A 72089-nucleotide genomic window follows, 5' to 3' on the forward strand; every position below is an offset into this window, starting at 1 on the left:
CTTTCACTTATACACAGATATTTTTCAATAGTAAAACTACAGTACTACACAGTCCACAGTTGGTTGATTCAGAGGTTGCAGAGGAATCTCAGATGTGAGGGTCAACTGTAAGTTACATGTAGATTAAAACCCACGCTGTTGAAAGGTCAAATGTTTCATGTTATACACATTAAACTCATATAATAATGAAAAAAGAAGTCAAAGTTAGCCAAAAGTCATCCAATTTTCCAGCTGGTTTCATTTGCTTAAATTATACTTTGATATTTCTTTTTAACAGTTAATAGGCATAATAGGCATAACAGCAGCCATGAAATTAAAAGACACTTACTCCTTAGAAGAAAAATTATGACCAACCTACACAGCATATTAAAAAGCAGAGACAATACTTAGCCAACAAAGGTCCATCTAGTCAAGGCTATGGTTTTTCCAGTATTCATGTATGGACGTGAGAGTTGGACTATAAAGAAAGCTGAGTGCTGAAGAATTGATGCTTTTAAACTGTGGTGTTAGAGAAGACTGTTGAGAGCCCCTTGGACTGCAAGGAGTTTCAACCAGTCCATCTTAAAGGAGATCAGTCTTGAATATTCATTGGAAGGACTGATGCTGAAGCTGAAACTCCAATACTTTGGCCACCTGATGTGAAGAACTGACTCATTTGAAAAGACCCTGATGCTGGGAAAGACTGAAGGCAGGAGGAGAAGGGGATGACAGAGGATGAGACGGTTGGATGGCATCACTGACTCAATGGACATGAGTTTGAGTAAACTCCTGGAGTTGGTGATGGACAGGGGGGCCTGATGCTGCAGTCCATGGGGTTGCAAAGAGTAAGAGACTACTGAGTGACTGAACTGAACTGAACTGAGGCATAATGAGTGTTTAATCTATATTGTGATGGAGAAGGGGAGAAATTAATGTTATATAGTGGAAAAAGCACTATACTAGTATTGGGGAAACCTAGGTTCTAGTTCCAGATATTTGCACAACTAGCACTGTGACTTTAGATTATATAACCTTACTAGAAATGGGAAACCAATATATTTGAACTAGACAATGTTTTTGATGTTAATTTTATTTGTCAACTTGACTGGGAGATGGGGTGCCTAGATATTTGACCAAACATTATTTTGTAAGGGTTTTTGGATGACATTAACATTTGAATCAGTAGATGGAATAAAGCATGATGTCCTCCTTAATATGAGTGAGACACAACCAATTAGTTGAGGATCTGTATAAAAAAGACAACTGAGCCTCCCAGGAGTAAGAGAGGATTATTTATGCCTGGCTGCATTTGAGCTAGGATATCAATTATTTCCTGACTTTGGACTCAGACTGAAACTACATCAGCTTTGTTGGGTCTCCAGCTTACCAACTGCAGATCTTGGGACTTGTCAGCCTCCATAATCATATAAGCCACCTTGTAACAGTAATAATAAAGCAATCAATTTCCACATTCTCTCTCCTTCTCAATAAATATATTGAAGTCAGGAAGGGGAAGAAAATATATAGACAGAGACAGACAGATAAACATAAATCCTATTGTTTCTATTTCTCTGGAGAACCCCCAACTAATACAGTGTCTAAGAACCTTTCCAATATCTCAAGAATTATTCCTGGATAAATGTTCTTGGAGAGCTCTATCTTCTGTCCACTAATATCCTAGGTTCTCTCCAACCAAAGTAAACTGTAAGAGCCAAAAAGGACACAGTTGAAAGCTGTCTTCCTGGAGAATAGGTATAGAATATTATTTATTTTTGAAAATCTAAAATATTGAGACTCAAGAAGAATGAAAATTCTGAATTTAGTTCACATAAACAGCTTTGCAAATACAGATAGCTGAATTTTTAATATATCTTTACATGTATCTGTGTCTTCAATTGTTATATATCTTCTTTCCCTTTGAACATTTTTAATGCCAAGAACTGCATTCCTTATTTCTTAGATTTACCTTCTCCCTTTAGTTTTAGTACCAAGCTCATAGTTCTGTCCTCATTGTCTGCCCAGTCCGTACTGACAAAAAAAGGATTAAGAGTTATCCAAAAAAGTCAAAAGATGCAACTAATCAAGATATCCACTGAGTCCAAAGATAGGAAATTTGGGGTCTGAAATAATACATAAAACTCTTATAGTCAATGGGTACAAAAGAAAAGATTAAAGCTTTGGTGAGAAGGGTGTTTTTTTCAATATATTTCTGATGATGATGCTTCGTCTTTAGCTTTCCTTGAAAGTATTTGTCAAGAATGTTTGGCTGCATGTGTCAGAAATCCTACTAAAGTAAAAAATAATAATAATATAAAATTAAAAAAAAATTCTTTAGCCAGAAAGGAGAGCTTACTTATTCATTTACTAAGGAAGTCATGGACTGGAATTCCTATCTAATATGACTGCATCAAGGACTCAAATAACAGCACTGGGGCTCTTTTAGCTATACTTTCTGCATCTTGCTGCATGCCAGAATAATTGGTGATTTTTGAAGACCAGTAATAGAAGATATGTCATTGTTGTTGTTGCTGTTTTTAGTCACTAAGTTGTGTCCAGTTGTTTTGCAATCCCATGGACTGTAGCCTACCAGGCTCCTCTGCTCATATAATTTGATTTCCCAGACAAGAATGTTGGAATATGTTGCCATTTCCTTCTCCAGGGGATCTTCCCAACCCAGGAATCAAGCCCACATCTCCTGCATTGGCAGGCAGATTCTTTACAACCGAGCCACTTGGGAAGCCCAATAGAAGACATGGACATCAGTATTTCAGGTCTCTCAGCCTCACAATTTACAATCTGAGAGATAAAATGGCCATACCACCAGCACCACTGAGAAAAATCTCTGGATAAGACATTGGCTCGGAATCAGTTTCATTCCTATTCTAGGCATCGTGGCCAATAAGCAGGAAGATTGGGTACTATTACCGGCATGCAGTAATCAAGACCATCCCCACGGAAAAGAAATGCAAAAAAAAGCAAAATGGCTGTCTGGGGAGGCCTTAAAATAGCTGTGAAAAGAAGGGAAGTGAAAAGCAAAAGAGAAAAGGAAAGATATAAGCATCTGAATGCAGATTTCCAAAGAATAACAAGAAGAGATAAGAAAGCCTTCCTCAGTGGTCAATGCAAAGAAATAGAGGAAAACAACAGAATGGGAAAGACTAGAGATCTCTTCAAGAAAATTAGAGATACCAATGGAACATCTCATGCAAAGATGGGGTCGATAAAGGACAGAAATGGTATGGACCTAACAGAAGCAGAAGATATTAAGAAGAGGTGGCAAGAATACACAGAACTGTACAAGAAAGATCTTCATGACCCAGATAATCACGATGGTGTGATCACTAACCTAGAGCCAGACATCCTGGAATGTGAAGGCAAGTGGGCCTTAGAAAGAATCACTATGAACAAAGCTAGTGGAGGTGATGGAATTCCAGTTGAGCTATTTCAAAACCTGAAAGATGATGCTGTGAAAGTGCTGCACTCAATATGCCAGCAAATTTGGAAACCTCAGCAGTGGCCACACGACTGGAAAAGGTCAGTTTTCATTCCAATCCCAAAGAAAGGCAATGCCAAAGAATGCTGAAACTACCGCACAATTGCACTCATCTCACATGCTAATAAAGTAATGCTCAAAATTCTCCAAGCCAGGCTTCAGCAATATGTGAACCGTGAACTTCCTGATGTTCAAGTTGGTTTTCAGAAAAGGCAGAGGAACCAGAGACCAAATTGCCAACAACCGCTGGATCATGGAAAAAGCAAGAGAGTTCCAGAAAAACATCTATTTCTGCTTTATTGGCTATGCCAAAGCCTTTGACTGTGTGGATCACAATAAACTGTGGGAAATACTGAAAGAGATGGCAATACCAGACCACCTGACCTGCCACCTGAGAAATTTGTATACAGGTCAAGAAGCAACAGTTAGAACTGGTCATGGAACAACAGACTGGTTCCAAATAGGAAAAGGAGTAAGTCAAGGCTGTATATTGTCTCCTTGCTTATTTAACTTATATACAGAGTACATCATGAGAAATGCTGGGCTGGAGGAAGCACAAGCTAGAGTCAAGATTGCCGGGAGAAATATCAATAACCTCAGATATGCAGATGACACAACCCTTATGGCAGAAAATGAAGAGGAACTAAAAAGCCTCTTGATGAAAGTGAAAGAGGAGAGTGAACAAGTTGGCTTAAAGCTCAACATTCAGAAGAGGAAGATCATGGCATATGGTCCCATCACTTCACGGGAATTAGATGGGGAAACAGTAGAAACAGTGTCACCCTTTATTTTGGGGGGCTCCAAAATCACTGCAGATGGTGACTGCAGCCATGAAATTAAAAGACTCTTACTCCTTGGAAGGAAAGTTATGACCAAACTAGATAGCATATTGAAAAGCATAGACATTACTTTGCCAATACAGTTCGTCTAGTCAAGGCTATGGTTTTTCCTGTGGTCATGTATGGATGTGAGTTTGGACTTTGAAGAAAGCTGAGTGCCCAAGAATTGATGCTGTTGAACTGTGGTGTTGGAGAAGACTCTTGAGAGTCCCTTGGACTGCAAGGAGATCCAACAAGTCCATTCTGAAGGAGATCAGCCCTGGGATTTCTTTGGAAGGAATGATGCTAAAGCTGAAACTCCAGTACTTTGGCCACCTGATGCGAAGAGTTGACTCATTGGAAAAGACTCTGATGCTTGGAGGGATTGGGGGCAGGAGAAGGAGATGAAAGAGGATGAGATGACTGGATGGCATCACTGACTCGGACGTGAGTCTGAGAGAGCTCTGGGAGTTGGTGATGGACAGGGAGGCCTGGCATGCTACAATTCATGGGGTCGAAAAGAGTCAGACGACTGAGCGACTGAACTGAACTGAACTGGCATGCAGTAGGTCATGTGAGAAATTGTCTCATTTCTCTGGGCCTCAACTTTTTCACTTGTTAAATAAGAGTAGAATTAGACAAAGGGAATTCTACCAGTTGTGTCATCAAATGAAGCTCAGCTTACCTCAGGTTGTGGCACACTTGAAAATTTTAGCAACACAAATAGAGTCATACAAAGAAGTGTTGTTTTTTTGTTATATAATAAACTCCATTAAACTCACCACCCAAACTGAGAACCAGAACATTGACAGTAACTAACATCTACCTTTGTGCTTCTTTGCCAGATTATTGCCTGCTTCCCTCTATCTAAGATAATCACTACTGTGATTATTATTTTACCATTTTCTTGCATTTCAAAATGAGGTTTATATCATACTTTTGTGTGCTAAAGATATGTATTGATTTATTTTAGTTGAGTTTGCATTTTATAAAAGGTATATTACCCCCATGCAATCTTCTGGCTCTTGCTTTTTTGCACTGAACAAGTATTTTTCTATTGATGAAGGGCATATGCTTCTTTCTTTTTTTTTTAATTTTATTTTATTTTTAAACTTTACATAATTGTATTAGTTTTGCCAAATATCAAAATGAATCCGCCACAGGTATACATGTGTTCCCCATCCTGAACTCTCCTCCCTCCTCCCTCCCCATACCATCCCTCTGGGTCGTCCCACTGCACTAGCCCCAAGCATCCAGGATCGTGCATCAAACCTGGACTGGCAACTAGTTTCATACATGATATTTTACATGTTTCAATGCCATTCTCCCAAATCTTCCCACACTCTCCCTGTCCCACAGGGTCCATAAGACTGTTCTATACATCAGTGTCTCTTTTGCTGTCTCATACACAGGGTTATTGTTACCATCTTTCTAAATTCCATATATATGCGTTAGTATACTGTATTGGTGTTTCTCTTTCTGGCTTACTTCACTCTGTATAATAGGCTCCAGTTTCATCCACCTCATTAGACTGATTCAAATGTATTCTTTTTAATGGCTGAGTAATATTCCATTGTGTATATGTACCAAAGCTTTCTTATCCATTCATCTGCTGATGGACATCTAGGTTGCTTCCATGTCCTGGCTATTATAAACAGTGCTGCAATGAACATTGGGGTACACGTGTCTCTTTCCCTTCTGGTTTCCTCAGTGTGTATGCCCAGCAGTGAGATTGCTGGATCATAAGGCAGGTCTATTTCCAGTTTTTTAAGGAATCTCCACACTGTTCTCCATAGTGGCTGTACTAGTTTGCATTCCCACCAACAGTGGAAGAGGGTTCCCTTTTCTCCACACCCTCTCCAGCATTTATTACTTGTAGACTTTTGGATCGCAGCCATTCTGACTGGTGTGAAATGGTACCTCATAGTGGTTTTGATTTGCATTTCTCTGATAATGAGTGATGTTGAGCATCTTTTCATGTGTTTGTTAGCCATCTGTATGTCTTCTTTGGAGAAATGTCTATTTAGTTCTTTGGCCCATTTTTTGATTGGGTCATTTATTTTTCTGGAGTTGAGCTGTAGGAGTTGCTTGTATATTCTCGAGATTAGTTGTTTGTCAGTTGCTTCATTTGCTATTACCTTCTCCCATTCTGAAGGCTGTCTTTTCACCTTGCTAATAGTTTCCTTTGATGTGCAGAAGCTTTTAAGGTTAATTAGGTCCCATTTGTTTATTTTTGCTTTTATTTCCAATATTCTGGGAGGTGGGTCATAGAGGATCCTGCTGTGGTGTATGTCAGAGAGTGTTTTGCCTATGTTCTCCTCTACAACCCAAAACCTGTGGGACACGGTAAAAGCAGTCCTAAGGGGAAAGTTCATAGCAATACAGGCACACCTCAAGAAACAAGAAAAAAGTCAAATAAATAACCTAACTCGACGCCTAAAGCAACTAGAAAAGGAAAAAAACGAAGAACCCCAGAGTTAGTAGAAGGAAAGAAATCTTAAAACTTAGAGCAGAAATAAATGCAAAAGAAACAAAAGAGATCATAGCAAAAATCAACAAAACCAAAAGATGGTTTTTTGAAAGGATAAATAAAATTGACAAACCGTTAACCAGATTCATCAAGAAACAAAGGGAGAAAAATCAAATCAATAAAATTCGAAATGAAAATGGAGAGATCACAACAGACAACACAGAAATACAAAGGATCATAAGAGACTACTATCAACAATTATATGCCAATAAAATGGACAACGTGGAAGAAATGGACAAATTCTTAGAAGAGTACAACTTTCCAAAACTCAACCAGGAAGAAATAGAAAATCTTAACAGACCCATCACAAGCACGGAAATTGAGCCTGTAATCAAAAATCTTCCAGCAAACAAAAGCCCAGGTCCAGACGGCTTCACAGCTGAATTCTACCAAAAATTTAGAGAAGAGCTAACACCTATCCTACTCAAACTCTTCCAGAAAATTGCAGAGGATGGTAAACTTCCAAACTCATTCTATGAGGCCACCATCACCCTAATACCGAAACCTGACAAAGATCCCACAAAAAGAGAAAACTACAGGCCAATATCACTGATGAACATAGATGCAAAAATCCTTAACAAAATTCTAGCAATCAGAATCCAACAACACATTAAAAAGATCATACACCATGACCAAGTGGGCTTTATCCCAGGGATGCAAGGATTCTTCAATATCCGCAAATCAATCAATGTAATACACCACATTAACAAATTGAAAAATAAAAACCATATGATTATCTCAATAGATGCAGAGAAAGCCTTTGACAAAATTCAACATCCATTTATGATAAAAACTCTCCAGAAAGCAGGAATAGAAGGAACATACCTCAACATGATAAAAGCTATATATGACAAACCCACAGCAAATATTATCCTCAATGGTGAAAACGTGAAAGCATTTCCTCTAAAGTCAGGAACAAGACAAGGGTGCCCACTTTCACCATTACTATTCAACATAGTTTTGGAAGTTTTGGCCACAGCAATCAGAGCAGAAAAAGAAATAAAAGGAATCCAAATTGGAAAAGAAGAAGTAAAGCTCTCACTGTTTGCAGATGACATGATCCTCTACATAGAAAACCCTAAAGACTCCACCAGAAAATTACTAGAACTAATCAATGACTATAGTAAAGATGCAGGATATAAAATCAACACACAGAAATCCCTTGCATTCCTATACACTAATAATGAGAAAACCGAAAGAGAAATTAAGGAAACAATTCCATTCACCATTGCAACGGAAAGAATAAAATAGTTAGGAATATATCTACCTAAAGAAACTAAAGACCTATATATAGAAAACTATAAAACACTGGTGAAAGAAATCAAAGAGGACACTAACAGATGGAGAAATATACCATGTTCATGGATTGGAACAATCAATATAGTGAAAATGAGTATACTACCCAAAGCAATCTATAGATTCAATGCAATCCCTATCAAGCTACCAACAGCATTCTTCACAGAGCTAGAACAAATAATTTCACAATTTGTATGGAAATACAAAAAACCTCGAATAGCCAAAGCGATCTTGAGAAAGAAGAATGGAACTGGAGGAATCAACCTACCTGACTTCAGGCTCTACTACAAAGCCACAGTTATCAAGACAGTATGGTACTGGCACAAAGACAGAAGTATAGATCAATGGAACAAAATAGAAAGCCCAGAGATAAATCCACGCACATATGGACACCTTATCTTTGACAAAGGAGGCAAGAATATACAATGGATTAAAGACAATCTCTTTAACAAGTGGTGCTGGGAAATCTGGTCAACCACTTGTAAAAGAATGAAACTAGAACACTTTCTAACACCATACACAAAAATAAACTCAAAATGGATTAAAGATCTAAACGTAAGACCAGAAACTATAAAACTCCTAGAGGAGAACATATGCTTCTTTCAAAGCTGTTGCTTTTCTTATTGTGATTGTTTTGAAAGTTTTTTTTTTTTTTTACTTTCCTTTTTTGCTTCCCCTCCTCATCCCTTGTCTATTACAAAAAGAGCTGCTATGAATATTTCTGTACTTGTGCAAGAAAATTGGAGATATATTTTGAGTTGTAATCCATGAATATTGAACTTTATAAGATAATGGCAAATTGTTTTTCAAAATGATTATACCAATTTACACTTTCACAATCAACATATAAAGATCCTGTAAAACCATACCCAATGATATTGTCAAAATTCTTAACTTCCTTTTCCAATCAAATGAGTATAATATGATATGTCTTTGAGATTATTATACTATCATTATTATATTGCATATTATTTATTGTTTTATTATATTATATATCATTAATGTTGAAAAGCCTTTCTGTATATGTTTATTAACTGTATGTATTTTTTATCTTTGGTGAAAATGCTTATCTTTTTGCCTATTTTTCTGTGTATGCTCTTTATCCTTTCTCAGTTGACTGATTTATAGGAGTTTTATTTTTATTGTCGGTATCAGCCTTTGATACTTTTATGTGTTGCAAATGTCTTCTCTCAGTTTGTGTGTTGCCACTTCACTATATTTCACTATGTTTATTTTAATGAAAATAAGTTTCTAATCTTAATATAGTCAAAACATTTCTCCAAAGAAGACATACATATGGCTAACACACACATGAAAAGATGCTCAACATCACTCATTATTAGAGAAATGCAAATCAAAACCACAATGAGGTACCATTTCACACCAGTCAGAATGGGTGCTGTCCAAAAGTCTACAAGCAATAAATGCTGGAGAGGGTGTGGAGAAAAGGGAACCCTCTTGCACTGTTGGTGGGAATGCAAACTAGTACAGCCACTATGGAGAACAGTGTGGAGATTCCTCAAAAAACTGGAAATAGAACTGCCTTATGATCCAGCAATCCCACTGCTGGGCATACACACTGAAGAAACCAGGATTGAAAGAAACACGTGTACCTCAGTGTTCATCGCAGCACTGTTTATAATAGCCAGGACATGGAAGCAACCTAGATGTCCATCAGCAGATGAATAGATAAGAAAAGTGTGGTACATATACACAATGGAATATTACTCAGCCATTAAAAAGAATACATTTGAATCCGTTCTAATGAGGTGGATGAAACTGGAGCCTATTATACAGAGTGAAGTAAGCCAGAAAGAAAAACACCAATACAGTATACTAACACATATATATGGAATTTAGAAAGATGGTAACAATAACCCTGTGTACGAGACAGCAAAAGAGACACAGATGTATAGAACTGTCTTTTGGACTCTGTGGGAGAGGAATATTGTGGGAAGATTTGGGAGAATGGCATTGAAACATGTATAATATCATATATGAAACGAGTTACCAGTCCAGGTTCGATGCACGATACTGGATGCTTGGGGCTGGTGCACTGGGACGACCCAGAGGGATGGTATGGTGAGAGACGAGGGAGGAGGGTTCGGGATGGGGAACACATGTATACCTGTGGCAGATTCATGTTGATATATGGCAAAACCAATACAATATTGTAAAGTTAAAAAATAAAATAAAATAATAAAATATAGTCAAAACAAATATTTTATTTTATGGTTAGCACATTTTATGTTTTGATAAGAAATTCTTCACCTACCCTAAAGAGATAGTCACTTAAAGCTTTTACAAAAAGTGCTAAAAGTTTGCTTTTAACATCAAAGCACTTAATTCACCTGGGATTATTTTTCTAAATAAGCATATCTTGGAGATATTGCAGGTTCATTTCCCCACCACCACAATAATTTGAGTCATACAAAATTTTTGGTTTCCTAGTGAATATAAATGTTATATTTATACTGTAGTGTATTAAATGTACAATAACATTATTTCTTTAAAAACAATGTATTAATACCTAACTTAAAATACTTTATTGCCAGAAAATGCTCACCATCATCTGAGCCTTCAGTGAGTCATAATCTTTATGTTGATTGAGGACCTTGCCTCAGTGTTGATGGCTGCTGACTGATCAAGGTGGTGGTTGCTGAAATCTGGGTTAACTGTGGAAATTTCTCAACATAAGACAACAATTAACTGCCAAATCAATTGGTGCCTCCTTTCATGAACGACTGATTTCTCTGTAGCAGATAATGCTGCTTAATAGCATTTTTCCCACAGAACTTCTTTCAAAATTGGAGTTATTTTTCTCAAATACTGCTTCTGTTATACCAACAAAGTTGATATAATATTCTAAATCCTTTGTTATTTCAACAACCTTCACAGTGTCTTCACCAGGAGTGGATTCCATATCAAGAAAACACTTTCTTTGTTCAACTGTAAGAAGCAACTCCTCATCCATTGGTTTTACTATGAAATTGCAACTATTCAGTCACATCTTCAAGTCTCCACTTCTAATTTGAGTTCTGTGCTATTTTTACCACATCTTCAGTTACTTCCTCCACTGAAGTCTTGAACTCCTCAAACTCATCCATGAGGGTTGGAATCTATGTCTTCCAAATTCTTTTTAATGTTGATATTTTGACCTCTTCCTGTGAAGCACAAATGTTCTTAATGGCACCTAGCATAGTGAATCCTTTGCAGAAGGCTTTCAACTTACTTTCTGCAGTTCTATAAGAAGAATCACTATCTATGGCAGCTATAGTCTTACAAGGTGTATTCCTTAAATAATAAAACTTGAAAGTCAAAATTACCCCTTGATCCATGGGCTGCAGAACAGATATTGTATTATCATGCATGAAAGCAACATTACTTTCATTTTACATATTCATCTGAGTTCTTGGGTGACCAGGGGCATTGCCAATGAATAGTAATAGTTTGAAATAAATCTTTTTTTTTTTTTTTCTGAGCAATTGTTTTAAACACTGGAGTTAACCAATGTGGTAAACAAGTGAACTGTCATCCAGATTTTGTTGTTCTATTCATAGAACACAGGCAGAGTATATATCACATTATTCTTAAGGGTCCTAGGATTTTCTGCATTAGTCCCAAAGAGAGTCAGTGAAGGTTTGAAGCCAGACATTGGCTTTTCCTCTCTAGCTATGAAAGTCCTAGATGACATTGTCCACTATATAAGGCTGTTTTGTCTACCTTGAAAATATGGTGTTCACTGTAGTCATCTTCATTAATTAATTACCTTAGTTAGATCTTCTGGATAACTTGCTGCAGCTACTACATCAACACTTGCTGCTTCACTTTTTATTTTTAATTTATGGGGTTGACTTTGAGACCCCACAGACTGTAGCCCTCCTAGTTCCTCTGTCCATGGAGTTTACCAGTCAAGAATACTGGAGTAGGTTGGCATTTCCTACTCCAGGGATCTTCCCAACCCAGAGATTGAACCTGCGCCTCTTGTGTCTCCTGTATTGGCAGGCATATTCTTTACCACTGAGCTACCTGGGAAACCTGAACCAATGCTGGTTACCTTCAAATTTTTTGTGCAGCTTCTTCACCTCTCTCAGCTTTCATAGACTCAAAGAGAGTTAGGACCTTCCTCTGGATCAAGCTTTGACTCAAGGAAATGTCATTTGATCTTCTATCTAGACCAACAAAACTTTGTATCATCAGTAAAGCTTTTTGCTTTGTTATCACTTATGTGTTCACTACAGTAGCACTTATAATTTTGCTGAAGAACTTTTTCTTTGTAGTTACAATTTGGTTAGCTTTTTGAAGCAAGAGGTCTAGACTTTGGCCTATTTTGTCTTTTGATATGTCTTCCCTATTACTTAATCATTTCTAGCCTTTTTTATTTAAAGTGAGAGACATGCAACACTTTCTTTCACTTAAACACTTAAAGGTTATTATAGGATTATTATATGGCCTAATTTCAATATTGCTGTGTCTTAGGGAAGAGGGAAACTGAAAAAATGGAGAGAAATGGGGCACTGGCTGACCAGTGGAGCAGTCAGAGACACACAATATTTATTAAGTTCATAGTGTTATATAGGCATAATTTGTGGAGCCCCAAAATAATTAAAATAGTAACATCAAAAATCACTCCTCATAGATCAGAATAACAAAAAAAGAGTAATCAAAATAATAAAGTTTGAAAAATTGTGAGAATTACCAAAATGTGACACAGAGACATGAAGTAAGCAAATACTAGTGGAAAAAAAATGTTGCCCATAGCTTTGCTTGAGGCAGGGTTGCCACAAAACTTCAATTTAAAAAAAATGCAATATCTGCAAAGCAGGATAAAATTAGGTATGCCTGTATATAGTTTAAGATAGGGATTCAATTTTTTCCATATGGATAACAGTTTTTACTAGTTCTGTTTACTGAATAGTTCATCATTTTATCATAGATTAGCCTTGACATCACTGACAAATATGGGTTTTCATGATGCGTGGTATATCTAGTGTTTAACCACCTGCCAATAAATAATTTGAAAACTTTGATCTATTTGTATAAAAAATGGACTCACTTTCTATAGATGAGGCATTGGCAATAACAGAGAACATTTGAACAGTTCATTCAGGTGAAAAGGGAAAGATTTTGTATACGGTTTCCATCCCATCATTTATCCAGTAGGCTTGTGCTTTGCAAGGTAAAGTCATGTAAAAGAAGTGATCAACACTGAATGTTCTTCATGTTTATGCTACTATTATGAGATATTTTAAAAAAGCTGAAGAGGGTAAGATGTTTAATATTGTTGAATGCTGTCAGATGGCTAGTTCATGAAATTTGCTAAAGAAATTCACTGACCATAGATTTTTTTTGCAATTAAAAGAGCTCTATACAGTTAAATTCTTTGGACTCCCATATCTAATAATAATGTACTTTCTTACTGATGTGACAAGATATCTGACCACAATTAACTTCATACTTCAGGGAAAAAAACAAAATCGCTGCTGATATATTGAAGGAAGTATAGGCTTTTAAACTCAAAATGATTGTAAGTTTAGCAGATATTATTTGAATACTGCATGCATCTTCTACTGTACAATGTTACTGAACTCATGTTTTAAAATACAGAGCTATTTATGGAAAGAAATTTATAATTTCCAAAAACAGAATTTTTAATGAGTACAAATCATGTTTAAAATTTCTGCAGCTAAGAAAATAGACAGCAATTATACATAGTATATATTTGTAATGCATTATATAATGTGCTCATATCTTAATATACTAAGGCACCTATAAATCAACAAGAAAAAAAAATTAAAAAAAGCAGTAGAAAAATTTTTGGGGATATGAAAGGGCAGTTCTCAAAGAAGAAATACAAGTGACAAACATAATTATGAAAATAAATTTAATCTCATTAGTAAGAAAAGAAATTAAAATTTTAGAACATGAAGTGCCATTTTTCCCAGTCATAGTGACAAAATCTAGTATAGCTGAGAGTGTGGAGAAGTAAGAACACTTATGGATTATTGGTAGGGCTGGAAATTAGTATAAAATTTAAATAAGGAAATTTAGGCAATACTTAAAATGCATATACACTCTGACCCAATTATTTCTGTATGGAGGCCATTATCTAGTCCTTGAACTAGATAAACATCTTGAAAGTGAATGACTATGAACGTCTATACAGTGGAAGATATAGATGATGTTTCCTTCCAGTGCAAAGGAGCAGGTTTTCTGACAACATTGCAAAGGGAAGGCATGTTTAAATCCAATAATAAAAGGCACAGGTTCCCAAAGCTCAAGATTTCAGTCCTGTAATGCAACTATTTCAAGTCACTCTACGATTGGCACTTGGGGTACGGGAACACATATCAAAAAACAAAATGCTGATACTTTGACTATTGTTAATGTTGTGAATGTTAAACTGTCCCCTATCTCTGACCCAGGAGTCGCACATCTTCTACCAATATCCATAAAACTTTACCAGGCATCTGCTTTGCAAATAAGGTAAAATCTCAGGCCCTTCACCCTTATTGATTGACATTACTTGGGATTTTATCTTACTATGACACTAACACAAGAATGCAAAGATATGTGTACAAATGTGTTCATGGCAGTAATATTGATATTACTGAATAAATAAAAACACCTAAATGCTCATGGAAAGAAAGCTCATTAAGTCCATTACATATTATCGATGGAAGACTATGAAACCATAAAAAAAAAAGAAATCATAGCTCTATATTTATTGAGGGCTTCCCTGGTGGCTCAAATGGTTAAGAATCTGCCTGTTGTCCAAGAGACTCGGGTTCTATCCTAGGTCGGGAAGATGCCCTGGAGAATGGAATGGCAACCCACTCCAGTATATTTGCCTGGAGAATCCCATGGAAAGAGGAACCTGGTAGGCTACAGTCCATTGGGTTGCAAAGAGTCAGACATGTCTGAGTGACTAACACTTTCACACCTATTGAAAGTGAAAGATAATCATGACATATTGTTAAGCATAAAAGCAGGTTATGAAACACTAGTATATTTATATTTTAGTTAATAAATAATGCTCTTTCTCTCTTTTTCTCAATCTCCCTCTCACTTTTACACACACACACACACACACACATATATATATATATATATATATATATTAGCAATGGTTAACTAACAGTGGGATTTGGAATGACTTCATTTTTTTCCACTTATCTATATTTTTTATTTTTCTAAAATATCATGTATTATCTGGGTATTTAAAAAAAAAATGATCCACGCTAAAAAAAAATCTGCAGCTGTCTTCAGAATTCATCTCAGGAAGTAACTGAATTATCACACATCTGACCCACTAGTAAAGTTCATTTCAAAAAGGAACTGACTGAGCTGAAAGAAAACTATACCCACCACATATACATAATATCCTTCAAATTTTGGCGAGGAAAATGTAACTGCATAAATAATTCTAGAATTTCTGACTATATGGCCAAACTCTTGGCTATATTTGGGTCCCTCTGACTCTGTGAGAGCATATTTTACCTAGTAACTTTTGAAATCACTATTAAGACCATTGTACATGGAAACCTGGTATTAGTGCTAAAAGTAAGTTCAGTCACTCAGTCATATCCGATTCTTTGTGACCCCATGGACTGCAGCACTCCAGGCCTTCCTATCCATCACCAACTCCTGGAGTTTACCCAAACTCATGTCCATTGAGTCAGTGATGCCATCCAACCATCTCATCCTCTGTTGTCCCCTTCTCCTCCCGCCCTCAATCTTTCTCACCATTAAGGTCTTTTCAAATGAGTTAGCTCTTTGTATCAGGTGGCCAAAGTATTGGAGTTTGGATGGACTTGTTGGATCTCCTTGCAGCCCAAGGGAATCTCAAGAGTCTTCTCCAACATCACAGTTCAAAAGCATCAATTCTTTGGTGCTCAACTTTCTTTATAGTCCAACTCTCACATCCATACATGACTACTGGAAAAACCACAGCCTTGACTAGATGGACCTTTGTTGGCAAAGTAATGTCTCTGCTTTTTAATATGCTGTCTAGGGTGCTCATAACTTTCCTTCCAAGGAGTAAGCATCTTTTTATTTCAAGGCTGCAGTCACCATCTACAGTGGTTTTGGAGCCCCCCAAAATAAAATCAGCCACTGTTTCCACTGCTTCTTCATCTATTTCCCATGAAGTGATGGGACCAGATGCCATGATCTTAGTTTTCTGAATGTTGAGGTTTAAGCCAACTTTTTCACTCTCCACTTTCACTTTCATTAAGAGGCTCTTCAGTTCTTCTTCACTTTCTGCCATAAGGGTGGTGTCATCTGCATATCTGAGGTGACTGATATTTCTCTCAGCAATCTTGATTCCAGCTTGTGCTTCTTCCAGTCCAGCGTTTCTCATGATGTACTCTGCATATAAGTTAAATAAGCAGGGTGACAATATACAGCCTTGACTTACTCCTTTTTCCCATTCAAAATATTATAATTCACCAAAATAATAGGCTATATAAATATATCTTACTATTATATTACCAAAATTCTTACTGCTTTCCATATTCAACATTTTATTCCATGTTTCTATGCCTGTCTTAAGCTTTTTTTTTTTTCCTGCCTAGAAGCCTCCCCACCTGGTTAAAGTGTTAATGTTTAAGATTCTGTACAGCCATCATCTCGTCCAACAACCGCTCTTCAAATCACAGGCTGTGATCTTCACTCTTCACTGATCCCACAATATCCATCATATACTTCTATTCATTTATTCAACATTTACCAAGAATTTACTATGTGTAAGTCAGTGTCCTCGATGACCAGGATGTAATTGGGTAACTTTAAACATGACTCCTGCCCCAACAAAGCTTACAGCCCATCTTGTCAGTTACCATATTAAAATTGAATTCACTATTTTATCTTTCTAATGTCTCTAAATTATAAACTTCTTAATACCAAAGCTTGTAAATATTCATATTAGTACACTTAGTGCCCAACACTATCCTAGAATGAAATGGCAATCGGCCCCAGTATTCTTGCCTGGTGAATCCCATGTACAGAGGAGCCTGGTGAGCTGTAGTCCATGGGGTTGTAAAAGAGCTGGACACGACTGAGCAACTAAAATATAGGTGCACAAAAAAATGTTTGTTGCATTGAATTTTCAGATAACAAAGTAAAACATGTCCTTTTTCAAAATTGTTGATGCCACAAATATTTTCTAATCTATCCCTACTGGTCTTTATATCACAAGAACAAGAGAACACATTCATTATATGATTAGGGGTGGGAGATATTGGAGGGAAATAATTTATAGCTCACACACATAAAAATATTGACCCAAAACTATTTGTAGTACTTCCATTATCACCACATTAACTACCTACTACGATGCATTCTCAAATTATGTCTCATGTCACATAACTGAGTTAAAGAAAACTTTATGTATGTGTTTGTGTGTGTGAAAGAGAGAGAGAGGGAGATTGGACATCTTTCTAAACTCTGATCCAGATGAGCCTCACAGATAATCACATTCATTAAGTAGCACTCATCACACATCTGAGATGCTGACAGTAATGCATGCACCTAATCCACTGGATAAAATTGGGTTAATGTTAGAATCAATTTGGCATTTACACTTCACTTTCATTGTCCTCAAAACTCAGTTCCATCCACCTATCTTTTTAGATTCCAAATCCTTGGTTTCCATGTTACCACACATGTAGGTTCTTCAGGTGGCACTTTGCTAATTGACTTTTGGAAATTATAGAATAGCAGTGACTAAGAAAACCAGTGAAAACTGTATTACTCAGTAGTATTAGATGCAGTAAGAACTAAAAGAGATATGAAAAGTTTTCACTATATTACACCACGAATAAAACACAAATCCCTGGACTGACCTGCTGCTTTGACAACTATGTAGGTACAGGTGTTTAAATTATTTAAGAAAACAATAGCATGAGTGGATACTTATTATTTAATCCCTTGACCCACCCATGATTTTTTGCTCTCTGCTGGCTTTCTCTTTCAAAGGCTCTTCTTCTTCCCCCTTCATCTCCCTCTCTTCTTCATATACACACACACACAACACACACACACACACACACACACACACACACACTTTCATAATCAGAAAAACAGTTTTCCATGCAAGGAGATAGTGTGGTTTCTGCATTTGCCATCACGTGCTCTTTATTTGCCTAACGAGAAAAGATAAACTTTGTTGATTTTAAAATATACTTCTTGCCCATTTCAATTTAGAACTATCATGTTTTTGACTTTTCTTTTGTGCTATGAAGGGAAAACATAATACATACTCTAAATAGTAGCTGCCTACAAGATTGTCTTTGCCAAGACAGGTAATTCCTTTAAATTCTATGTATGCTGTAATTAGTACTTATGGTAAATAGAAGTGACTTAATCTTTATAATAGGAATATAGTAACCTTGTTATGCCCTATAGCTATGCATTTTATTTTAAAGGGCTAAATTAAAATACTGATAACCAAATTACACTTCAATCTCATAATTATTAGAACTTTATTCAAATCACTTGGTCATTTTTTCTCTTTGTCAATATTGTAAAAGCCATTTTATAGGGTATATTTCAGCCTATTTCCCAGTAATATAAAGATAAAATTTTAAAAGTACTTGTCCTGTGGAAATTCTATGACTATCCATGTATATATTTTTTTCATGCTATGAGAAAATAGCTTCTTTTTTCCCCATGAATGTGTTTTTTAAATGCAAGCAGATCTGACATTTTAAGATTACAATCAATTCTGAGCAAAGAAGCACATGTTACCTTCCTTGTTCTTTTAGAAACTAATTTCATTCAAGGTCCCTTTCCCCCAGAATTTGGCACTGGGGTTTTAAATGAATGCTATCAAAGGCACTATTAAATAGGATTTTATCCAGTTGACCAAGGTTCATGCTAGCAACCATTTTAGAGATCTTCTAGCATTGATTATACTTCCCAGATAAAATGAAATTACCTTGAATGCATGGTCTAGTGGGCTTACTCCTTATAATACAATGTTAAATGATCAAATCCATCCATATAGTAAAGTGGATCTGATCAAAAAATTTAATGCATCATAAAAAAGGAAAAAGCTAAGTGAAAAACAAGACCCAGGAACTAGTAAAATGTGATCACTCAAACAGTTAGATATTAAAAAAAAACTCACTAACTCTAATTCTGATGGATATAATTATTGTCTGGCTTGTTGAATTTATCTTTTTCCTACCTACCTGTACTTAGTCTTCACAAATATGTTATAAGTAATATTTATTTGGGCTGACTCTGTCTATTTGAGGGCTTTTGGGTTTCTGAAGTATTGTTTTCTTTATGCCTACTGAGTTGTTTTCTTTTAATTTTTATTGGAGTATAGTTGACTTACAACATTGTGTCAGTTTCTATTGTATGACAAAATGACTCAGCCATAAATATGCATATATCCTCCCCACCTTATGGACTTCCTTCCCATTCAGGTCACTACAGTGGATTAAGTAGAATTCCCTGTACTATACAGCATACATGTCAAATCTAGAGAAATGCTATAGGTGATCCTATTTGCAAAGCAAAAATAGAGACATAGACATGGGAAACAAATGTATAGATACCAAGGAGGAAAGTGGGGTGGGAGGAATTGGAAGAATGGAATTGACACATTTACACTATTGATACTATGTAAAAAATAGATAACAAAAGAGAATATACTGTATGTCTACTGAGTTTTAATGAATTTTGAGCACATCATTGGTTGTAGGTAGGCTCTTAAAAAATTCATATTCAGGTTTTTAAAAAATCCATGGAAGAATTAGTCTCAGAAATTCAATGTAAACAAATATAAAATTATTATTTTTATAATAACAGAAAATAGAGCATACACATTGTAGAAAACTTAGAAAAGAAAATAAATCTAAAACAACTGGGCTCCCCTGGTGGCTCAGTCTGAAAGAATATGCCTGAAATTCAGGAGATCACCTGCAATGCAAGAGGCCTGGGTTCAATCCCTGGGTTGGGAAAATCCCCTGGAGAAGGAAATGGCAACCCAGTCCAGTATTCTTGGTTGGGAAATCCCATGGACAGAGGAGCCTGGCAAGCTACAGTTCAAAGCGTCACGAAGAGTCAAGTACAATGAACACAGCCATGACTTAGCGACTAATCATCAGTAAAGAAATTATTCATAAGCCCAACACAGACATAGACACTGTTAAAAATTATATATTTAGTATTCTTTATATAGCTAGGTATATATAAATACCACAAATCATTCAAATTCTGCTTAATATTCTGCTTTATTTATGTATAATTAAATTATATACATTTCCCATATTGATAAATAATACTTTAAAATATGTGTCTTAATAGCATCAATATTCCATCCTTTGGATGCATCATAATTCCCAATCTTTGGATATTTAAGTTAATTTTAAATATTTGCTATTAAATATTACAGTGAACATTCTTTAACCATGTGTTTCTACATATTTCTGATTACTTTTTAAGAATACTTTCTAATCTATGGATTTACTAGGTCATAGGGTATAAATTAAGACTCTCCACAAGTGTTTCTGTTTCCCTCAAGATGATTTGTAGCAATTTATCTGTATATATATATATATATATATATATATATATATATATATATATAAATAGATAGATAGATATAAGTTCCAAACTCACAATATCCTTGTCAGAACTATTTATATTTTAAAAATAGTTTTCTTGTTTGATAGTTTAATTTGAATTTTAATCTTTTGGAAGTTGAATATTTTTCATAGATTAATTGACAACATTTATAAATTTTCTGTCTAAGCCCCTTGTTCAAGTTTCTTTTAAAGTGTTTCATGCTAAGTTGCTTCAGTCGTGTCTACTTCTTTGTGACCCTATGGACTGTAGTTCTCCAGGCTCCTCTGTCCAAGGGATTCTCCAGTCAAGAATACTGGAGTGGGTTGCCATTCCCTTCTCTAGGGCATCTTGCCGACCTAGGGATTGAAACTGCTCTTTTCCACTTCCTGCAGGAGGGTTCTTTGCCACTAGCGCCACATGATTTCTAATTGACATGCATGTTTTATTCATATATTGAGAACAGATCATATTTTATTCACATATTGAGAACAGATTACATGTAAAGTTATAAAACAAGTCTCAATAAATTTAAGAAGATTTAAATCATATTAAGCATGCTTTCTGGCCACAGACATATGAAACAAAAAATCAATTACCAGAAGAAAATTGTAAATAATATAAACACATGAAGGATAAACATGACAGTAAACAATCAATTTCCCAACAAGAAATCAAAGGGAAATCAAAACATGCTTTGAGACAAAAGAAAATACAAATGCTATATTGCAAAATATATGGGATGCAAAATCCATGGGATGAAAACTCACTGTAGTTTTAATTTGCATTTCTTTAATAATCAGTGATGTTAAGAATATTTTCATGTGCTTTTAAGCAATCTATATATGTCTTCTTTCAGAAAATGTCTATTTATATCTTCTGCCCATTTTTTTGTTTGCATCCAGAATATATTTTGAAAACTTTTACACTGATACCAAAGGCAGGCAAAGACACTACAAGAAAATTACAAATATCCTTTATGAATATTGACATAGAAATCTTGAACAAAATATGAGCAAACCGAAGCAATACATTAAAAGGTTTATACACTATGACCAAGTGGGATTTATTCCTTGAATTTGAGAATGGGTCAACAGACAGAAATTAATCAATGTGATATGTCACCTTAATAGAATGAAGGAAAAAACAAAAATGAGGATAGTTTGAGGGACCATTGAGGAAACATCAAGCTGATGAACATTCACATTATAGAGGTCCCAGGAAGAAGAGAGAGAGAGAAAGGGGCAGAAAACCTATTTGAAGAGATGATGGCTGAAAAATTCCCTAATCTGGCAAAGAAACCAGACAACCAAGTACAGAAAGCAGTGAGTCCCAAACAAGATGTCCCCAAAGAGACCCACACCAAGACACAGTTAAAATGCCAGAAGATCCCACGTGCCTCATGGCCAAAAAAAAAAAAAAAAACAGAGTATAAACAACAGAAGCAGGCTTCCTGGTGGATCAGTGGTAAAGAATCCACCTTCCAATGCAAGAGATACAGGTTCGATCCCTCAGCCAGGAAGATCCCACATGCCTCAGAGCAACTAAGCCCACGACTGTTGAGTCTGTGCTGTAGAACCCGGGAGCCACAACTACTGAAGCCTGAGTGCCCTGAAACCTGTGCTCCACAACAAGGGAGGCGACTGCAATGAGAGATCTGAGCATGGCAACTAGAGAGTGGCAGTGGCCCCAATACTCCACAACTAGAGAAAGCCCACAGAGCATCGAAGACCCAGCACAGCACCCCCAAAAATATTTGTGATAGAGGGTTATCTTTTTTGTTTCTAAGGTGCTGACAATATTCTGATTCCTGTTCTAAGTACAGGTTACTCAGATATATTCAGTTTGTGAAAATTGAGCTGTACACTTGTGATATGTGAACTTATTTGTATGCGTATGATGCTTCAGTTTTTTACCAGAAAAAATCTCTCTTCTAGTGTCTTTCCCCTCCCTCCAGTTTCTTATGTCCTTCCTGAGTTATTTTAAGTATATAAAAGCTTACATCTTTTTTTTAAAAAAAGTATCATATGAATCACACTTCACTTTGCCTTTTTCCCCCTTTCACTTTATATGTCTTGTGAATTGCTCAATTTCAGCACATATAGTTCTGCTTTTATTATTTTTAATGGGTCTGGGAGCATCCTCCTAGCTCTGAATTCAAAAATTGGTAGTCTAAAGGAGAAAGAGTTCTCAAATACATCATGCCAAATGACAGAAGCCTTAGAAAAAAGAATATATGTTCTGCGATACTAACTATATGAAGTTTTATATAATGGGAAATGAATGTATGGTAGGGACAAAATTAGAACAGTAGTTGTCTCTGGGGAGGAGTGTGGGTGGGATTGACTAAGAAAGAGCCTGAGCAAAATTCCTAGGATGATTGTAATGTTCTGTATCTTGATAGGGGATTGGGTTAGACAGATGGATGCATTTGTCAACGCTCAGCAAAATACACTTAAAACTTGTGCTTTTAATGTAAGTTTAACTCAAAAACATGTAAAACAGATACTGAGCTCTAGATGATGACCTGCATGCTGAAATGTTTAGGGGTGAGGTGTACTGATGATGACAATGTCTTTGAAATGCATCAGAAAATAAAATGGACTGGTAGAAAGATGAATAGTTTTGTGATAAAGAATAGTAAAGAATATAATCAGTTCAGTTCAGTCACTAAATTGTGTCCAACTCTTTGCAACCCCATGAATCCCAGCACGCCAGGCCTCCCTGTCCATCACCTACTTCCAGAGTTCACTCAGACTCATGTCCATCGAGTCAGTGATGCCATCCAGCCATCTCATCCTCTGTCGTCCCCTTCTCCTCCTGCCCCCAATCCCTCCCAGCATCAGAGTCTTTTCCAATCAGCCAACACTTCGCATGAGGTGGCCAAAGTATTGGAGTTTCAGCTTCAGCATCTTTCCCTCCAAAGAAATCCCAGGGCTGATCTCCTTCAGAATTGACTGGTTGGATTTCCTTGCAGTCCAAGGGAATCTAAGGAGTTTTCTCCAACACCACATTTCAAAAGCATCAATTCCTTGGCGCTCAGCCTTCTTCACAGTCCAACTCTTGCATCCATACATGACCACAGGAAAAACCATAGGCTTGACTAGACGAACCTTTGTTGGCAATGTCTCTGCTTTGCCATATGCTCAATAGGTTGATCATAACTTTTCTTCCAAGGAGTAAGCATCTTTTAATTTCATGGCTGCAGTCACCATCTGCAATGATTTTGGAGCCCAAAAAAATAAAGTCTGACACTGTTTCCACTGTTTCCCCATCTATTTCCCATGAAATGATGGGACCAGAGGCTATGATCTTCGTTTTCTGAATGTTGAGCTTTAAGCCAACTTTTTCACTCTCCACTTTCACTTTCATCAAGAGGCTTTTGAGTTCCTCGTCACTTTCTGCCATAAGGGTGGTGTCATCTGCATATCTGAGGTTATTGATATTTCTCCCAGCAATCTTGATTCCAGCTTGTGCTTCTTCCAGTCCAGCTTTTCTCATGATGTACTCTGCATATAAGTTAAATAAGCAGGGTGACATACAGCCTTGACGTACTCCTTTTCCTATTTGGAACCAGTCTGTTGTTCCATGTCCAGTTCTAACTGTTGCTTCCTGACCTGCATACAGATTTCTCAAGAGGCAGGTCAGGTGGTCTGGTATTCCAATCTCTTGAAGAATTTTCCACAGTTTATTGTGATCCACACAGTCAAAGGCTTTGGCATAGTCAATAAAGCAGAAATAAATGTTTGTCTGGAACGCTCTTGCTTTTTCTATGATCCAGCGGATGTTGGCAATTTGATCTCTGGTTCCTCTGCCTTTACTAAAACCAGCTTGAACATCAGGAAGTTCACAGTCACGTATTGCTGAAGCCTGGCTTGGAGAATTTTGAGCATTACTTTACTAGCGTGTGAGATGAGTGCAATTGTGCGTTAGTCTGAGCATTCTTTGGCATTGCCTTTCTTTGGGATTGGAATGAAAACTGACCTTTTCCAGTCCTGTGGCCACTGCTGAGTTTTCCAAATTTGCTGGCATATTGAGCGCAGCACTTTCACAGCATCATCTTTCAGGATTTGAAAGAGCTCAACTGGAATTCCATCACCTCCACTAGCTTTGTTCATAGTGATGCTTTCTAAGGCCCACTTGACTTCACATTCCAGGATGTCTGGCTCTAGGTCAGTGATCACACCATTGTGATTATCTGGGTTGTGAAGATCTTTTTTGTTCAGTTCTTCTGTGTATTCTTGCCACAGAATAGAATAGTAAAAAGCTAATGGGTAGAAATTAGGTGATGAGTATATGAGTGTTCACTGAAAAATTCTAAAAGTAGAATGTTGGGAGAAAAAGAAAGAGCTGCAAGCTGGTCGAAAAAACTTGATTAACCATTTCAAAGTGTACAATCAGGTGGTATTTAGTGCATTCATAATGTTGTATAACCACCACCTCTCTCTAGTTTCAAAGCTTCATCACCACTGAGACTTTGATTAAGGGTTACATTTATTTCTAAGTATTTTATTCTTTTTATGCTATTGTCAATGGAGTTGTTTTCTTAATTATCTTTTTGGATTGTTCATTACAACTAATTTCTATGTGTTGATTTTGTACCTTGGAACTTTGCTGAATTCATTTATTAGCTCTAACTTCGTATGTGTAATCTTTAGTGTTTTCTAGATATAAAATTATGTTGTCAGTGAATACAGATAATTTTACTTCTTCCTTTCTAATTTGATTGTCTATTTCTTTTTCTTGCCTACTTGCTCTGCCTAGAGCCTCTAATATAATATTTACTAGAAGTGGCAAAAGTGTACATCATTCCTAATTCTAGGGGAACAACTTTTAGTCTTTCACCACTGAATATGTTGTTAGCTGTGGGTTTTTCATATATGGCTTTTATCATAGTGAATTTCTTTCTATTTCTCATTCATTAAGTGTTGTGTGTGTGTGTGTGAAAAGATGTGGAATTTTATCATTCTTTTATTGCATCAGTTGAGATGACTTTTATTGCATCAATTGAGATGATTTGTTTTTTTTTTTTCTTCATTCTATCTTCTGCCAATTTTTAATTTTTTTTTTAATATTGAGCTACATGAGATGTTTGTATATTTTGGAGATTAATCCCTTGTCAGTCACTTTGTTTGCAAATATTTTCTACCATTCTGTGGGCTATCTTTTCATTTTGTTAATGATTCCCTTTACTATGCAAAAGCTTTTAAGTTTAATTAGGTCCCATGTGCTTATTTTTGTTTTTATTTTTATTACTCTGGGAGGTAGATCAAAAAATGACATTGTTGTGATTTATGTCAGAGAGTTTTCTACCTATGTTTTCCTCTAAGGGTTTTATAGTATGTGGCCTTAAATTTGGGTCTTTAATCCATTTTACATTTATTTTTGTGTATGGTATTGTGGAATGTTTAGAACTGTTCTTATAAAAAAAAATCTACAAACAATAAATACTGGAGAGGGTGTGAACAAAAAAGAACCCTCTTACACTGTTGGTGGGAATGTAAACTGGTACAGCACTATAAAAAAATGGTATTGAGATTCCCTTAAAAACTATCAGTTCAGTTCAGTTCAGTTGCTCACTCGTGTCCGACTCCTTGCGACCCCATGAATCACAGCACGCCAGGCCTCCCTGTCCATCACCAACTCCTGGAGTTCACTCAAACTCATATCCATCCAGTTGGTGATGCCATCCAACCATCTCATCCTCTGTCGTCCCCTTCTCCTCCTGCCCCTAATCCTTCCCAGCATCAGGGTCTTTTCCAATGAGTCAACTCTTTGCATGAGGTGGTCAAAGTATTGGAGTTTCAGCTTCAGCATCACTCTTTTCAATGAACACCCAGGACTGATCTCTTTTAGGATGGACTGGTTGGATCTCCTTGCAGTCCAAGGGACTCTCAAGAGTCTTCTCCAACACCCCAGTTCAAAAGCATCAATTCTTCAGTGCTCAGCTTTCTTCACAGTCCAACTCTCACATCCATACATGACCACTGGAAAAACCATAGCCTTGACTAGACAGACCATTGTTGGCAAAGTAATATCTCTGCTTTTCAATATGCTATCTATAGAACTACTCTATCATCCAGCCATCCCATTCCTAGGCATATATCTGGAGAAAATTATTATTCAAAAAGATACATGCACTCCAGTGTTCATTGCAACACTATTTGCAATAACCAAGACATGAAAGTAATCTAAATGCCCATAGATAAAGATGTGGTACATATATACAATGGAATATTACTTAGCCACAAAAAGAATGAAATATTGCCATTTGTAGCAATATAGATGAACCTAGAGATTATCATACTAATGAAATAAGTCAGACGGAGACAAATATGATATCACTTATATGCATAATCTAATAAAAATATTATACAAATGAACTTATTTGCAAAACAGAAACAGATTCCAAAATTAAATTTATGGTTACCAAAGGGGAAATGTGGGAGGAAAGTGATAAATTAGGAGATTGGGATTAACATACACACACTCCTATTGCTAAGTCACTTCAGTCGTGTCCGACGTTGTGAGACCCCATAGATGGCAACCCACCAGGCTCCCCCATCCCTGGGATTATCCAGGCAAGAACACTGGAGTGGGTTGTCATTTCCTTCTCCAGTGCATAAAAGTGAAAAGTGAAAGTGAAGTCACTCAGTCGTGTCCGACTCTTAGTGACCCCATGGACTGCAGCCCACCAGGCTCTCCCATCCATGGGATTTTTCAGGCAAGAGTACTGGAGTGAGGTGCCATTGCCTTCTCTGATACACACACTACTATATATAAAATAGATAACAACAAGGACCTAATGTAGCACAAGAAACTGTATTCAATAATCTGTAATAAACTATATGGGAAAAGAATCTGAAAAAGAATGGTACATATATGTACATATATACACATATGTGATTCACTTTGCTGTACACCTGCAACTAATACAATATTTCAGATCATTTATACTCCAATAAAAATTTTTTAAATCCACTTGATGCAACAAAAGCAGTTTTAAGCAGGAAGTTCATATTGATACAGACTAGCTCAAGAAACAAGAATTATCTCAAGTAAACAGTATAGCTTTATATTTAAATGAAATAGAAAAAGGAGAACAAACAAGCTCAAAGGTAGTAGAAGAAACGAAATAATAATGATCAGAACAGAAAAAATGAAAAAAAATAGAAAAAATGAAAAAGACAAAATACAATAGAAAAAAAAATCAATGAAACTAAGAGCTAATTAGTTTAAAAGATAAATAAAATGCACAAACCATTAGCCAGATTCATCAAGAAAAAAATTGAGAGACAAAAAAAGGAAAAGAAAAAGTGAAAGAGGAGAAATTACAAACAATATCACAGAAATACAAAGAATCATAAGAGAATACTGTGAAAAAACAAATGCCAACAAATTAGACAACCTATAAGAAATGAATAAATTCTTAGAAACATGCAATCTTCCAAAACTGAATCAAAACAAATAAAAAATCTGAATAGAATGATTATTAGTAATAAAATTAAATCAATAAACAAACCACCCCCCCAAAAAAAATTCAAGTCCACATAGCTTCATAGGTGAATTGTACAAAACACTTGAAGAAGAGTTAATAATATCCTTCTCAAATTATTTGAAAATAATTGAAAGGTAATGAGCACTTCCAAGCTCATTTTTATGATGACAGAAAACTTTTGAATGGGAGAAGATATTTGCAAATGATATATCCAATAAGCAGTTGATTTTTAAAATACATAAATAACTCATAAAACTCAATATCAAAAAAGCTTCACAATTCAGAAAGGGCCGGAAGACTTAAATAGATATTTTTTCAAAGAAGACATACAGATGGCCAATAAGCACACAAAAAGATGCTCAGCATCACTAATTATCAGAAAATGCTGATCAAAACCACAATGAACCATCAGTCAACACTTTTCAGAATGGCTACTATCAAAAAGAAAAGAAAGAACAAGTGTTCATGGAGGATGTGGATGTGCACTGTTAGTGGGAGTAAAAATTGATGCAGTCACTATGGAAAACAGTATGGAGATTCTTGAAAAAACTAAAAGTAGAATTATCATATGATCTAGGAATTCCTCTTCTGGGTATTTAACTGAAGAAAACAGAACACTAATTTAAGAACATATATGCACCCTCATGTTCATTACAGCACTATTTAAAATAACTAAGATATGAAAGAAACCTAAGTGTTAATCAATGGATGAAAGGATATAAAAGTCATGGTATAAATGTGCATTGGAATACTAGCCACAAAAAAAGAATGAAATCTTGCCATTTGTGACAACATGGATGATCCCAGAAGATACTATGCTAAGTGAAATAAGTCAGACAGAGAAAGACAAACCCTATATAATTCCACTTACATGTGGGATCTAAAAACTAAAACAAATGAACAAACAAAACAAAACAGAAAGAAACTTATAGATAAAGGGAACAAACTGGTGGTTGCCAGAGGGGATGAGTGGGGGGAAATGTGTGAAACAGGTGATTAAGAGAAACAAACTTCTAGCTTTAAAATCAACAAGTCATGGGGATGTGATACTGTAACAACTCTCTAGAGTTTCAGAATATAACAAGATTTATCATGGTGATCATTTCATAATGTATAAAATTTTTGATTAACTATATTGTACAGTTGAAACTAATATTATATGTTGATTATATTTCAATAAAACTTTTAAATAAAGGAATGTAATCTCTCATGTTAGAGAAGATTCCTTTCTTAGTAATTCTGAACCAATATACTGATTATTAACCTATATTCTCTTTGCCCTTACTTTCAGCATTAATGAAACTGCTTACTAATTTATGTTTTAAAACTTTCCATTGCAACATTACATACCATTGGGCCTCTTTGAAATAAAAAAATTCTTGCAAATAAAGTTTTCCATGTTTTCCAAAAGGCTATCTTTCTCTACAAGAGACCAGACTACTTCCAAACAATATCAAAGATATAAAGCTATTTATCAAGCATCTCTAATCATTCTTATTAATTTCTAAAATATTCTTCTACCATTGTAAAAATGAAATGAAGAACAAAAAGGTTATAAATAAATGTGCTTCCCGGTGTGACATCCTTCCATTCAAAAGTTTAATTTTCCCTTTCATAGTACTAATTCATTGCCTTTTGGTTTTGTTTTTTTTTTTTTTTAATTTATTTTATTTTTAAACTTTACATAATTGTATTAGTTTTGCCAAATATCAAAATGAATCCACCACAGGTATACATGTGTTCCCCATCCTGAACCCTCCTCCCTCCTCCCTCCCCATTCCATCCCTCTGGGTCGTCCCAGTGCATCAGCCCCAAGCATCCAGTATCGTGCATCGAACCTGGACTGGCAACTCGTTTCATACATGATATTTTACATGTTTCAATGCCATTCTCCCAAATCTTCCCACCCTCTCCCTCTCCCACAGAGTCCATAAGACTGTTATATACATCAGTGTCTATTTTGCTGTCTCGTACACAGGGTTATTGTTACCATCTTTCTAAATTCCATATATATGCGTTAGTATACTGTATCGGTGTTTTTCTTTCTGGCTTACTTCACTCTGTATAATAGGCTCCAGTTTCATCCACCTCATTAGAACTGATTCAAATGTATTCTTTTTAATGGCTGAGTAATACTCCATTGTGTATATGTACCACAGCTTTCTTACCCATTCATCTGCTGATGGACATCTAGGTTGCTTCCATGTCCTGGCTATTATAAACAGTGCTGCAATGAACATTGGGGTACACGTGTCTCTTTCCCTTCTGGTTTCCTCAGTGTGTATGCCCAGCAGTGGGATTGCTGGATCATAAGGCAGGTCTATTTCCAGTTTTTTAAGGAATCTCCACACTGTTCTCCATAGTGGCTGTACTAGTTTGCATTCCCACCAACAGTGGAAGAGGGTTCCCTTTTCTCCACACCCTCTCCAGCATTTATTACTTGTAGACTTTTGGATCGCAGCCATTCTGACTGGCGTGAAATGGTACCTCATAGTGGTTTTGATTTGCATTTCTCTGATAATGAGTGATGTTGAGCATCTTTTCATGTGTTTGTTAGTCATCTGTATGTCTTCTTTGGAGAAATGTCTATTTAGTTCTTTGGCCCATTTTTTGATTGGGTCATTTATTTTTCTGGAGTTGAGCTGTAGGAGTTGCTTGTATATTCTCGAGATTAGTTGTTTGTCAGTTGCTTCATTTGCTATTATTTTCTCCCATTCTGAAGGCTGTCTTTTCACCTTGCTAATAGTTTCCTTTGATGTGCAGAAGCTTTTAAGGTTAATTAGGTCCCATTTGTTTATTTTTGCTTTTATTTCCAATATTCTGGGAGGTGGGTCATAGAGGATCCTGCTGTGGTGTATGTCAGAGAGTGTTTTGCCTATGTTCTCCTCTAGGAGTTTTATAGTTTCTGGTCTTACACGTTTAGGTGTATGTCAGAGAGTGTTTTGCCTATGTTCTCCTCTAGGAGTTTTATAGTTTCTGGTCTTACACGTTTAGATCTTTAGTCCATTTTGAGTTTATTTTTGTGTATGGTGTAATAAAGTGTTCTAGTTTCATTGCCTTTTGAAACAATATTTCAAATATATGCATTTTAATCAACCTATTTCTTAACAACATAACACATAACACTATGAATACATAAAGTTTCAGACTATGTTTTGTAAACGTTTGATATTAAAAACAAAGTTTATAATTGTTTACTTAAAATGTCACATGAGGCACAAATAAATAATTTGAAATCTTGTTAAATCTAGAATAGTTGTAATACAGCCTCTAGACAACACCATGTATAAGGAACTTCAGTTTCTTAATACAGTGTAGTTACAGCTTAAGATCCATGTATCTAATCTATTAAATCACATAAAGCACATATATTTGTCTGTTCACTTTTTCAATATAATGGGAGGTTCTGTCAGAGTTGGAGCTTCCCAGATAGCTCAGCAGTTAAGGGTCCGCTTGCAATGCAGAAGATGCAGGAGAGTCGGGTTCAATCTCTGTGTCTAGGAAATGGCAACCCACTCCAGTATTGTTGCCTGAAAAAATCGCATGGACAGAGGCTCCTGGAAGGCTACAGTTCAAAGAATCAGACATGACTGAGTGAACAAGCACACTGTCAGAGTAGAGATAAGCAATATTTCCAATATTTAGCTGTGTCTGTCTTTTTATTTGGGGACAGAAGAAGAGAGGGTATTGACTGTGAAAGTATTAGATTATATAAGATTGCTGAAAGTCACAGAAATGAATGTACTACATTTTAAAGCACCAAAATCTTTTGAACTTTGACCACTGATATTTCCTTTTTGAACAGCATGTTCTCACAATGTAAAATTTGAGTTAATCAAAAAGCACTCGCTGAGTACATAAAAGTTATGACACACCACATAAGGGAAGTTTTAATAGGTACATCATATCAATTTGCAATGGAGCTTGTCTTTGATGAAAATAAGATTAACAAAATACACCAACATGAAACAGAACTGATATGTTCAGCTATTGAAGAGATATAAACCATCACTGATGCTTTAGTTCCACTATTTATCCCACAATCCAAAGGAGATGTGTTTCTAGTTTGATGTGAGTGAGGCATAATGACCTTGAGACTATAGAAATTTGAGGTTAGCCCAGAGGATTCTCTGAGTCCTCCAAACCTCGTGTTTTTTTACACTAATTATGAAGTGCTACAACCTTCTTTCTAGGACTCTAAAACAATAAAATTCAGGAAAAGACCAAGCATTAACGAGAATCTAAAGATTCTATGGAATTTATCTACTCCCGGCCAAGGATGGGAGACAGAAGCGTTTCCATTAAGCAAATATTTGCTAATCATGTATTATGTGTCAGGCACTGTTCTAGTACCGTAAACAAACAAAGCAAGCAAAATAGACACTCCCAGCCCTTATGAAACATATATCTAATTTTAAACTAAAATCAGATGTTCTAAATGTTCTAAATTTAGATGCTAGATGTTCTAAATTTTTATTGAAGTAGAGTTGCTTTACACTGCTGTGTCAGTTTCTGCTATATAGCAAAGTGAATAGGTTATACATGTACATATATCCATCTTTTTTTAGACTCTTTTCCCATATAGACCACTACAGAGTATTGAGTAGCATTTCCTGCACTATACAGTAAGTCCTTATTAGTTATTTACATAGTATCTATCTATCTATGTCAATCCCAATCTCCCAGTTCATCCTCTCACCCTTTCCCCTTGGTATGCATACATTTATTCTCTACATATATATCTCTATTTTCCTTTGCAAATGATATAAGCTATACCATTTTGGGGGCCTCCCAGGTGCCAATGCAGAAGATGCAAGAGACATGGGTTTGATCCCTCGGGGAGGAAGATCTCCTGGAGTAGGAAATGGAAACCCAATCCAGTATTCTTGCCTGGAAAATTGCATGGACAGAGGAGCCTGGTGGGCTATAGTCCATTGGCTCAAAAAGAGTCAAAAACAACTGAGCACACATGCACATACCATTTTTCTAGATTATATATATATATATATATATATATACACACACACACACACACACACACAGACTAAGATATAATACTTGTTTTTCTCTTTCTGATTTACTTCACTCTGTATTACACTCTTTAAGCCCATCCAGATCTCTGCAAATGACATAATTTTATTCATTTTAAGGGCTGTATAATATTCCATTGTACATATGTACTGTCTTTCTCCATTCATCTGTCAGTGGACAATTAAGGTGGTTTCCATATCCTGGCTATTGTAAATAGTGCTGCAATGAATGTTGGGGTGAATGTACGTTTTTGAATTATGGTTTTCTCTGGTTATACGACCAGTAGCATGATTGCTGGGTTACTTTTATTTTTTAAGGAACCTCCATACTGTTCTCCATAGTGGCTGTATCAGGTTACATTCCCAACAACAGTGCAAGAGGATTTCATTTTATCCACACCCTCTCGGGTATTTATTATTTATAGATTTTTCAATTATGACGGTTCTGACTGGTACAAGATGATATCTCATGGTAGTTTTTATTTGCATTTTTCTAATAATTTATGATATGGGGCATCTTTTCATGTGTTTGTTAATCATCTATATGTATTCTTTGGAGAAATGTCTACTTAGGTCTTCTGCCCAGTTTTTGATTGGGTCATTTGTTGTTTTTATATTGAGCTAAATGAGCAGTATGTATATTTTGGATATTTATTCCTTGTCAGTTGCTTCATTTGCAAATATTTTCTCCCATCCTGAGGGCTGTCTTTTCTTGTTGTTTATGGATTTCTTTGCTGTGCAAAAGATTTTAAGTTTAATTAGGTTCCATTTGCTTATTTTTGTTTTCATTAACCTTAGGAGGTGGGTCAAAAATATCTTGCTGCAATTTACATCAAAGAGTTTTCTGCTTATGTGTTCCTCTAAGACTTTTATGTGTTTAACCTTACCTTTTGATCTTTAACCTATTTTTAATTTATTTTTGTGTATGGTGTTAGAGAGTTATAATTTCATTCTTTTACATGTAGCTGTCCACTTTTCCTGGCACTAATTATTGAAGATGCTGTCTCTTCTCCATTTTATATTCTTGCCTTCTTTTTCATAGATTAGGTGATGATGATATTATAAAATTGGAAAAAAATAAATAGGAAGAATCAATTTGGGAGAATGGCATTGAAACATGTAAAATATCATGTATGAAACGAGTTGCCAGTCCAGGTTCGATGCACGATACTGGATGCTTGGGGCTAGTGCACTGGGACGACCCAGAGGGATGGTATGGGGAGGGAGGAGGGAGGAGGGTTCAGGGTGGGGAACACATGTATACCTGTGGCGGATTCATTTTGATATTTGGCAAAACTAATACAATTATGTAAAGTTTAAAAATAAAATAAAATTTAAAAAAATAGGAAGAATCACAGCAAATGTTATTTTTTTTCTAGGAAAATAGTCTTCCTAAAACACCAATTTACATATCACGAGAGATATGATCAACAAAATTTTTAAACAGTCGGCTTAAAAGATATGAGACAATTTTAACAAAATGCATTTTCAGAAACATAAATAAAGGGAGCATCTGGAAAGAAGGCTAGTTTCACAGAAGAAAGATTAAATAATGTGGAATTGTTGTTGTTGTTTAGTCACTCAGTCATGTTTGACCCATGGACTGCAGCACACCAGGCTCCCCTGTCCCTCAGTATCTTTTGGAGTTTGCTTAAACTCATGCCCATTGAGTCGATGATGCCATCCAACCATCTGATCCTCTGCTGGCCCCCTCTCCTCCTGCCCTAAATGTTTCCCAGCATCATGGTCTTTTCCAATGAGTCAGCACTTCATATCAGGTGACCAAAGTATTAAAGCTTCAGTTTCAGCATCAGGCTTTCCAATGAATATTCAGGGTTGATTTCCTTTAAGATTGACTGTTTTGATCTCCTTGCTGTTCAAGGGACTCTCAAGAGGCTTCTCCAGCACCACAGTTCAAAACATCAATTCTTTGGTGCTCAGCCTTCTTTATGGTCCAACTCTCACATCCATACATGACTACAGGAAAAACCATAGCTTTGACTTTACATACGTTCATCAGCAAAGTGATGTCTCTGCTTTTCAATATGCTTTTCAGGTTGGTCATAGCTTTTTTTCCAAGGAGCAAATGTCATATATCCCAAGGAAATAGTCTGTGACTGTTTCCATTTCCCCCCATCTATTTGCCATGAAGTGATGACACCAGATGCCATGGTCTTAGTTTTTTGAATGCTGAGTTTTAAGCCAGCTTTTTCACTTTCCTCTTTCACTTTCATCAAAAAACTATTTAGTTTCTCTTTACTTTCTGCCATTAGGGTGATGTCGTCTGCATATCTGAGGTTATTGATACTTACCCTGACAATCTTTATTCCAGCTTGAGCTTCATCCAGCCCATCATTTCACATGATGTACTGTGCATATAAGTTAAATAAACAGGGTGACAATATACAGCCTTGACGTACTCCTTTCCCAATTGTGAACCAGTCCATTGTTCCATGTCTGGTTCTTGTTGCTTCTTGTCCTGCATGCAGATTTCTCAGGAGACAGGTAAACTGTTCTGGTATCCCAGTCTTTTTAAGAATTTTCCACAGTTTGTAGTGATCCACACAGCCAAAGTCTTTTTTTTTTTTTCTTTTATTTTAATTTTATTTTATTTTTAAACTTTACATAGCTGTATTAGTTTTGCCAAATATCAAAATGAATCCACCACAGGTATACATGTGTTCCCCATCCTGAACCCTCCTCCCTCCTCCCTCCCCATTCCATCCCTCTGGGTTGTCCCAGTGCACCAGCCCCAAGCATCCAGTATCGTGCATCGAACCTGGACTGGCAACTCGTTTCATACATGATATTTTACATGTTTCAATGCCATTCTCCCAAATCTTCCCACCCTCTCCCTCTCTCACAGAGTCCATAAGACTGTTCTATACATCAGTGTCTCTTTTGCTGTCTCGTACACAGGGTTATTGTTACCATCTTTCTAAATTCCATATAGTGATCCACACAGCCAAAGTCTTTATCATAGTCAATGAAGCTGATGTTTTTCTGGAATTTCCTTGTTTTTTTTTTTCCTATGATCCATCAAATGTTGGCAATTTGATCTCTGGTTCCTCTGCTTTTGCTAAATCCAGCTTGAACATTTTGTTGAAGCCTAAACCAAAACCATCCCCAAGAAAAAGAAATGCAAAAGACAAAATGGCTGTCTGAGGAGACCTTATAAATAGCTGAGAAAAGAAGAGAAGTGAAAGGCAAAGGAGAAAAGGAAAGATATACCCATCTGAATGCAGAGTTCCAAAGAAACGCAAAGAAAGATAAGAAAGCCTTCCTCGGTGATCAATGCAAAGAAATAGAGGAAAACAATAGAATGGGAAAGTCTAGAGATCTCTTCAATAAAATTAGAGATGTCAAGGGAACATTTCATGCACAGATGGGCACAATAAAGGACAGAAATGGTGTGGACCTAATAGAAGCAGAAGATATTAAGAAGAGGCAGCAAGAATACCCAGAAAACTGTACAAAAACGTCTTAGTGACCCAGATAACCATGATGGTGTGATCACTAACCTAGAGCCAGACATCCTGGAGTGTAAAGTCAAGTGGGCCTTAGGTGGAGGTGATGGAATTCCAGCTGAGCTCTTTTAAATCCTAAAAGATGATGCTGTTAAAGTGCTGCATTCAATATGCCAGCAAATTTGGAAAACTCAGCAGTGGCCACAGAACTGGAAAAGGCCAGGTTTCATTCCAATCCCAAAGAAGGGCAATGCCAAAGAATGTTCAAACTACCACACAATTACACTCATTTCACATGCTAGCAAGGTAATGTGAAATACAGTACAAGAAACAAGCGAAGTCTGTGCCAGTTTTATTTTTTTATAAGATTTTTTTAAATTTTATTTTATTTAACTTTACAATATTGTATTGGCTTTGCCATATATCAAAATGAATCTGCCACAGGTATACATGTGTTCCCCATCCTGAACCCTCCTCCCTCCTCCCTCCCCATACCATCCCTCTGGGTCATCCCAGTGCACCAGCCCCAAGCATCCAGTTTGTTATGAAATTAAACATAATCATATACATAGATTTAAGTATGTATATCAAACACATAGGGCTTCCCTAGTGGCTCATACAGTAAAGAATCTGTCTGCCAATATGAGACTCCTGGATTCAATCCCTGGGTTGGGAAGATTCCCCTGGAGAAGGGAATGGCAACCCACTCCAGTATTCTTGCCTGGAGAAGTCCATGGACAGAGGAGCCTGGTAGGCTAATTCCATGGGGTCACAAAAAGTCAGACATGACTGAGTGACTAAAACACACACACACACACACACACACACACACACACACACACATCAAACACATAACTGGATAATTTCATTCAGATATTATTGAACATCGTTCTGTACCAGGCACTATGCTAGGGATACAACAATAAATAAAAACATATTCAACCCCTGCTCTCCATCCTGGAATCAGAATGAAGTGTATTGAGCACAATGATGGAAGGTACATGAGCCTATGAGAGAACACAGTAGAGATTTCAATTAATCTGAGGGTAAGGAAAACCTCTTTGAGAAAGTAACATTTTATTTGAAACTTGAAGGATAAGTTAGGAAGGAGAGAAGGCTGAGTGAAGATTGTCCCTAGAAGATGTAATAGCATATGTGAAGACCTAAACCAAGAGGAAGGGCATGGCACTATTCAGAACAAAAAGAAGAGCCATGGTTGGAGGGTAGAAAGCCAGATTGTTCAGAGACTCTAAAAATAAGGTAATGATTTAAAGGAATTAGTCACATGAATGTAATTGAATTTACATTTTAAAAAGGTCATTCTGTCCAATGGAAAAGAAAACGATGAGCTAGTGGCTCTGAGAAGATCCATTTTTAACATCCATATTCAAGGCCATCATATCTGAGTTTTCCAGTATTAGAGGGTAAATGAGCAGAGGGGTTTTAATGGAATTCAGAATTAAGGGATTTACATCAAGGATTGCTTTAGAAACCCTTTCCTCTGCTATGATTCTTAGAGGATGAGATTGGAATATATTCAGAACTCCTTCTCTGATATTAAATTTTAGGATCTTTGCTCCTGGAGTCCAACCCTTGATTACAACATACATTAATCTTCTTCTGAAATTGGAAATTGAGGGAGGCAGTGTAAGTCATGGTCAAAATTCATTAATTAACCCAATAAATTATGTGTCTATTCCAAACAGGCACTGTTCTAAATATGAGATACAGCTGCAAATAAAACAGCAAGGCCCCACTTTTATTGGGTTTATATTATAGTGAAAGGAGACAGACAGTAGAAAAATGCTATGAAGAAATACTGAATATGAAAGAAATAAGTAACAGAAAGTGACTACCAGTGATGAGTGGGATTGCATAAATATGCCATTAGATTGGGTAATCAGGAAAAGCCTCCTTATAGCAACATTTGAGCTGTGACCTGAATGGAAGGAAGCACATTATCTAAGATGAAATGGCATAGTATTCTAGACAGGGAGAATGAAAAATGAAAAGGCCCCTGGCAAAGAATGAATTCAGTGTGTCTGAGATAGAAAGGTCAACTTGGCCGGGCCTTAGCAAGCAAAGAGGAAAATAGTAGGAGATGAGGCTGGAGAGGTGTGCAGGAGCAAGATCATCTAAGGCTTTGTAGATCATTGTGAGTAATAGAGGTCTTGTTTTATGTATGGTGGGAAGCCAAAACAAGTCAATACTAATCATGAACAACCCTTGGTTTACTCTTTACATCCACCTAATAGATTATCACTCCATTCTCACCTGAAAGGAAGCTAAGAGCTTCATATTCACGCTTAGTCAATCAGGTCTCCATGAAAAAAAAAATAAATAAATAAAAAGAGAGAAAGCAATTACAGCCAGTTATAAGGTGAGTTTGCAACAAGGGAGAGTACATACTCAGTCTGGACTGAACTTACACTGACTTTATATAAATCAAAGAGCCATCAGAAGGCAGCTACACATACATTCACCTACAAATTTGGATTCATGGCTTGAAGACTTAACAGGTTCGGCTTCAAGGGATCTTTGAGAATAATCATCAGTACAGACAGCAGGTGCATTTGATGGCCTATCAAATGGTGTAATTTCAAAATGGTAAGCTTTAAATTATTCACAGAATTTTGGGCACTGAGCTTTGACTACCCAACATTCTGTCTATAAAAGAAAAGATAGTCTATGTGTTTTCATAGCAAAGGCAAATATAAACAAAGCGAATTCTTCCCTAAAATCTTGATTTGCTTCTGCAGCAGGAAGAAGTCTTCCATTTTGGAGAAAATTATTTTGTTGCAATCAATGGACATCAGTTTGAACAGTCTCCAGGAGATGCTGAAGGACAGGGAAGCCTGGTATGCTGCAGTCCATGGGGTCACAATGAGTTGGACACAACTGAACAACTAAACAACAGCAACAAATTTTGTAGCAATGAGCATCTGTATTAAATCATTTATTTTCATTCTTAAGAGTGATAATAGATCAAGTAAGCCAGAGCAGAAACAAACAAAAGGCAGAAATCCCTGCCATTGGAATTGACGGCTCTGTTTTATATTCCTCAGAAAGTTCACTTCTGTTTAGTCAGTCATTTAAATTTTCCTTTTCTTACTTGTCTTGATCCTTTTCCTTAATGATTATTCTTCATGTGACTGTCAAACTTTTACATTGTGACAGTCTAAATTAGTGTTTTGATAGTTATCCCTTGAAAGAAGGCAACAAAGAAGAAAATTGCCAAATATATATCACGAGTTATATAAATTGATGATACTGTGCCTCAATAAATCCAAAATGTATTCCATCTTATTACCTGCTTCTCTGGTAGCTCAGATGGTAAAAAGTCTGCTTACAATGTGGGGAGAACCAGGTTGGATCCCTGGGTCGGGAAGATCCCCTGGAGAAGGAAATGGCACCCCACTCCAATACTCTTGCCTGGAAAATCCCATGGACTGAGGAGCCTGGTAGGCTACAGTCCATGGGGTCGCAAAGAGTCGGACATGACTGAGCGACTTTGCTTCACTTCACTTGTTAATAAGTGATTTCCAAACAATTCTTTGATAGGCTTTGGGACTGCTTAAACCAGAAAGTTTTAGCTTTGCTAATAATATATGCACATACTGAGTGTCCAACAAATGTTTGAGGATGTAAGCATAAGCATGACAGATCAAGTAATTTAGAAATGGTAGATTAAAGCAAGTGAGGTTCAATAATGTTAACTAATTTGTCCAAATTTTCTGAATCAGTAAACGTCAGAGCTGTAATTAGAGCCCAAATCTAATTTCAAAGCACACACTATCTCCACCATATCATTGGTTATTGAATAAGTAAGGAATAAATAAATGAAGAAGTCTATAAAGAATGCCTACTATTAGAAACAAAGCGTCTTCTAGATAGGTAAAATTCAGGTGCTCTATTTGATAAAATTAGCCATATAATTTATCACAAGTTAAGCATGAAAACTGGAGAAGGAAATGGCAACCCACTCCAGTGTTCTTGCTTGGGAAATCCCATGGACAGAGGAGCCTGGTGGGATACAGTCCATGGAGTCACAAGTGTTGGACACAACTTAGCAGCTAAACCACCCACCACCAAGCATGAAAACTACAAGTACTATCTTAAATTATAAAAATTCTTGTTCACAAGTAGAATTCTGTCAAAAATTTATTTATAAACCTTTCATTTTTATATTGAGAAGAGCAATGGCATGATGGCATCACCTACTGAATGGGCACGAGTTTGAGCAAACTCCAGGAGACAATGAAGGACAGGGAAGCTTGACATGCTGCAGTTCATGTGGTCACAAAGAGTCAGACATGACTTAGCAACTGAGCAATAACAACAACAAAGAAGAGCAATATAAAGAGTGCCAAACAAAGACACTAGTAGATCAGCAAATGTTTTAAAAATCTTCTTCGGCCACTATCTCAAAACATGGGGAAAATTGTATCTTTAATTTTACATTGCAAATTATACAGATATTTCTACAAATATAAATCATAAAGCTTTGCTATACTCTTCACTTTTGCACATACTAATTTTAATTCTTGCATATCTTCATATATAATGTATTTAATTAGATTTGCAAAGTTTTGCAAGTTTAATTGGCTCTGTGTCTTTGAATGCATATTTTTATATTCTGTCAGGAATTTGAGGCATTTGGGGCCGATAAGAGAAAAGACATAACCACAAGACACAGTAACACAAAATAATCTTACTGGGTAGAATTTGGACAGTCTTGAGTAGAGATGTCCTTCACAGGAGGAGTTTGTCCAGATGCTAAGGTGAAGGGATCTCAACACAGGAGAGGAGGTAAAAGGAACTCCGTTGGGGAGGATAAGATCAGAGAAGGGCTTAAGTGTCTAGGTGATGTCACTCAGCAGCATGCCAGGGAGTCTCTGTTCAGATAGCCCCAGAGGGCCATAACAGCTTGGGATCTTACAGCCACAAAGCTATCTTATCAATGGCCAACAGATGTGGGGTGAAGTTTCACAGGGTATACAAATAAGGCAAGTCCTAAATGGCTAAAAATATGCTTCAGGTGGCTACTGTAAAAAAATTGGATATATACAAATTTGAAATTGGTACCACAGGGCTTTTGAGCTAATATGCTTTAGCCTGCAGTTAAGAAATAAACAACACTGGGGCCAATGCCACAAAGGCCATCTTTGGCTCGACCATTTAAAAATGCAGCAGCAGTCAGAACCAATAAACAAGCATATGAAAATCTTTGTATGTAAAACATAATTTCAACTTATGAGTTTTTATGATTTCAATAGCCCTGTATATACATATACATATATATATATATATATACACACACACACACACACATATATGTGTGTGTGTGTTTGTGTGTGTGTGTGAATATGTAGACACAAATATAATTATGTCTCCGAGGCCTTTGTACCTAATAAAAAATAAGTGAACAATTAAAAACTAAAGGTATATTTAATGTAGTAGACATTTTTCATGCTTTGAAAAGAAAAAATAATTGTTTGATCAAGAGATAAACAGCCATGCAAATATGTGTTCAAAGACAATGATTTTGACATAAACCAAATATCCTGTTTTGTATTTAAAGTACATATATAAATTGAATGATATATATACATATACATGTGTGTATGTTTATCTGTGTATATAGTCACCATCCTGGAAATGTAAAACAAAATCTCAAATAGAAATAGTATCAGGATTGTAATTGCAAACCATAAATATTTTCTCTGTCACCTAGCCAGATAATGCAAATTTCAATGGGTATATTTTTCCAAGTAGAGAACAGTTTTTTCCCTTAAAGAAAATATGCTGTGGCACTTCCCTGGAGGTCCAGTGGTTAAGACTCCACACTTCCACTTCAGGGGCACAGGTTTGATCATTGGTCTTGATCAGGGGAACTAAGATCCTGCATGCCCGTCACTCAGCATGGTCAAAAGAAAAAATGAAAACAACAAGGTGAGGGGTGGTGTGGAAGAAAGAGAGGAAAAGGATGAAATATTCATCTGGATTGGTTGAAACATGTTTCATCAGTGAAATCCTCTCAGCTACAATACACATGGTCAGGCACATTTCAGTTTACAGCACTTGTTCTTCACACTAGAGTTGGGTGAAGACAATTTGTTTGCAAACAGCTTTCCCATTCTTTAATGTTCACCCTTAGCTTTAGGTACCGCTCTTCATGTTCCAGAAAACCAGTACTCTTGTATTCCACCACAAAGTATCCTACCTTGGAAGCCCAGTATTTAAAATGTTACCTCCTGTTACCCATCTCCATCAAAATGTCTTTCATAAGTACCATGCCCTTGGGAACCTAAGTGACTAGAACATCCCTGGTGAACATACCCAAGTTAAAGTGCTTATGGCATGTTTATTCCTCTTTAATTATCTTGTATATTTCTCAAACACTTAAGTCAAACTGACAGGCAATCAAAAGACAGTTCAGTTCAGTTCACTTCAGTCACTCAGTCATGTCCGACTCTTTGCGACCCCATGAATCACAGCATGCCAGGCCTCCCTGTCCATCATCAACTCTGGAGTTCACTCAGACTCAAGTCCATTGAGTCAGTGATGCCATCAGGCCATCTCATCCTCTGTCATCCCCTTCTCCTCCTGCCCCCAATCCCTCCCAGCATCAGTCTTTTCCAATGAGGCAACACTTCGCATGAGGTGGCCAAAGTACTGGAGTTTCAGCTTTAGCATCATTCGTTCCAAAGAAATCCCAGGGCTGATCTCCTTCAGAATGGACTCGTTGGATCTCCTTGCAGTCCAAGGGACTCTCAAGAGTCTTCCCAAACACCACAGTTCAAAAGCATCAATTATTTGGCACTCAGCTTTCTTCACAGTCCAACTCTAACATCCATACATGACCACAGGAAAAACCATAGCCTTGACTAGACGAACCTTTGTTGGCAAAGTCATGTCTCTGCTTTTCAATGTGCTATCTAGGTTGGTCATAACTTTCCTGCCAAGGAGTAAGTGCCTTTTAATTTCATGGCTGCAGTCACCATCTGCAGTGATTTTGGAGCCCCAAAAAATAAAGTCTGACACAGTTTCCACTGTTTCCCCATCTATTTGTCATGAAGTAATGGGACCGGATGCCATGATCTTCGTTTTCTGAATGTTGAGCTTTAAGCCAACTTTTTCACTCTCCACTTTCACCTTCATCAAGAGGCTTTTTAGTTCCTCTTCATTTTCTGCCATAAGGGTGGTGTCATCTTCATATATGAGGTTATTGATATTTCTCCCAGCAATCTTGATTCCAGCTTGTGCTTCTTCCAGCCCAGCGTTTCTCATGATGTACTCTGCATATAAGTTAAACAAGCAGAGTGATAATATACAGCCTTGACATACTCCTTTTCCTATTTGGAACCAGTCTGTTGTTCCATGTCCAGTTCTAACTGTTGCTTCCTGACCTGCATACAGATTTCTCAAGAGGCAGGTCAGGTGGTCTGGTATTCCCATCTCTTTAGGAATTTTCCACAATTTATTGTGATCCACACAGTCAAAGGCTTTGGCATAGTCAATAAAGCAGAACTGCAAATATAATTAATTTATTGAAAGCTATTGAGCACACATTCAGTTGTCTTTCTTCAAAAGCCTGAGAAACATGCCTCCTACTTGGTATTATCCACCTTTGCAGTATACAAAAAACGTTTATTTAACACTGAAATCAAGCATAATACAGTCAGTCTTCCTCCCATCTAGTAGCTGTTAGTCAGCGATGTCATTCTTAGAATGTGTTTACTGGAAAAATGCAGTTGTATTTGAATGGTTGGGGAAAAATGAAGTCTTTGGGTAAGTCATGACTGAAGGAAAAAAGGTCATTTGAGAAGATTTAAGCTGAAGAAGGAACTGATGAATAACATGGAAATGAATTCTAATTAGACAGAAAGGCTCCAAGACTGCACCCTGTAGTGAAATTAGTGTCCTCAATAACAATATGATTCGTTAACAATAGGAATCTAATATTTATTATATTTTTCCTGGATTTTCCCCTTCACTTTTAATTGTAACACTTAAGATATGCATTAATGACTAAATAAATAAATCTATTTTCTGTGGCTCTTCTGAGCCCCAGGTACAATATGAATTATTTCTTGGACCAATGGAATGTTTATCTAATAATGGTGTATCCAATATCCTAGGTAACAAAAGTTTACTGTAATAAGATCCTCAAATCCTGAAATAACATTCTGAGAGGAAAATATTAGATAATCTTAGAAGAAGGAAATATTAAGAACGGAAATATTTTTGCTTTTGTAATTCCTAGTTGTTTTAAACCAATTTATATATTCAGTGTAAGACAACTCATTGAGATATAATGATTTTTAAATTACTTCTTCATAAAATATGAACTAGATTGCTATTCCTGCAAAGGCCTCACAGAAAATGAGCCATGTAACTTCTCTTATATGTGGGACTAAATGCCTCCTATCAATCATTCTGGCAGGCTTTGAGGTTAAGGTGGAGAGAAAAGGGTTGTATTTGCCTAATGCAATGTTTTGACCTTTAGGGTTGTGTTTAAAGAACTGAACAAAAACAATTACCATAAAGAAGTAGGGGGTGGTACAGGACACAAGCATTCTCTAGAGAAATGAAAAATCTATTTGCTTTTAATATTTTTTTGCTGACGATCAATGAATAAAAGAGAAAGTATTATTAAACAGAGTTACTCTTCATCACAAAATGAATGAATATTTTTCTCCTAATAAACATCGGGTTGGAGAAGAAGCAGAAAGCTACACTAAAGGAAAATATCATCTGTACTTCTTGCCAGGCTTTTCATTGCTGAAACCCTATTCTTTTTTAATCCATTACCATCTATTGTAGTCCCTGGAAATTTTGCATTCTTACTATTGGAGTCTTAATCTGAGGAGTGAATATATTCAGTAGAACCTCTAGTACAGGACTTGAAGCATTAAGCAAACTTTGCACCAGTACTGAAAATTAAAATCAACCTTTCTTACTGTGTGTCTACATAAATCATGTATTATTAATCATATGCATGTGGACCATTAATTATTTTCTGGGTTATCCTGATGATTCATTTCTTTTATTTCAGTTTTTTAGATTAATATCTGAACTCAAAAAACAGTTGAAATAAGACTCTGGCTTTTTCCCAATTGCATATGTTAGAGGACCAAAATAAATCATCAAAGCAGAAGGAAGGCTAGAAAAACAAATGTCAGAAATCACACGAATTATTCCAACAGAACAAAATGGAAGTCCTTAACAGTCCCAGTTGCAGCACTGGATACTTTTAGTAATGTGGAAGTTTGAAAATTGCCAAGTACCTAAAATTATTAGGGGAGAAGAAGAGATTCAAGGTTTTTGGAGAAAGATCAAGCTAAGTGTTGTGACCTCCAAATATCCCTATCTCATTTAACATCTACAAATTAATGGCTCCTGATGATCAATATTTCCAGACTCAAATTTTTTGTGTGTGCTTCAGATACACACATCTAACTAAATAGTGTGAAAATGGATAAAAGAAAACTTCATTCAAATTGGAGTTGAAAAGCCCTGGAGGGGGAACTCTCAAACATGGACAACTCAATGCCCCTTACTTTACATACTTCAGCAGAAAGAAGAAAGATTTTCTTCTTGTCCAACAATAGCCCAGCCAATGAGAAACTACCACAACCCCAAACTCTTCTTCGATGAACTTTGTTCAAAACAACCCCTCTGTCTTTCTTCCTTGCCTCTATAAAGCAATGATCCTCTCCTTTGTTCTCCAAATTGCCTGTCTATGGTTTGCCATAGTTTGTGTATTCCAAATTGTAATTCCTGTGCTTTTCCTGAGTGAACTCGCTTTTACTGAATAAACTGCTTATCTTTTTGTTTTAAATGTTGACTAGAGTAAACAAGTATACTTCAGTGTCTCAAAGGGAACAAAAAATTCCACATTTGTATCCTCTTCCTGTGTTCCTTATTGTTAAGTCAACAGCATCCCCTGCTCAAACCAGAAGTTTGACATTATTGTCTCTAACTCATCACTTACCTAACCTAGATAATACAGGCTTATTCCGTAAAGGACAGATAGAAAAACTTTTGTTTCTACGTCTACATTTTTTCCATGAAATATGACCACGTTGCCCAGTAACGAAAGCAAGAAACTTGACAATAATTAAAGATTCCTTCTTCTTCCTATATCTGACTCCTTATTCCACACACACACACACATACACAATCACTAAAACCTAAGAATTTATCCTCTATAACTTTGTCCAATCCATCCCCTTTTAATCTTTAGAGCCACTACTCTAGATCTGATGTTCAATGTCCCTCTCTCTGATCAGTTTTCAAACTTCAGCATTAATACCAAAAATATATTTTTGAGACAAAATATATTATATTATTCCCTGAAAAATGAGCTGAAAAGAAGAATTGAGAACCATATTAGGGAAAAAGAAACTATGAGGCACTCTTCAATTGTATTATACCAATTAAGAGTATGATGGCATCAACTCCCTCTCCTTATGCTCCTCTAAATCCTGTGCTTATTCTAACTCCAGAGTGTCTATCCAATGTCACTACTTTAATTTGGGTCTTCATTATTTTTCATAGTCTTTCCTTTTGTCAAACTAAAAATACTTTGTATTTCTTTTTCTGCTTAATAAAAGTAACACAAATTCATTGCACCAAAAATAATCATGAAAAGCAGGGTTGTCCAGTTAAAAAAATTAAGATCAGCTGTTTTCTCATTTTTCAGAAAAAAACTATTGCCAGTATCTCAGAATAAATCCTCCCAGACTTTTTCTATATGAATTTTCTTCCCTCCCTCATTCCTTCCTCCCTCTTTCCTTTCTTTCTTAAACCTCTTAAATTGTTATGACACTCATATTATGCAAACTGTATTAAATGCTAGATATATACCTGTGTACAGACAAATTTACTCTCATCAAACTTATTTTCTAGTGGAAGATAGGCAATCAGTTCAGTTCAGTCGCTCAGTTGTGTCTGACTCTTTGCGACCCCATGAATCGCAGCACACCAGGCCTCCCTGTCCATCACCAACTCCCGGAGTTTACTCAAACTCATGTCCATTGAGTCGGTGATGCCATCCAGCCATCTCATCCTCTGTCGTCCCCTTCTCCTCCTGCCCCCAAGCCCTCCCAGTTAATCTCACCAAACTTATTTTCTAGTGGAAGATAGGCAATAAAGAAATATAAACAGCACTTTGTAATGAGGAATGACAGGAGAATCTAATGTAGATAGGATTGTCAGAAACGCCTCTCTGAGGAGGTGACATTTAAGCTAAGACATGAAGCATCTAAAGGAGCCATTTGAAAACAAAAAAAACTCAGTATGAGAGTGACCCCCCCCAAGAAAGGTCCATCTTCAAAGTCAACTTTCAAAGAGCATGAGGTTAGGGAAAAATAAAACATTGGGGGTGCTTAGGGATGTTGCTCTGTAACTTATTTTTCTTTGTTTAATAATATACAGTGAATACCAATAAATGTACATCAACATTATTTACATCACCAACTGAAAGAGATGTTCAGTTTAGTTCAGTTCAGTCTCTCAGTTGTGCCCAATGCTTTGTGACCCCATGGACCGCAGCATGCCAGGCATCCCTGTCCATCACCAACTCCTGGAGCTTGCTCAAACTCATCAAGTCAGTGATGCCATCCAACCATCTCATCCTCTGTTGTCCCCTTCTCCTCCTGCCTTCAATCTTTCCCAGCAACAGGCTCTTTTCTAAGGAGTCAGTTCTTCATATGAGGTGGCCAAAGTATTTGGAGCTTCAGCTTCAGCATCAGTCCTTCCAATGAATACTGATTTCCTTTAGGATTGACTGGTTTCATCTCTTTCCAGTCCAAGGAACTCTCAAGAGTCTTCTCCAACACCACAGTTCAAAAGCATTGATTCTTTGGTGCTCAGATTTCTTTATGGTCCAACTCAGATGTAGATCCCCTCATTTTACTTATATTACTCACTTGTACCTATAACTTTTTACCCCATCTAAGAATTGTCCTAAGATAATATTCCTAGAAGTGAAAATTTTATTTTGAAACATATACACAATGTTCTGGAGTAGGGCACAGCAACTCACTCCAGTATTTTGCCTGGAGAATTCCGTGGATAGGGGAGCCTGGCAGGCTACAGTCCATAGAATCTCAAATAGCTGGACATGAGCAAAGTGACTTAGCACACACATATGGATACACAGTGTTAAGAATTGTGATATATATTGCCACTATTCCTTTCAAAATTGTGGTACCAATTACACTCCCAGAAGTAATTAATGACAGTTGCCCATGTTTTCGGAGAAGGCAATGGCACCCCACTCCAGTACTCTTGCCTGGAAAATCCCATGGACAGAGGAGCGTGGTTGGCTGCAGTCCATGGGGTCGCGAAGAGTCGGACACAACTGAGCGACTTCACTTTCACTTTTCACTTTCGTGCATTGGAGAAGGAAATGGCAACCCACTCCAGTGTTCTTGCCTGGAGAATCCCAGGGACTGGGGAGCCTGTTGAGCTGCCATGTCTGGGGTCGCACAGAGCCAGACACGACTGAAGCGACTTAGAAGCAGCAGCAGCCCCTGTTTTCGTGAGCACTTTTGTATTACATTTTTCCTTCTGACACTTTAGAGGTACAGTCTGATATCTTGTTTTAATTTTCATTACCTTGATAATCATTGAGAGCAAATATTTTTAATATGTCAATTTTGCATATTTCTATTGGGATGTTTTTTCTTTTCTTATTGATTTAAGATATCCTTACATATGAATATTATTAACTTGTCATACATACAAAAGCAGTTTCCTCCTTTTTTAAGTTGTTTATTTTGACATAGTTTTAATTTCTATACAGCCAAATCTGTCATTATTTTCATTTTGATTTCTATTTTTTTTTCTTTTTAAACACTCAAAAAGGCTTTCCCCATGGCAGATATTTTACAAACATTGACTATATTATTTTTATAGTATGATTTTATCTTTTGCCTTTAAATATTTTGTACATCTGCAATATTTGAATAAGGTCTGATGTAGAGCTCTCTAGCAGATATAATAGTGATCATCAAATACTTCAGCTACACTCTCTCATTTTCCAGACCCTTTATTTTTAGTAAAGATTATATCACTAGTTCTTCTGGGTGGTAAAAACGAATAAAGAGGTCCACTCACTAAACTATAGCTTATTCTTTGCATTTTGCATTATCTAAGGAAGTCATAAACTCCAGAAAGCACAACTACAAGATATTAGTACCTCTGTCAACAGGGATTCCTGAGTGACTATCTGGAATAGACACTACTGCCAATTACCAATTGACATGTAGTTTAAGCAAGACATATAAGCCTTCTTTTTTTGTGAAGCCACTGAAATTTCATGGTTGACTTGTGACTGCAGCATAATATGCTTTTGTGGTTGTGAAGTCGCTCAGTCGTGTCTGACTCTTCGTGACCCCATGGACTGTATCCCACCAGGCTCCTCCATCCATGGAATTTACTAAGCAAGAGTACTGGAGTGGGTTGCCATTTCCTTCTCCAAGTATAATATGGTTTAGTGGTTCTCAAAATTTAACTTGCACCAGAATCAGTTTGATAATTTGTTAAAACACAGATTGAAGAATGCACCCCCAGAATTTCAGTTCTGAGTTTCTAGGGTGGGTCCTGAAAATTTGCATTGCTAACAGATTGCAAGGCAATACTGATCCTGATGGTCCAGGAACCATACCTTGAGAAACACTGCTCTACCTGATTAATATGAGTTGATTTAGTTTTTCTAAATATGAATAGCAGTTTGTTACAAAGATATGTCTCCATTTTCATACTGCTTTTTCAGTTCAGTTCAGTCACTCAGTCGTGTCCAACTCTTTGCAACCACATAGACTGCAGCACTCCAGGCTTCCCTGTCCATCACCAACTCCTCGAGCTTACTCAAACGCATGTCCATCGAGTTGGTAAGGCCATCCAATCATCTCATGCTCTGTCATCCCCTTATTCTCCTGCGTTCAATGTTGCCCAGCATCAGGGTCTTTTCCAATGAGTCAGTTCTTCACATCAGGTGGCCAAAATATTGGGGCTTCAGCTTCAGCATCAGTCCTTCCAATGAATATTCAGGACTGATTTTCTTGAGGATTGACTGGTTTGATCTCTTTGCAGTCCAAGGGACTCTCAAGATTCTTCTCCAACACTGTAGTTCAAAAGCATCAATACTTTGGTGCTCAGCTTTCTTTATAGTCCAACTCTCATATCCATTTATGACTACTGGAAAAACCATAGCTTTGACTAGATGGATCTTTGTTGGCAAAGTAATGTCTCCACTTTGAATATGCTGTCTAGGCTGGTCATAGCTTTTCTTCCAAGGAGCAAACGTCTTTTAATTTCATGGCTGCAGTCACGATCTGCATTGATTTTGGAGCCCAGAAGAATAAAATCTCTCACTGTTTCCATTGTTTCCACATCTATTTGCCATGAAGTGATGGGACCAGATGTCATGATCTTAATTTTCTGAATGTTGAGTTTTAAGCCAACTTTTTCACTCTCCTCTTTCACTTTCATCAAGATGCTCTTTAGTTCTTCTTCGATTTCTGCCATAAGGGTAGTGTCATCTGCATATCTGAAGTTATTGATATTTCACCCAGCAATCTTGATTCCAGTTTGTACTTCATCCAGCCCAGCATTTCTCATGATGTACTGTGCTTTAAATACTTCCTTATCAAAAACTATGTATTTGGGCCAATTACTATTATTTTACTGATTTTCTCACAATGACTTGCTTGCCTATTCAAACACTATTAGTGTACTTTAAATCATTATAACTGTATATTTTAGTAAGTGATAGGATGTCTTGCATTACTCTTATTCCAAAATACCTATATATTATTACAAGCTATTTTTTTACTTTGAATAAACTTAAGAATTATTTTTCTAAGATATAAATAAAAGAAAAATTGTACTGAAATTTACAGAGATTGTGTTAAGTTGAAAGATTAATTTTTAGAGAATTATATTTTAAGTAATCCAATACAGAAATGTGAGATTTCCCTGTATTCAAATCTGCTTATAAGTACATTACTAAATTTTGCTTCTAATCCCTTGCCTGGAATATTGCAACAATCCCCTATAACTCTTCTGTCAATTCCAGTCTGATATGAAAATTCTCCCAGATGAATTCAATCTGCTAGAAGCAGAGCTCCAATCATAAAATTCTACTACTCGAACACTTTTGATGCCATCTCATAAAACTCTGTAGCCCATGCTTTCGTTTTTAGCTGAAATTTCATGGTTAAGGGAAATCTAATGTTATTGACAGTCAATGCATAAAATGCAAAGAATTTTTAAATTTTAAAATTCAGGCCCAGATAGGAGGGGATATATACACTAATATATCATGTATCAGACAAGATAAATACATTTGTACAGGCAAAAAGTCTACTCCTGTCAAGTACTCAGACTATATTTAGACTCCAGACACTTGGAGATTTTTCTCATCTATTTCATCACTTCATCCTGTGAGTTAAGATGTCAACTGTTGAATTCAGTCAATTTCAAAATAATTTAAAATAAGTGAGGAGACTGAAGAGTTATGTAGAAACAGTATTTTTTGCCCTTCCTTTTAGTGTGTGTGTGCTTAGTCATTCAGTCATGTGCAACTCTTTGCGACCGCATGGACTTAGCCCACCAGGCTCCTGTGTCTATGGAATTTTCCAGGCAAGAATACTGGAGCAGGTTGTCATTTCCTACTCCAGGGGATCTTCTTGACCCAGTCTTGATGTACTCCTTTCCCAGTTTTGAACCAGTCCATTTTTCCATGTCTGGTTCCAACTGTTGCTTCTTGACCTGCATATAGGACTCTCAGAAGGCAGGTAAGGTGGTCTGGTATTATGTTCTTTGCAGCCAAAGATGGAGAAGCTCTATACAGTCAACAAAAACAAGACCGGGAGCTGACTGTGGTTCAGATCATGAACTCCTTATTACCAAATTCAGACTTAAATTGAAGAAAGCAGGGAAAACCACTAGACCATTCAGGGATAACCTAAATCAAATCCCTTATGATTATACAGTGGAAGTGAGAAATAGATTTAAGGACCTAGATCTGATAGATAGAGGGCCTGATGAACTATGGAATGAGGTTCGTGACATTGTACAGGAGACTGGGATCAAGACCATCCCCATGGAAAAGAAATGCAAAAAAGCAAAATGGCTGTCTGAGGAGGCCTTAGAAATAGCTGTGAAAAGAAGAGAAGCCAAAAGCAAAGGAGAAAAGGAAAGATATAAGCATCTGAATGCAGAGTTCCAAAGAATAGCAAGAAGAGATAAGAAAGCCTTCTTCAGCGATCAATGCAAAGAAATAGAGGAAAACAACAGAATGGGAAAGACTAGAGATCTCTTCAAAAAAATTAGAGATACCAAGAGAATATTTCATGCAAAGATGGGCTCAATAAAGGACAGAAATTGTATGTACCTAAGAGAAGCAGAAGATATTAAGAACAGGTGTGAAGAAAACACAGAAGAACTGTACAAAAAAGATCTTAATGACCAAGATAATCACGATGGTGTGATCACTAACCTAGAGCCAGACATCCTGGAATGTGAAGTCAAGTGGGCCTTAGAAAGCATCACTATGAACAAAGCTAGTGGAGGTGATGGAATTCCAGTTGAGCTCTTTCAAATCCTCAAAGATGATGCTGTGAAAGTGCTGTACTCAATATGCCAGCAAATATGGAAAACTCAGCAGTGGCCACAGGACTGGAAAAGGTCATTTTTCATTCCAATTCCAAAGAAAGGCAATGCCAAAGAATGCTCCAACTACTGCACAATTGCACTCATCTCACATGCTAGTAAAGTAAAGCTCAAAATTCTCCAAGCCAGGCTTCAGCAGTACGTGAACCGTGAACTTCCTGATGTACAAGCTGGTTTTAGAAAAGGCAGAGGAGCCAGAGTTCAAATTGCCAACATCAGCTGGATCATGGAAAAAGCAAGAGAGTTCCAGAAAAACATCTATTTTCGCTTTATTGACCATGCCAAAGCCTTTTACTGTGTGGATCACAATAAACTGTGGGAAATTCTGAAAGAGATGGGAATACCAGACCACCTGACCTGCCTCTTGAGAAACCTATATGCAGGTCAGGAAGCAACAGTTAGAACTGGACATGGAACAACAGACTGGTTCCAAATAAGAAAAGGAGTACCTCAAGGCTGTATATTGTCACCCTGCTTATTTAACTTATATGCAGAGTACATCATGAGAAACGCTGGGCTGGAAGAAGCACAAGCTGGAATCAAGATTGCTGGGAGAAATATCAATAACCTCAGATATACAGATGACACCACCCTTATGGTAGAAAGTGAACAGGAACTAAAAAGCCTCTTGATGAAAGTGAAAGTGGAGAGTGAAAAAGTTGGCTTAAAACTCAACATTCAGAAAACGAAGATCACGGCATCTGGTCCCACCACTTCATGGGAAATAGATGGGGAAACAGTGGAAACAGTGTCAGACTTTATATTTTTGGGCTCCAAAATCATTGCAGATGGTGACTGCAGCCAGGAAATTAAAAGACTCTTACTTCTTGGAAGAAAAGTTATGACCAACCTAGATAGCCTACTGAAAAGCAGAGACATTACTTTGCCAACAAAGGTCCGTCTAGTCAAGGCTATGGTTTTTCCTGTGGTCATGTATGGATGTGAGAGTTGGACTGTGAAGAAGGCTGAGCACTGAAGAATTGATGCTTTTGAACTGTGGTGTTGGAGAAGAGTCTTTAGAGTCCCTTGGACTGCAAGGAGATCCAAGCAGTCCATTCTGAAGGAGATCAGCCCTGGGATTTCTTTGGAAGGAATGATGCTAAAGCTGAAACTCCAGTACTTTGGCCACCTCATGCGAAGAGTTGACTCATTTTAAAAGCCTCTGATGCTGGGAGGGATTGGGGGCAGGAAGAGAAGGGGACAACAGAGGATGAGATGGCTGGATGGCATCATTGAACTGATCGACATGAGTCTGAGTGAACTCCAAGAGTTGGTGATGGACAGGGAGTCCTGGTGTGCTGCAATTCATGGGGTTGCAGTCGGACACCACTGAGCAACTGAACTGAACTGACTGAACTGAAGAATTTTCCACAGTTTGTTGTGATCCACACAGTCAAAGGCTTTAGCATAGTCAATGATGCAGAAATAGATGCTTTTTATTTTTTCCTGGAATTCTTTTACTTTTTGTATGATCCAACGTATACTGGCAATTTGATATGGTCTATGGGGTCACAGTGATTTGGACACAACTGAGCGACTGAACATCAACAAAGTTTTACATGACAAAAAAAAAGCATTAATGTGAAACCAGAACTGCAGCTTACTCACAGACTGATGATGATACCAGTTTGCATCCTGGGACTATAAGCGGGAACCCCCAAGTACAATCTTTGATGTCTCACCCATGGGGTGGATGTTCAGCCTGTGATTTTTTCCCAGTTGGGGCTCCAGATATGCTGTGTCGTGTGATTTCTCAGTGTTGTTTGATTCTGGATATTGATCAAAACCGAATTTGGTGATGTATCCTCTGCTGTTTCTATTTCTCTTTCCTTTTAATGTTAGTATATTAAAAGTAAGCTAAATAATTTTCTAATAAATATTTGTATATGAAAAGGTGAAAGTGAAAGTCATGTCCAACTCTATGTGACCGCATGGACTATACAGTCCATAAAATTCTCCAGGCCAGTATACTGGAGTGGATAGCCTTTCCCTTCTCCAGGGGATCTTCCCAACCCAGGGATCAAACCCAGATCTCCCGCATTGCAGGTGGATTCTTTACCAGCTGACCCACAAGGGAAGCCCAAGAATGCTGGAGTGGGTAGCCTATCCATTCTGCAGTGGATCTTCCTGACCCAGGAATCGGACCAAATTTTCCTGCACTGCAGGCTGAGTCTTATCAACCGAGCTATCACGGAAGCCCATTTGTAAATAACGAGTGGCTTGTTAACAAATCCTTTGAACCTGAGATGAAAGTGAAGTTTCAGCAAAACAAATGGTACAAATGAACTTATTTACAAAACAGAAATCAAGTCATAGATGTAGAATCTTTTGGTTATGAGGGGGGAAAACAAGTGGAGGGACAAGTTGTGAGGTTGGGATTGACATATACACATTACTATATGTCAAATAGATACTGTAGAGCACAGGGAACTCTAATCAATACTCTGTAATGATCAATATGGGAAAATAATTTTAAAAAGAGTGGATATATGTATAACTGATTCACTCTGATGTACACCTAAAACTAATACAATATTTTAAATCAACCTACAGCATTTTAGCCTGTATTTCATTAGCAAAAACTAATCATACGGTCACAACAGAATGCAGAATTTATGGTAGTGAAATAGATAGCTATCTTTAGGTGGCAACTCCACACTATGAAAATATAGAAGCATAGATTCTTGGTAAACTGTTACCCATTTCTGTCACAGTATCTTTCACCATGTTTACCAAGTGATGAAATTTTGGGGGGAGTTAGCATATTATGGTTAAAATCTTATAATATTCATTATCTGAAATTCATACTTTGACATTTGATCACCCTGTTTTGTGCACTAATTTTTCATGTGCAAATTTCTTGTCTCCCTGAACAGATTATATATTACCAAGGACAGATAATATGTAGCACAGAATAGGTGCTAAATATTATGAAATTCAATTGAATGCTGCTGCACTTTTGTAAAATCTGTAAGAGCTTATCACAGTCCTTCACATGACAATGAATCTCCTTAGCCTTTGCTGTTATTCTTCCCACCATCAAGTCACCTGCCTCTCCCCTCATATTGCCTAAATTAACCTAATCAGCTCTCTCAAAATCATTGAAAAGCTGAAGGATTTTCAAAGTCAGTCTATTAAAATAAGCAAGATTCTTCATATGCTTAAACTCAAAGCCAGATTATAAATTATGTTAAATTTATGTGGAATAAGAACATATAGACATAGGTAATTCATGGCTGAAAATTAAGCTTTATGTCTAGAAAAATAAATGAACAAGAGAGAATAGGAATAGGGAATGGTTTTATTGATTCATAAGTGCCCATCTTAAAAATATAGTGACATCACTTACGTATGCTCTAGCCACTAATATCTTAAGCCACCAAAAACCATTATTTCAGAGCCTCAGTCCAGAAAAGTTATTTGTCATCTAATTCTAGACTATGATATGCCTCTGTTAGCCCAGGAAGTATTAGTTTATGTCTGTCATACTGGCATAATTATTAATATTCCTTTCATTATTAAAATGTACCTCACTTTAAAGAATAAATCATATGGTCACTCTAACCAGATCTCTCAAGTCCTCTTCCTGTCCTGGGTTATAGGTGGATACACCTGGGTCATACACCTTTGGTGGCTACTGAAGCTTTTCTGAAGCTTTTTGATTTGCCTATTATAATACTCTGCTGCTTTACTAGGTGACCTTTTCTGGAGCTACATTGTCTGACATTTGAATGAACTGCTTGCTGTCACATGTAATAAGAGACTCTCTCACCCTCCTATAGACTCATAGGTGTTTCACAAATAATTCTGTGTTTTCAGATAGTATGCCTAGAAATTAGGTATGGAATTTTTCTCCTCATTTTCTCAAAACTGTCAGTCCTAATGTTCTCACAGACCTAACTTATGCCCTCAAAACTTGCTCCAATATTTCCCTCAGAAAGCAGAAGGATACATATTGAGATAAGACCCCTTGATTGGCTCTTTTGATATCTCATTGTCTATAAAACTGAAGTGAACATTGGATCTCCATTTGGAAAATTAGATTCCCCAATGTCTTTTTATAACTACTTTTTGATGCCCCAGTATTTTACAGAAATATGCCTTGCTTTTGAATTAGATTACTTTCAGAATTGAGATCTCCCCAGGTACTTCTCAATATCCTTTGTTCTATTCTGCTGCCTTTGTTCTGTTATTGTTTTGTTTAATTTTGCTTTTTTTTTTTGTAATATGATTTTAAAATGGAAATATTTAAGTCTTAATTTGGGCTGAACTCCTGAAATGTCAGATACCATATTCCAACAGTGGAAGTACACCAAGCAGAAGTTACAAATATTTCTGAATATTGGATTCAAGTTCCATTTTTCTGTCTGTAAAAGAGGTTCTGGTGGTGGTGGTTCAGTCGCTAAGTCATGTCCGATTCTTGCAAACCCATGGACTATAGCCCATCAGGCTCCTCTGTCCATGAGATTTTCCAGGCAAGAATACTGGAGTGGGTTACCATTTCCTTCTCTAGGAGATCTTCCCAACCCAGGAATCAAACCCAGGTCTCCTGCACTGCAGGCAGATTCTTTCCCAACTGAGCTATAAGGGAAGCCCCCAAAAAGAGGTTATATAGTTTGATAAAAGATTGAGAGTTTAGGATATTTTTGAAAAGAGTTATTAATGTTTTCTGAATATCATCTTCTCAAAATATAAGTATAGAGAGATGCCTGCCACTCATCACAAGTTGAAGGAAAGAGTCTTCAACAGAATCACATTAAGAGTTTGAAATGTGTTCCCTGGATCCTGATGAGTAGTTAATTGATGTTTTGCTCATACCACCCAGACAATCTAAAGTTAAGACTTATTGGCTGGTTGCTCTTAATGAACAGCAAAGAGAAATAGTTGTATTTTAATAATACCTGTACTCCCAGTTTGTTGGGGAAAAGGACACACGAGTGTATTCTACAGAGCATATGTAGTCCACAGAGAAGAGGCAGCATGCGATTACTTCAAAATTGGCCAAGAGAGGCCATGGAAAGCAGCCCCCATTAAGGAGACAAATTGCCAGATTCTTATGTTTTGAAGAAGGAACCGTAAAGAAAAAGTCAGAGGAAATACAAGCATCAGGAGGACTGTGAGATATTTCCATTTATGAGGTTGTCTCTGAAAAAGGTAATAAAGTATTCCATTGGAAAAAAAGAATTAAACACCTATGGGGAAATATCTGTTCCTTCTCATGGCAGCACAGTAAATTTAATCCTTTCCTGGTCTTTTTTTCTCCTCTCATTCTACCTTTCTCTTACCATGAAGAACTCAAAAAGTTAACAGGATAGAGAAGGAGAAGGGAAAAAATGCAAGGTAGGAAAAAAGATGTATCTTTTCTATTCAAGTTAGAAAGCCTGGCAGCAGGTCTGAGCTGGGAAAAGAATGACACTTTGAATTAAGTTAATAGTTTTATTATTACATTACTGAAGATATATTAATTACTAAAATGTGACTTTTATTACTTAAAAGTAACCAGAGAAGTTATGAAAATGTCCTTAATTTTTGTCCAGGGGCAAGAGAAGAGCTCATCTCAGAGAATAAATTTGAATAGGTCATAGAAAATAAAAACAAATCTGCTTTCTGATTATATCCTACAAGTTGTGTTTAACATATGCATCAGTTACATGGTAATTATCTCCAAGTTAACTATTTTGTATATTACTCATTTTTGAATGATGATAAATCTACCTAGATCTAAAAACTGTAACAGTGTATGTGGACACCCCTTGTGTTTGTTCTCTATCAATTTGTCAATTGGAAAATAACTTATCGACTCTTTTGCAGGAAGTATTAGAAAGTAGTAGACAAAAGTGACTTTGAAATAGGAAACACTAGTGTTTGTATCCTGGCTCCACGACTTGCTATGTGACTTTGGAGAGTTATTTCTATTTCTTCATCTGTAAAACTAGGGTGCTATTACCTAACTTATAGGATTGTGAGGATGAAGTGACAAGACACATACAGCAGGATGCATGAGATTCATATAGCATTGCGTTAATGAGTAAGATGATATGTTTAATTCATAGCCCAATTCTAAGTGTTTAATGGGTTTTATTAAGGTTATACTGAACCAAGAGAAGATCTGTTTTTCTCCCAAACTCATACTCTAAGATTCTTATATGAATAAGCACACACTGTTAAAAGATGCCATACTCTGTCCATCCATGCTATGTGAGTTATAGCAATGTTTTCTTCAGTAACAAACAAACTCTAAAATTGCAGCGGCTTTTGTCAATTTATTTCTTGTTGAAACAATTGCTCAATGAATATTCAGTGAATAAACTTTATTTTAAGATTTAGAAACTCAGTTTACTCTCATACGATGGCACTGTCATCCCATAGGGCCTTACAATCCTTCATCTTCTGCTAGAAGATAAAGAAATTAGAGTGAAAATAAATGTCTATTTCTTAACCACTTTTGTCTGGAAGGGACACATATCACTTTCATTCACCTTCTTTTGGCAAGGAACAAGGCTGTATTTTTACATGAGTAGGGCAAATAATATAATTTTGGATGGACAGCTGCTTTCCAAACACAACACTACACTATGGCAAGAACGTGGGTTTTTCGAGTTAGCTAGGTGTCAGTCATGATTCAAGAAAATTGGAGGTACCAAGAGAAAATTTAATGCAAAGATGGTCACAATAAGAGGACAGAAATGGCAAGGGTCTAACAGAAGAGATTAGGAAGAGGTGGCAAGAATACACAGGAGAACTATATTAAAAAGGTCTTAGTGACTCAGATAACCATGATGTTGTGGTCACTCACCTAGAGCAGAAATTCTGGTGTGTGAAGTCAAGTGGGCTTTAGGAAGCATTACTATGAACAAAGCTACTGGAGGTGATAGAATTCCAGCTGAGCTATTTGAAATCTTAAAAGATGATGCTGTTAAAGTGCTGTACTAAATATGTCAGCAAATTTGGAAAACTCAGCAATGGCCACAGGACTGTAAAAGGTAAGTTTTCATTCCAAACCCAAAGAAAACTGAAAATGTAGTCATTCAGTCATGTCTGACTCTTTGCAACCCCATGGACTATAGCCCACCAGGCTCCTCTGTCTGTGGAATTCTCTAGGTTAGAATACTGGAGTGGATTGGCATTCCCTTCTCCGGGGATATTCGTAACCCAGGGATCAAACCTGGGTCTCCTTCATTGCAGGCAGATTCTTTACCATCTGAGAAATTAAGAATTTTCCAATCCCAAATAAGGGCAATGCCAAATAATGTTCAAACTACCATACAATTGCACTTATTTCATATGCTAGCAAGGTAATGCTCAAAATCCTTCAAGTTAGGTTTCAACAGTATATGAACCAAGGACTTCCAGATGTACCAGCTGGATTTAGAAAAGGCTGAAGAACCAGAGATCAAATTTTCAGCATCTGTTGGATCTAGAAAAAGCGAAATCCCAGAAAAACATTTACTTCTGCTTCATTGACTATGCTAAAGCTGTTGATTGTGTGGATCACAATGAACTATGAAAAATTCTTAAAAGAGATGGGATTACCAGAACATCTTCCCTGCCTCCTGAGAAATCTGTATGCATGTTAAGAAGCAACAGTTATATGTATAATATCATATATGAAACGAGTCGCCAGTCCAGGTTCAATGCACAATACTGGATGCTTGGGGCTGGTGCACTGGGACGACCCAGAGGGATGGTATGGGGAGGGAGGAGGGTTCAGGATGGGGAACACATGTATACCTGTGGTGGATTCATTTTGATATATGGCAAAACCAATACAATATTGTAAAGTTAAAAAATAAAAATAAATTAAAAAAAAAAAAAAAAACTTAACAGACAAGCAAAAGCTAGAGTTCAGAACCATAAAACTAGCTTTAAAAACAAGGTTAAAGGAAATCCTCTGGGTGAAAAAAGAAAAGCCCAGAATAAGAAATGAGAAAATTATAAAATTAAAAAGGTGACCATTAAAGGCAAATGTATAGTACATGTAGGTGATATCCCACACACAAAGCTATTCAGTACAGTTCAGTCGCTCAGTCGTGTCCCACTCTTTGCAACCCCATGAATTGCAGCACACCAGGCCTCCCTGTCCATCACCAACTCCCGGAGTTTACCCAAACTCATGTCCATTGAGTTGGTGATGCCATCCAGCCATTTCATCCTCCGTCGTCCCCTTCTCCTCCTGTCCCTAATCCCTCCCAGCATCAGAGTCTTTTCCAATGAGCCAACTCTTCGCATGAGGTGGCCAAAGTACTGGAGTTTCAGCTTTAGCATCAGTCCTTCCAATGAACACCCAGGACTGATCTTCAGAATGGACTGTTTGGATCTCCTTGCAGTCCAAGGGACTCTCAAGAGTCTTCTCCAACACCACAGTTCAAAAGCATCAATTCTTCAGCGCTCAGCTTTCTTCACAGTCCAACTCTCACATCCATACAGGAAAAACCATAGCCTTGACTAGACAGGCCTTTGTCGGCAAAGTAATGTTTCTGCTTTTCAATATGCTATCTAGGTTGGTCATAAGTTTCCTTCCAAGGAGTGAGCATCTTTTAATTTCATGGCTGCAGTGATTTTGGAGCCCCCCAAAAATAAAGTCTTACACTGTTTCCACTGTTTCCCCATTTATTTCCCATGAAATGATGGGACCAGATGCCATGATCTTCGTTTTCTGAATGTTGAGCTTTAAGCCAACTTTTTCACTCTCCTCTTTCATTTTCATCAAGAGGCTCTTTAATTCTTTGCTTTCTGCCATAAGGGTGGTGTCATCTGTATATCTGAGGTTATTGATATTTCTCCCAGCAATCTTGATTCCAGCTCGTGTTTCTTCCAGCCCAGCGTTTCTCATGATGTACTCTGCATATAAGTTAAATAAGAAGGGTGACAATATACAGCCTTGACGTACTCCTTTTCCTATTTGGAACCAGTCTGTTGTTCCATGTCCAGTTCTAACTGTTGCTTCCTGACCTGCATACAGATTTCTCAAGAGGCAGGTCAGGTGGTCTGGTATTCCCATCTCTTTCAGAATTTCCAACAGATTATTGTGATCCACACAGTCAAAGGCTTTGGCATAGTCAATAAAGCAGAAATAGATGTTTTACTGGAACTCTCTAGCTTTTTCCATGATCCAGCCGATGTTGGCAATTTGATCTCTGGTTCCTCTGCCTTTTCTAAAACCAGCTTGTACATCAGGAAGTTCATGGTTCACGTATTGCTGAAGTCTGGCTTGGAGAATTTTGAGCATTACTTTACTAGCATGTGAGATGAGTGCAATTGTGCGTTAGTTTGAGCATTCTTTGGCATTGCCTTTCTTTGGGATTGGAATGAAAAATGACCTTTTCCAGTCCTGTGGCCACTGCTGAGTTTTCCAAATTTGCTGGCATACTGAGTACAGCACCTGCACGGCATCATCTTTCAGGATTTGAAAGAACTCAACTGGAATTCTATCACCTCCACTAGCTTTGTTCGTAGTGATGCTTTCTAAGGCCCACTTGACTTCACATTCCAGGATGTCTGGCTCTAGGTCAGTGATCACATCATTGTGATTATCTTGGTCATGAAGATCTTTTTTGTACAGTTCTTTTGTGTATTCTTGACACCTCTTCTTAATATCTTCTGCTTCTTTTAGGTCCATACCATTTCTGTCCTTTATTGAGCCCATCTTTGCATGAAATATTCCCTTGGTATCTCTAATTTTTTGAAGAGATCTCTAGTCTTTCCCACTCTGTAAACTGGAAATAGAACTGCCATATGACCCAGCAATCCCACTGCTGGGCATACACACTGAGGAAACCAGAATTGAAAGAGACACATGTACCCCAATGTTCATCACAGCACTGTTTATAATAGCCAGGACATGGAAGCAACCTAGATGCCCATCAGCAGACGAATGGATAAGAAAGCTGTGGTACATATATACATACATATACATTCAGCCATTAAAAAGAATACATTTGAATCAGTTCTAATGAGGTGGATGAAACTGGAGCTTGTTATACAGAGTGAAGTAAGCCAGAAAGAAAAAACACCAATACAGTATACTAACGCATATATATGCAATTTAGAAAGATGGTAACGATAACCCTGTATGCGAGACAGCAAAAGAGACACAGATGTATTGAACAGTCTTTTGGACTCCGTGGGAGAGGGCGAGGGCAGAATGATATGGGAGAATGGCATTGAAACATGTAAATTATAGTGAAACAAATCACCAGTCCAGGTTCGATGCATGATACAGGGTGCTCGGGGCTGGTGCACTAGGATGACCCAGAGGGAGGGGATGCAGAGGGAGGTGGGAGGGGGGTACAGGATGGGGAACACATGTACACCCATGGTGGATTCAAGTCAGTGTATGGCAAAACCAATAAAAAATTGTAAAGTAAAATAAATAAATAAAAGCAAAAATAAATTAAAAAAAAAAGAAGAAGCAACAGTTAGAACCGGACATGGAACAATGGACTGGTTCCAAATTGGGAAAGGAATACATCAAAGCTGCTTATTTAACTTATATGCAGAATACATTTTATGAAAGGCTGAGCACCTAATAATTAATGCTTTTGAGTTGTGGTGCTGGAGAAGACTCTTGAGAGGCCCTTGGACAGCAAGGAGATCAAACGGTCAATCCTAAAAGAAATCGACCCTGAATACTCATTGGAAGGCTGATGCTGAAGCTGAATCTCCAATACTTTGATCATCTGATGCAAAGAGCGGGCTCATTGGAAAAGACCCCGATGTTGGGAAAGATTGAGAACAGGAGGAGAAGGGGGTGACAGAGAATGAGATTGTTGGATGGCATCACTGACTCAATGGACATGAGTCTGAGCAAACTCCAGGAGACAATGAAGGATACGAAAGCCTGGCGTGCTGCAGTCAATGGGGTAGCAAAGAGTAGGTCACGACTTAGTGACTGAACAACAACATTGAGGTGGATGAAACTAGAGCCTATTAAACAGAGTGAAATAAGTCATAAAGAGAAAAACAAATATCATATATTAATGCATATATATGTAATCTAGAAAGCTGGTACTGATGAGCCTATTTTCAGGGCAGCAATGGAAATACAGACACAGAGAACAGACTGGTGGACACAGGGAGGGAGAAAGAGAGGGTGGGGAGAATGGAGACAGTAGCATGGAAACATATACACTACCATATGTAAAATAGATAGCCAGTGGGAATTTGCTATATGGCTCAGGGAACTCAGACTTGGGCTCTTTGACAACCTACAGGGTTTGCATGGGGTGGGAGGTGGGAAGGATGCTCAAGAGGGAGAGGACATATATATACCTATGGCTGGTTCATGTTGATGTATTGCAGAAACACAATATTATAAAGCAATTATACTTCAATTTTAAAAATAAATAAATTTTAAAAATAAAATGTGATGCTGTACCCTTTAGGGTACATACAAGTGTTATTCACCCTTCAATCTCCATTCAACCATCATTTCCTCAATGAAATTATTTTTCTAACTCAAATCTAATTATTATTACAACTTTCTTGTGAACTACACAGTAGTTATGGCCCTCAGAATTTAGCACTGTTAATATGTAATGTTTGACAAAGGATATCTTCAGTTTTCTCTGTTTATTCCTCTTTGGCCCAGCCATCTCATCCTTTCTGAAGCAATTAGTAGTAGTTGTCCTCTGCTTTTCCCCAGAGTAGGATATTGGACACCTTCTAACCTGGGGGTTCCTCTTTTGCTGTAATATCTTTTTGCCTTTTTATACAGTTCATGAGGTTCTCATGGTTAGAATACTGAAGTGGTTTGCCATTCCCTCCTTCAGTGGATCATGTTTTCTCAGAACTCTCCACTAAGACCTATCCAACTTGGGTGGCCCTATGTGGCATGACTCATAGCTTCATTAAGTTACACAAGCCCCTTCACCATGACAAGGCAGTGATCCATCAAGCGGTCTATATTTTATTCAGTTCAGTTCAGTCACTCAGTCATGTCTGACTCTTTGCTACCCCATGAACCACAGCACGCCAGGCATCCCTGTCCATCAGCAACTCCCAGAGTCCACCCAAACCCATGTCCATTGTGTCAGTGATGCCATCCAACCATCTCATCCTCCATCGTCCCCTTCTTCTCCTGCCCTCAATCTTTCCCAGCATCAGGGTCTTTTCAAATGAGTCAGCTCTTCACATCAAATGGCCAAAGTATTGGAGTTTCAGCTTCAACATCAGGCCTTCCAATGAACTCCCAGGACTGATCTCCTTTAGGATGGACTGGTTGGCTCTTCTTGCAGTACAAGGGACTCTCAAGAGTCTTCTCCAACACCACAGTTCAAAAGTGTCAATTCTTCTGCACTCAGCTTTTTTATAGTCCAACTCTCACATCCATACATGACCACTGGAAAAACCATAGCCTTGACTAGACAGACCTTTGTGGACAAAGTAATGTCTCTGCTTTTTGATATGCTGTCTAGGTTGGTCATAACTTTCCTTCCAAAGAGCAAGCGTCTTTTAATTTCATGGCTGCAATCACCATCTGCAGTGATTTTGGAGCCCCCCAAAATAAAATCAGCCACCTTTTCCACTGTCTCCCCATCTATTTGCCATGAAGTGATGGGACCGGATGCCATGATCTTAGTTTTCTGAATGTTGAGGTTTAAGCCAACTTTTTCACTCTCCTCTTTCACTTTCATCAAGAGGCTCTTTAGTTCATCTTCACTTTCTGCCATAAGGGTGGTTTTAGTATGTACCTAATAAGTTTATAAATTGTTGGAAGGAAGAACTAGGTACTTTCTCCATGCTTACATGGCATGCTACTGCTAAGTCACTTCAGTTGTGTCCAACTCTGTGAGACCCCATAGACGGCAGCCCACCAGGCTCCCCCGTCCCTGGAATTCTCCAGGCAAGAACACTGGAGTGGGTTGCCATTGCCTTCTCCAATGGGTGAAAGTGAAGTCGATCAGTCATGTCCAACCTTCAGCGATCCCATGGACTGCAGCCTACCAGGCTCCTCTGTCCACGGGATTTTCCAGGCAAGAGTACTGGGGTGGGATGCCATTGCCTTCTCCATTACATGGCATAAATAGTATTTAATTATGAAGTAACAAACAATAGGCTTTGCCTTCAAGGATTAATTTGTAAACATAAAAATTTATGCCTCTATGTAAAATTTATGATGCCGATGTGCCATAGAATTTTATGCTTACTTAGAGAAGACTTGGGGAAACCGTTTCTTTTTAATTTTTTAAAAGAACTTATTGTGATAAAATACATATAATATTTACCATTTTAGCCATTTTAAGTGTACAGCTTTGCCGCATTAAGTACATTCACATTGTTGTACAACCATTATCACCACCCATCTACAGAACTGTTTCATCATCCCAAACTGAAACTCCATACTCATTAAACAATAACTCTATATTTCTCTACTCCCTATACCCTCATAGTTACCATTATACTTGCTATACCTATAAGTTTGACTAATCTGGGTACTTCATATAAGTGGAATAATAACAAAATGTGTCCTCTTCTGTCTAACATATTTCACTTCGCCTAATGTTAATTTATGCTGTAGCATGTGTCAGAATTTCATTGCTTTTTAAAGGCTGAATGGTAGGTAGTCCATTGTATGTATATACCACATTTTTTAAATTGGACTATAATTGCTTTAAATGTCATGTTAGTTTCTCCTATACAACAAAGTGAAGCAGATATATATATATACATATATATATATATATATATATTTCCTCCCTTTAGGTCCTTCCTCCCACCCCATCTATTCTCACCCATCTAAGTCTTCAAAAAGCACTGAGCTGAGCTCTCAGTGCTATACAGCAGGTTCCCAATAGCTATCTATTTTACGCATGGTAACGTATATATGTCAACCCTAATCTCCTAATTTGTCTCACTCTCCCCTTCCCCTCCATGTCCACATATGCATTCTCTTTGCATCTCTATTCCTGCCCTACATATAGCATTTTTCTATTTATCCACATATATAAATTAATATGCTATATTTGTTTTCCTCTTTCTGAATTACATCACTTTAAATGACACTGTCTAGGTCCATTCACATCTCTACAATGATCCAATTTCATTCCTTTTTATGGCTGAGTAATAGTCCATTGAATATATGTTCCACAACTTCTTTATCCATTTCTCTGTCAATGGACATTTAGGTCACTTCCATGTCCTGGCTATTGTAAATAGTGCTTCAATGCACATTGGGGTGCATGTGTCTTTTTGCATAATGGTTTTCTATGGGTATATGCCCAGTAGTTGGATTATTGGGTCATATGGGAGTTCTATTTTTAGATTTGTAAGGAACTTCTGTATTGTTCCCCATAGTGGCTGCACCAATTTACATTCCAGTGAGCAGTGCTGGAGGGTTCCCTTTTCTCCACACCCTCTCCATCATTTATTGTTTGTAGATTTTTTGAAGATGACCAATTTGACTGGTATGAGGTGATACCTCATTGTAGTCTTGATGTGCATTTCTATAACAATTAGTTATGTTGAGCATCTTTTCTTGTGTTTGTTGGCCATCTGTATATCTTCTTTGGAGACATGTCTCTTTAAGTCTTCTGCCCATTTATTGATTGACTTGTTTGTTTTGTTATTGAGTTGCATGAACTATTTTATATTTTGGAGGTTAATCTTTTGTTAGTTGCTTCATTTGAAGTATTTTCTCCCATTCTGAAGATTGTATTTTCATCTTGGTCATGGCTTCCTTTGTGTGCAGAAGATTTTAAGCTTAATTAGGTCACATTTATTTATTTTTGTTTTTATTTTCCTTACTCTAGGAGGTGGGTCAAATAAGACCTTGCTGTGATTTGTGTCAAAAAGTGTTCTTCCTATATTTTCCTCTAAAAGTTTTTTAGTGTTTTAGCCATGGCAATCAGAGAAGAAAAATAAATCGAAGTAATACAAATAGGAAAGGAAGTAAAACTGGCACTGTTTGCAGATGACATGGTAATACACATCACATTTGGTTTATCCATTAATCAACATTTGAGTTGTTTGCAAATTTTAGCTATTGTGAATAATGCTACTTTGAACATTCATGTATAAATAGCTGTTCCAGTCCCTGATTTCAATTATTTTTTATATACCCATAAGCAGACTTGCTTTATCTTACCATAATTTTATTTTTAATTTTTTGAGAAACCACCATACTATATTAAGACTTCCAAAACTATGTTGAATAATAGTGGTGAAAGCAGATATGCTTGTATTGCTCCTGATCTTAGAGGAAATGCTTTCAGTTTTTCACCATTGAGAATGATGTTTGCTGTAGGTTTATCCCATTTTACATTTCAATGGGAAACATGTTTTAAGTCCTGTTTATAATAAAAAGAAATATGGAGTTTGTTAAAGGTTATCAGGCTGTCTCAGTCATGTAGAATAGATGAAAAAGGATCAAAGACAAAATTATATTTTCCTACTTCTTTCTCACCAATCCCAGTATATACAGCATATTTTTCACTCAAGTGACCACCCAGCCTTCTATAATGTCTATTAGTTAGACAGAATTCATTCAATTTCCTGAATGGTAGAATCATCAAGCAATATATGATTATGGATGAGTGCAGTAGCCCTACAACCAGAACAAATGCTTGGGGAAATTGTAAGGTGTTGGGGCCTCATTCTCTCTCCTTAAGGATGAAACGCACACGCACACACACACACACACACACACACACACAGAATGTTATCCAATACCATCATGTTTTCTCTCCATTGCCTACCCTAGACCTTCTCCGAAGAAGTAGTCCACCTAGTCTTGTCCACATTATTGTTCAGGATTGAAGCCAGTTGGCTGCAGTTACCTTAACTTCTCAATTAAATTTCTTGAGGACTAAGATTCTATCTTTTCTTTTTTAATTTGCCTTTCATCCCCACAGCAGCAAGCCATGTTCTTTTCATATAGAAGACATTCCAACATTGTGTTAATTGATAAAATAAGAAGAAAATTAATGTCTTATAATAGATTACTCGATCCATATAACATTTGCATTTGAAATGCTTCTTCAACACTTAAGCCAAAAGAATTGCTAAAGAAAGAAATCACATCATGTATCTTGACAATGGGAACTATTTAGGCAGAGGAGATTTTAATATCTATAAATCACATCTGGCATGCAGTTACCTTTTTACTGGGTGAGTATTGCTAGCAATAAGAAATGATAAGTAAGTGAAGACAGGAACCTGAGGCACCATGTTTTTGGTTGAACCAGGTTGAATTAGATGGCAAGACCCAAGATTGGATGAGTCTTCTCCAACCCCACAGTTCAAAAGTATCAATTGATTGGTGCTCAGCTATCTTTATAGTCCAACACTCACATCCACACATGACTACTGAAAAAACAGTAGCGTTGACTAGACAAAACTTTGTCAGCAAAGTAATGTCTCTGCTTTTTAATATGCTGTCTAGGTTGGTCACAGCTTTTCTTCCAAGGAGCAAGCTCCTTTTAATTCCATGGCTGCGGTCATCATCTGCAGTGATTTTGGAGCCCCCCCCCCCACAATTAAGTCTGTCACAGTTTCAATTTTTCCCCATCTATTTGCCATGAAGTGATGGAACTGGATGCCATGATCTTAGTTCTTTGAATGTTGAGCTTTAAGCCAACTTTTTCACTCTCCTCTTTCATTTTCATCAAGAGGCTCTTTAGTTCTTCTTCACTTTTTGCCATAAGGGTAGTGTCATCTGAATATCTGAGGTTATTGATATTTTCCCCAGTAATCTTGATTCCAGCTTGTGCTTCATCCAGCCTGGCATATCACATTAAGTACACTGGATATAAGTTAAATAAGCAAGGTGACAATATACAGCCTTGACGTACTCCTTTCCCGATTTGGAACCAGTTTGCAGTTCTGTGTCCAGTTCTAACTGTTGTTTCTTGACCTGCATACAGATTTCTCAAGAGGCAGGTGAGGTGATCTGGTATTCCCATCTCTTTCAGAATTTTCCATAGTTTTTTGTGATCCACACAGTCAAAGTGTTTGACATAGTCAATAAAGTAGAAGTAGATGTTTTCTGGAACTCTCTTGCTTTTTTGATGATCCAACAGAAGTTGGCAATTTAATCTCTGGTTCCTCTGCCTTTTCGAAATCCAGCTTGAACATCTGGAAGTTCACGGTTCATGTACTGTCGAAGCCTAACTTGGAGAATTTTGAGCATTACTTTACTAGCGTGTGAGATGAGTGCAATTGTGAGGTAGTTTGAACATTCTTTGGCCTTGCCTTTCTTTGGGATTGGAATGAAAACTTATCTTTTCCACTCCTGTGGCCACTGCTGAGTTTTCCAAATTTGATGGCATATTGAATGCAGCACTTTTACAGCATCATCTTTCATGATTTGAAATAGCTCCAGTGGACTTCCATCACCTGCACTAGCTTTGTTCAGTGATGCTTCCTAAGGCCCGCTTGACTTTGCATTGCAGGATGTCTGGCTCTGTGTGTGATCACACCATCATGATTATCTGGGTCATGAAGATCTTTTTTGTACAGTTCTTCTGTGTATTCTTGCCACCTCTTCTTATATCTTCTGCTTCTGTTTGATCCATACCATTTCTGTCCTTTATTGTGTTCATCTTTGCATGAAATATTCCCTTGGTATCTTTAATTTTCTTGAAGAGATCTCTAGTCTTTCCCATTCGATTTTTCTCCCTTTATTCCTTTGCACTGATCACTGAGAAAGGCTTTCTTATTTTCCTTGCTATTCTTTGGAACTCAGCATTAGGATGGATATATCTTTTGTTTTCTCCTTTGTCTTTGTCATGGCTCCTCCTAAAACCTATATCAAGCTTTAGTTTTCTCTATGGCACTTAAGACCTGGCACAACATACATTAAATTATGTTTTTGTTCATTTACTATCTCTCATTAGAATAAACCCTATGAAAGCATGCTCTGTACTAGTTTTCTTCACAGCTATATTCCCAGTGCCTAGAAGAGATGTAAACCATCAGATCAGATCAGTCACTCAGTCGTGTCCGACTCTTTGCAACCCCATGAATCGCAGCACGCCAGGCCTCCCTGTCCATCACCAACTCCCGGAGTTCACTGAGACTCACATCCATCGAGTCAGTGATGCCATCCAGCCATCTCATCCTCTGTCATCCCCTTCTCCTCCTGCCCACAATCCCTCCCAGCATCAGAGGCTTTTACAATGAGTCAAAGATTCACATGAGGTGGCCAAAGCACTGGAGTTTCAGCTTTAGCATCATTCCTTCCAAAGAAATCCAAGGGCTGATCTCCTTCAGAATGGACTGGTTGGATCTCCTTGCAGTCCAAGGGACTCTCAAGAGTCTTCTCCAACACCACAGTTCAAAAGCATCAATTCTTTGGTGCTCAGCTTTCTTCACAGTCCAACTCTCACATCCATACATGACAACAGGAAAAACCATAGCCTTGACTAGACGAACCTTTGTTGGCAAAGTAATGTCTCTGCTTTTGAATATGCTATCTAGGTTGGTCATAACTTTCCTTCCAAGGAGTAAGCATCTTTTAATTTCATGGCTGCAGTCACCATCTGTAGTGATTTTGGAGCCCAGAAAAATAAAGTCTGACAGTGTTTCCACTGTTTCCCCATCTATATCCCATGAAGTGGTGGGACTGGATGCCATGATCTTCGTTTTCTGAATGTTGAGCTTTAAGCCAACTTTTTCACTCTCCACTTTCACTTTCATCAAGAGGCTTTTGAGTTCCTCTTCACTTTCTGCCATAAGGGTGGTGTCATCTGCGTATCTGAGGTTATTGATATTTC

The sequence above is a fragment of the Bubalus kerabau genome, chromosome X (genome assembly GCF_029407905.1).
Source record: "Bubalus kerabau isolate K-KA32 ecotype Philippines breed swamp buffalo chromosome X, PCC_UOA_SB_1v2, whole genome shotgun sequence".
Lineage (NCBI taxonomy): Eukaryota > Metazoa > Chordata > Mammalia > Artiodactyla > Bovidae > Bubalus > Bubalus kerabau.